This window comes from Euphorbia lathyris, chromosome 1 (genome assembly GCF_963576675.1).
Source record: "Euphorbia lathyris chromosome 1, ddEupLath1.1, whole genome shotgun sequence".
NCBI lineage: Eukaryota > Viridiplantae > Streptophyta > Magnoliopsida > Malpighiales > Euphorbiaceae > Euphorbia > Euphorbia lathyris.
In genome coordinates, this window is record NC_088910.1 from 72743322 (window position 1) to 72815410 (window position 72089).

At 36.8% G+C, this 72089-nt stretch overlaps 1 protein-coding gene and 1 non-coding gene across 2 annotated transcripts; one reads left to right on the forward strand and one right to left on the reverse strand.

Annotated features, from left to right (window-relative positions):
• Window positions 1-2105: 2105 nt before the first annotated feature.
• LOC136216047 (small nucleolar RNA R71) lies at window positions 2106-2212 on the forward strand. Its single transcript, XR_010683042.1, has one exon. It is a non-coding gene; the product is annotated as a small nucleolar RNA R71 (small nucleolar RNA).
• Window positions 2213-34529: 32317 nt separating this feature from the next.
• LOC136201950 (uncharacterized) lies at window positions 34530-46706 on the reverse strand. The gene is made up of 20 exons (XM_065992345.1): window positions 46321-46706; window positions 43198-43350; window positions 41840-42015; window positions 40760-40867; window positions 39552-39722; window positions 38891-39430; window positions 38540-38614; window positions 38327-38455; window positions 38150-38224; window positions 37825-38034; window positions 37414-37566; window positions 37114-37328; window positions 36878-36995; window positions 36665-36797; window positions 36393-36594; window positions 36209-36314; window positions 35956-36096; window positions 35745-35869; window positions 35491-35606; window positions 34530-35183 (listed from the first exon to the last, which is right to left on the reverse strand). Exons 1-20 carry the CDS (start codon window positions 46517-46519, stop codon window positions 34789-34791), a joined length of 3540 nt encoding a protein of 1179 aa, XP_065848417.1. The 5' UTR covers window positions 46520-46706; the 3' UTR covers window positions 34530-34788.
• Between the last annotated feature and the right edge of the window lie 25383 nt (window positions 46707-72089).

A 72089-nucleotide genomic window follows, 5' to 3' on the forward strand; every position in this document is an offset into this window, starting at 1 on the left:
TTTTTAGGTACATAATGGATTGGAATAACCCATTCACTATCCGAGATCAGATAAATGATTCTATTGTCTAAAAGTTTAGTAATCTCATTTTTTACTACTTCTTTCATGTTCTGATTTAAGCGTCTTTGCCTATCCACTTTAGGTGGCTTATCTTCTTCTAAGTGAATTCTGTGTATTACGATACTAGGATTAATTCCTTTTAAGTCTGAAATTTGCCAACCCATACTTCCTATCCTATTTCTAACAACCTCTTTCAATTTTTCTTCTTGATCATTTGTTAATTTGTTAGAGATAATTATAGGTAGAGAATCGCCTTCGCTTAGGAAAGCGTACCTCAAATGACTGGGTAATTCTTTAAGTTCTAATTTAGGGGGTATTACAATCGAAGGCGGAACTGGTCCATCTTTTCGAATCAAAGGCTCTGGGTCCTTATCTTCTAATTCTTCACCCATTATAGGTTCTATTATTTCGTCATTTTGAATAACGTCATTGACACATTCTTCAACTAAGTCAAGTTTCATACAAGCGAATTCCTCCATAGGATATTTCATCGCTTTGTTCATATTAAACTCGATCTTATCTTCTCATATCCTTAAAACTACTTTTCCTTCCGACACATCAACTAAAGCACGTCCTATGTTCATAAATGGTCTACCAAAAATTAGTGGACAATTAACGTCATATGCAAAATCTAATATAACAAAATCGGCAGGAAAAATAAATTTGTCGACTTTAACTAAAACATCCTCAATTATACCATATGGTCTCTTAGTGGGTTGATCCGCTAATTGCAAAACCATATTGGTACGTTTGATATCTTCTTCTAAACCTAACTTGTTAAAAATAGACAACGGCATTAAGTTTATACTTGCTCCTAAATCACAAAGACAACTTGGGAATTCAATATCTCCCAACTTACACGGAATACTAAAACATCCGGGATCTTTGAGTTTAGTGGGCAAAGTACTTGACACTATTGAACTATAGTCCTCAGTTAGCGAAATGGATGAAATTCCTTCCCAACTAATTTTCTTTGAAATTAAATCCTTTAAGAACTTACCGTAGTTAGGAATTTGCGTAATTGCATCCATGAATGTTAAATTAATGTGCAAATTTTTAAGTTTATCCAAAAATGTTAAAAGTTGTTTGTCATAGTCCTTATTTCGGACTTTGTGCGGAAAAGGTGGTTTGGGTACAAAAGTTTTTGTACTTGAGTCAATTGGTGAACTTTTTGTGTTTGATATATCTTCTTTGGACTTAGGTAAATCAGTTCCTGGTAATGTTGCATCTCCGGGCATTTTCGGACCTAGATAATTTTTCCCTAAACGAAGAGTGATAGCCTTTACCTGCTCTTTCGGATTTTTTTCCGTATGGCTAGGAAGACTTCCCTCTTTTCGGGATGGAATTGATTAGCAAGTTGACCAATTTGGACCTCCAAATTATGGATGCTAGATGAGTGGTTTTTAATAAGCTGATCGAATTTATTTTCGATCCGTTTAAAACCATCGTCGTGATTACTTATTTTTCCACTGATAGCATCTATGAATTTGTCGATTTTAAAAGATAAAGTGCTAATCGTATCTCTTGACTGATTTTGATAATTACTGGTACGATTTTGATTAGCATTTGCATTATTATTATTGTCTTTCTAGTTAAAGTTAGGATGATTCCTCCATCCAGAATTATAAGTAGTAGAATAAGGATTATTGGTTTGGTTTTGCCCTTGGACAAAATTTACCTGTTCGATCTCACTCATACTTTCATAATCCATATCCGTTTGGATTGGATTACCATTGGTATCGCACGGTGCCATAAACCTATCAATTTTGTGCAATAAAGCAGAAAATTGGGCTTGTAACATCGCGACTAGATCAAGGTTCACTATACCTTTAACCGATGATGTGGTTGAGGATGACGGTTTTGCCACCGGTATATGTCCACGTTCCGCGGGCCACATACTGCTGTTGATTGCCATTTCCTCCAAAAGTTCTCTTGCTTGGACTGATGTTTTCTTCATAAATAGCCCTCCCGACATAGCATCTAATTAGCCTCTAGTTGTAGGATTTAGTCCATTATAAAATGTTTGCATTAGAAGTTCAGCGGGCAATTGGTGGTGTGGGCATAAACGTTGAAGTTCTTTAAAACGTTCCCAAGTCTCATAAAGAGTTTCATTATCATTTTGAGAAAAAGATGTTAACTCTTTTATGACTCTTGCAGTTTTTGCTAAAGGAGAATATTTTGATAAAAAAAAATTGGGCTAATTGTTTCCAAGTTGCAAACGTTGCACCTGGCATCGAAGTTAACCACTCTTTGGCTCTATCCTTCAAAGTGAAAGGAAAAAGGTGAAGTTTGATTGCTTCGGCAGTCACATCTGGGATTTTAAAAGTGTCACAAATTTCAAGGAAATTTGTCAAATGGGTATTAGGATTTTCGTTAGGTAACCCGTAAAATGTTACATTATTTTGCAACATATTAAGCAAAGCTGGCTTAATTTCAAATTAGTTTGCGGTGATTCTAGGTCTAACGATACTATTGGTTACACCGGCCATCCCTGGCCTAGCATAATCCATAAGTGTTGGTGGGTCTGCCATAATATCTGGCTCGGTATTTGTCTTTGATGGAGTTTTGTTTTTGTTTTTCTTGTTTTTCTTGTTCTTCCTAATGGTTTTTTCAATTTCTGGGTCTAATGGGTTTGGTGCAATGCCTGAACTTCGAGAACTGCGCATGAACCTGAAATAGTACACGAACCGAAACTACCTTCCAAACAGAATTTGAAAAATAAATAAGTTAGTAAATTAAAATTAATAAATTACAAAAATTAAAATAAGTATGTATAAACCTAGATTCGAAATAAAACACGAAAAATCTAAATTTTTGTTAAAAAATTTGGCGTTCCCCGGCAACGGCGCCAAAAACTTGTTGAGCGACTTCCGCAAGTGCACGGTATACGCTTGTAGTAATAAAAGATATCGAACCCACTGGGAACGCTTTTTAACTAAAACTTATTTTAATTCAGTTTTATTCACGTCTTTAGGTTTAACTAAAGAAAATCGTTTAATTAATTGTATTGGTTCGGATCAATTAGGTTTAGAAGAGAATATTATATTGAACTTAGAGAACAATTCTTTCTTGAGATTTTGATTACAAGACAGACGCTTTCGTATTTGGAATAAATCAAAGGTATAAAACTTATTTTCATTAAGCATAGAAAGCAACTATAACTTTGGTAAGATTATGAACATGGAATAATATAAGAATTTATGCAATTAGATGACTTTGAACCGTAGAAATCTCTCTAGATCGGAGCAGATTTCTACCTTAATCAAATTAGTATTTTATATCCGATAAGCCGCGATCACGATCATATCATCCGTAAAAACTAATTCTTTCAAGTGTTCAACAAAGTTTCTTTGTAAACTTGATTGTATGAAATGTTTTAATAAAAACATCAATTTATCATTTTGAAAATCATTTTGTCAGAACAATATCAAAATAACAACATGAAGAATATATTGAATAAAATAAATGTATTATTAGTGAATTGTTAATCTTCACAAGTTAACAGAGAGGGAGAAACATGGATAGCATTTTGATGAAATCTTTGAGATCCGGGTTGTCAATCTTTCCCTCAAACTCCGTAGGTTTGTCAGACCCTTTTGCGCTTCAGCCGTTAGTTCTTCTCGCTGAATCTTCGGAATAGAGACCGCTAGGTCCACTACCAGAATGAAAACTTATCTCTGATCAACCTTTGAAACTAAACTAATACTACTGTGTTTATAACTAATCTAATAACAACTTGTGTACTTCAAGTTTGTGTACAGAAATGTAATCTAACTTTCTAACTCTTTCTGAATCAGAGTTTCTTCAACATAATAACAACTCTCTAATTTCTCTAACTTTTTCCAACATTGATTTCTGAAATGGATCACTTATTTATAGTTGGTGAAGGGTCACTTTTATCCAAACGAACAGACGCGTTTTTTGGATTTAAACATGTGAAAGCTGTGCAGAATTCTTCGCTGTCTCAACTGAGATTCTGAAAATCTCAGTCGCGACAGGGGCATTCTTCCCCGTCTCTCGGCTGCTTCTCGTCTCCTTGAGTCGGTCTTCTGATTAATACGTATTTTTGGCACGTAACTTAGGTTTTTCCCTCGTTTTAGCTCCGTTTTAGCTCCTATTTGGATTTAACCAAATAATTAAGTACCTTGCATCAAAGAAGTATATAAAGACGTAAAAGTACTCTAGATGAATATAATTAGCACGATTTCAATGTAAATTTAACGTATTTATATATGATATTTTAGGTATATTTTGGGCTTAACACAGACCCTCTGTTTTAGTGTTAGAACCAGGAAACAAGGGGAGAAATACGAAAATAAATAAAAATTAGCAGACAGTAGGGAACACTTTTCAAGTTTATTGCTGTTAGGTAGACCGACAAACACGTGATTGAGACTTGGAGTAACAACCCGGACCCATGCAGCAAGCAGCAGTAATTATCAAAATGTGGTATCCCACGTACTTACACCGAAAAGACCTCCGACTTGGAGTAGATTTGACCCAAAAGGTCAATTCTAGAAGTGTAATAACTCAGAATTGACATTTTTAGTGAAGAACAGTTGTAATAAACGTGTTTTTTTGAACTAAAACTTGTAATTTGTGTGTTTTGGTTGTTTGAATCTCTCAAAAGGTTGTATTTTGGTAAGAATAGTGTAGAAAACTCACAATTTTCACTCACTTTCAGGTGTTTTCAAGTGGTTTTTCACTCAATTTCACTTAATTTCATAAAGAGTTTGATTCTTCCTCTCAAAAGTGTGTTTTCTGTTTTGTCCCTTTCGTCTGGCAGTTTCTTCCTCCTTTAGTAATGGGAAGTGGACGAAGACTACCAGAAAATTGACTAGAAACTGCCCAAAACCGTTAAGGATCGCCGATCGAAGATCCTAGTCCTCGATCGTGGAACAGGTCTTCGATCGAAGATCATTTTTACTTCAAATATTTTTTGACTTCATAAATGATTAATCAAAATAGATTTGATAAAATAAGGTAAAACGAACTAAAATGACTTAGAAAATGGAGCCCGAGTCCTTAGCTCGTATCTTGCACAACGCGTTGTGTGAAGCCCACCTACACTAACTGTTAGCTAGAGTGTAACGTAAACTCATCACTAGGGCCGGAAAAAGTTCATGCTCACAATCACCAAATCTAATTATGCATTCTCTAAACATTCAAAAGTTGAGGAATAACAGCTTAGACAAGCAACAGGTAATCAAAGCCGAAGTGAAAAAGCTGCTAGATTGTCAGCATATCAAGGAGGTGGTTTAGGCTGAGTGGATTGCTAATGTCGTATTGGTGAAAATGGCCAATGGAAAGTGGAGAATGTGTGTTGATTTCACGGACTTAAACAGGTCATGCCCGAAGGATTCATATCCTCTACCTTGCATCGACATTTTGATTGACTCAACTACTAGATATGCTATCTATTCACTTATGGATGTTGTAGCAGGGTACCATCAGATTCTTATGAATCCTAAAGATATTGCAAATGTTTGTTTTCTAACAGATGAAGGAACGTATGGTTACAACGTGATGCCTTTCGGTCTAAAGAATGGAGGAGCTACTTACCATAGACTGGTAAACAAGATATTTGGAGATATCATTGGAGAAAAAGTGGGGGTTTACATGGATGACATGATCGTCAAAAGTCGTTCGGTGGAAGAACACGCTGCGGATTTTGCTAGAATTTTTGCCACTTTACAAGAGCATAACTTGAAGCTGAATCCTGAATAATGTACTTTCAGAGTATTGTCAGGAAAGTTTTGGGGTTTCATGATTTCCCAGAGAGGTATTGAAGTGAAACCAGATAAAATTCAAGCAATTATCAACATGGAGCCACCGAAAAAAAGTCAATGATGTTCAGAAATTGAATGGGAAAATAAATTCTTTAGGGCGATTTATTTCTTGTTCGGCTAGGAGGTGCATGCCGTTTTACAAAAGTCTGAAAGGAATGAAGAATTTTACATGGACTACCAAATGTCAGGCATCCTTTTAACATTTGAAAGAATTCCTGGCTACACCTCCACCTTTGAGCAAACCTTTGCCGAGAGAGACTTTGTATTTATACATTAGTGTCTTACACTCTAAGGAATCTATTGGTACGGTTTTAATTCGCGAGGAAGGTATAAAGCAGTTTCCGGTGTATTATGTAAGTATGGTGCTAAGGTCCGCAGAAGTTCGATATCCGAAGCTCGAGAAGTTAGCTTATGGAGTGGTATTTATGGCTAAAAAAGTCAGGCATTATTTTCAAAGCCATTCAATAGTGGTTCGAATAGATATGCCACTTCGAAAATTTTTGCAAAGACCCGAAACTTTGGGGGGAATTGCGAAATGGGCTCTGAAACTCACTGAGTTTGATATTAAGTATGAGCCAAAAAAGGCATTCAAGGCACATGCCTTAGCAGATTTCTTGATTGAGATTCCCAAAGATACAACTCTAGTTTCCAACCTTTCACAGGTTTGGGAAATTTTCGTGGATGGGAGTTCCAATAAGGACGGAGCCGGAATTGGAATCTTTGTGCAGGGTCCTCAAGGAATTAGACTTCGGTATGCAGCATCATTAGGGTTCATGGCTTCAAAGAACGTAACTGAGTATGAGGCCTTATTGTAGGGGCTGTGAATTTTAAATATCATTAAGCCTGACAAGGCAGTCCTAAAGAGTGATTCACATTTGGTAGTTTGCGAGTTAACTGAGAATTTTTGAAACTCGTACTGATTCCATAAGGAAGTACTTGGCGTTAGTTAAAAGTCTACTGTAGGAAAGCAAGGCCGAAGGCTGAAGCCTGGAATTTCAGGAAATCCCAAGGGAAGAGAATGAGGAGGTCTTCATTTGGCTAAACTAGCTTCGACTCCAGACGAGTCCAAGTGTTGTGCCTGCCGAATTGAGCAAATTCGTACACCAAGCATTAATCAAATAGAGGTATGGCCATTGATGAATCTTCCGAATGGTTCTGTCCTATTCTTACCTATCTCATTATAGGTATCCTACCTGAAGATAAGGTTGAACATGTCAAAGTCCAAAGGAAGGTAGGAAGATACTCAGCAATTGAAGGCATATTATATCGGAGGTCGTTCGATCGGCCATGGTTGAAATGCATGGGCTTTGGTGAAGGCAAGTTAATTTTGCAAGAAATTCATGAGGGAATCTGTGGTGCTCATGAAGGAAGGGATGCTCTAGCAAGAAAGGAGCAGTTACAAGGTTTCTACTGGCCTAAGGATGTTGCGGAACTGGTTAAAAAATGTGTAGAATGTCAGCAATTTGCACCAGTCATCCAGTCACCTGCTTCGGCCATGAGGATCATTCAACCGACTTGGCCCTTTGCAACATGGGGAATTGATATTGTCGGAGCATTCCCAACGACTAGAGGCCAGAAGAAGTTTTTAATCGTTGTTGTGGATCATTTCACTAAATGGGTCGAGGCTGAGGCAATTGCTTCCATTACTTCGGCTCATATAATAACCTTTGTGGAAAAAATGATTTTTTTTGCAGGTTTGGAGTGCCTCATACTATTATAACGGACAATGGGAAACAATTTGATTGTAAGGCATTTAGAAGCTTCTGTGATTCCTTACATATTAACCATCGGTTCACCTTAGTAGCTCATCCACAAAGCAATGGGATGATTGAGGTAACAAACCGAACTATTGTCCAAGGGTTGAAAAAGAGACTTGGCAAGGCAAAAGGTTCATGGGTAGATGAATTGCAACATGTCCTATGGGCATACAAATTGACTCAAAGTGCAGCTACATGAGAAACACCTTTCTCTTTAACCTATGGTGCTGAAGCTTTCGTTCCGGTTTAAATTGGAAGTTCAAGTCCAAGAGCAACTTATTATTTGTTAAATGATAATGAGGAACGAATGAGACAGAAACTTGATTACTTAGAAGAACTAAGGGAGTAAGCAGCTATTAAAATGACAGCTTATAAGCAAAGAATCAAGGCAACTCATGATAAACGAGTTTGGCCTAGGCAATTTTTTCAGGGAGACCTAGTTTTGAGAAATACCAAAGCTTCACAATCCAGGCAGGACAAAGGCAAGCTTGGAAGAAATTGGGAATGCCCGTTTTAGATAGAAAAGTGTGTAGGCACTCATACTTATAAACTTCGGGAGTTAAATGGAAGGCCTATTCCTAGAACATAGAACGTGGTTACATTAAAGAAGTTTTATCAGTAAACTTATCATATAGATAGTTTGATTTGCACTTTGTTAATCTTTTCATTCTGTAACTCAGTCAACATTATAAAATCCTACTTTTTCAAGTAGTCGAATACAATATAATACCGTATGCTTTCCTAACAATTTTAACATTTATGATTAGAATTTCTTATTGATTAAATTAAAGCTAATCCTATGCATGCTACAAGGGTTCTAGCCACAATCATTAAGCAAACATACATTCTAAACAAAGATCATAAAATTAATAAAATCAAGCATCCAGCAAAATGAACAATCAAAAGGAAATTTTTTATGTAAACTTCAAATACAAGTGATAAAGTCAGAAGGGATTAGGAAATTCCCCTAGAAGAGGAGCTTCAGGAACATCTTCGTCATCTTCGGGTGGGAATACCCTTACCCAGAAGTTAAAATCTGCTTCGGGATGTTTCAACCGAAGAAGATGAAGGAACCGAACCCTGAATTTCAGAGAATAGCTAAGTCCTAATGCCTCAGCTTGAATAACTATCCTTTGCATTTCTTCATTTAGATCAGAAATTGTGAGAGCGAAAATGGCAGTATTCAAAAACTAACTTTCTTGAAGGGTTCAATCTTGGCACGAAGTGCTGTGTTAGATTCCTGAAGCACTCTCATTTTTCTAAGGAATCGTGGGAGAAGTCATTTCTTGGGAAATTCTTTCCGGAACTCGAAAAGGGGAAGGAATGTTTGAGGAAGAGCTTACCTCAATAAGATGAATGGTAGGAATCACCTCGATCTCTGGAATGATGGGTGTAGCCCCGAATGCTCCTAAGGACGGAGGGGTATCCATTTGCTTTTCTGGTTTCCGAATGAGGAGTGAGAAAAGCATCTCCATAATCGGCATCTGGAAAAGCTACACTTATGGGAGTAATGGGCTTTAAGTGAGCTGGAAGAATCTGGGTCGGTTTCGGTTTTGGAGCTAGGGGTTTTTGGGATGTTCCCATTTCATCAACTACCAAAGGAAGATATTCGGAATTTGGCTCATGATTCTTCCGGGCAGCTTCTTGTGCCTTCTCCACCTCCTTCGAGAAGGCTATCATAGCAGGATGAACAGAAATGGTCAGAATTTCCTGCAAAGTAAGGAAAGTCAAAAAAACAAAATAAAATTCAGTATAAAAAGATCACCTTTGGATTCAGCAAATAGCTTTGTTCCCAGATAGTTAATTCCATGCTTGCGGGAATAAAAACAGGTTTGCTCACAGTTCTAGAGAACTTTAAGCATTTCCTTATACTCCCATTTATGGGTATAAGCTTCAATTCGAAGGCAGGCAGCATCTTCAATCGAAAGCAAGGCTCGTTCCGGCTTCCAGGTATTAGAGGACTTAGGGTCGTGATTCCATTTCGTAGGAAAGTGGAACCCACCCAAGGCATAGGGGTTATTCAGATTTATACCATTTGGTTCAATCCAGAACCATTTCGGTTTGAAACCCTTATGGCTTTGTATTTTGTCTTTTATGAAAGGTTTGTGTTTGGTGTTGTTCGTCCAATATATCATGTCTTCATCATACATCTTGTTCGTACGCCAATAATGCCGAAACAGTGGCCTATTAGGTCAATTCGAAGGTCCGTGCACACTTCATTGAAGCTAAGTAACGCTAACCAGGCATTTGAGGTAATTTGGTAGGGGCTAATGTTAAATTCTTGAAGGAGCAAAACGACGTCATCTTGAAGGGGAAAACTCATTTCCCATTCTAAAAACTAGGTACACCTAATTTAAGTTCAGATGGGGGATTCTAGGCTCGTTCGTTTGGTTGGGGAAGAGAGAATGTCATCGTCTCTAACCAGTCATGTTGTTCTACAAATTCTAACAAATTTTCCTGAGTAAGTGAGGAAGGTTGGTTAGGGACCCTAGTGTTGGTCCCGTGTAACGTGACAATATTAGTTCCAAAGGGGGGGGGGGTAGGAACTATTTAAAAAAATTTTCGCTAATGCTGACTTACTTTTCTCTTAAGACTTTAACTTAGTCTTTTAGCATAGTGGTACTGAGTAGTTTTAGACACAAGCTTAGTCAACGGGTGACTAAGACTGCTTCTATTCTTGAGTCAAGAGATATCACTTAAGTCTATTCCTGAACTCAGCTCCTCAGTTCACTCAACTCATCGTATGTTCTTTTTAGTGTTTTACTGGGCATTATTTTAGCAAGCAATATATAAAGGAGTTAATGGTTAGAAAGATATTACTCAGCAGGCGTATCTTGGTTCGGCCTCTCCGCCTATGTCCAGTCCCCGGAATTCCTTCCGAGCTTTTCAAAATCCTCTACCGAGCTCTTTAAAGGTAGAGCACAAACCTTTTACAATAGCAACTGAGTATACAAGAGTACCTTCTTCTATTCCTCTACTCAATCCTATTTCTACCGCTGAGTACTATAACCGAGTACTCAACTTCTCCTTTCTATTCTTCTAGAAATGATAAGTGTTTTGTTCTAAACAAAAGCTAAGAACACTTTAGACGAAATAAATCACTCTAGACTTTTACACAAGAATATGAATTGGTGTAAGATTTGCTTTGCTTTTCTAACACAAAACTTTAAGTAGCAATTTGGTCAGCGTTTCGACTTGATGAAGATCTACATTGAATGAAGCGTTTGAGAGGCCTATTTATAGTGACACTTGAGGCACCGGTCATTTTGAATTTCGAAATAAGCATTGGAGGGAAACTGCTTCCTATCGCTTTCACTCAGTCAGTGCTCAGCGTCCTAGGCCAATGAAATTTTTGTATCTTCTGTCTTCGGCAGTGCTCAGATGCTTTTTGTCAGGCTGGTCAGAGTGTCTCTACATTTTGGCAAAGTCTTCCAGACAGCTTTCTGCATCTTCTGAACTTTACCCAAAGTAGAAATACTTTGTCTCCAAGTTTGTTCAGGTCAGCCGCTGACCTGACTTCCTTGTCGCACAACTCAACAGCTTCGTCTTGAAGCTTTTAGACAAAGGCTTCTCGATCCTTCTCTTTGTTGGGCTTGCGTTTCATTCAGCTTGAGCTGCGTTTTGATCTGCTTGGGCCGTGTGGCTTTCATCCGTTGACTTGGGCTTGACTTTCTCTTGTGGGCTGGTGGGCCTTACACTTTTAATGTCTTTAATCTTATAAATCAATTTACTCAACATTGAACAAACACATTAGTACAAATTAATCAAAGCATTTAAATTTAATGTGTTAGAATATTTTTATCATGGAGATTTAATTCTACTTAAATAATTTTGTCAAATCAAAATCATGTGGAAAGGTGTTTCAACAAACTCCTCCATTTTGATGTTGGCAAAAATATTCAATAAGGAACTCAGTGTTGAGCTCCCCCATGATAATTGACCTTTTCTAAACTTCCGAGAATTCTCCCCCGTAAGGGTTGAACCACTGACTTAGTTTTACTTTAAACATTTTAAAGTTTAATCAAGTAAGTCTAAGGTCAGCTTCAGAAGAAGGTCAGTACTTAGAACACTTTGTCCTTACTCAGTTTTGATACTTAGTTAAATGGAGAATGAGGTTCAGTTATCAAAGTATGAGTAGGCTCAGTAAGTTAATTGGTGCTGAGTAGTTTTACTCAGTGGCCAAGTACTTGTATAATTTTTATGTTCACAAGTTTTAGTTTATCTTGTTCAATGATTTCTAAGTGAGTAGACATTTGAGAAAGGTCATGCATTAGATCAACACAGCAGATAAGCAAATAGCATAAGACAGTAAGTAAATAACTCAGTTGTTGTAAAAGATACATTCTTATATTACTTCAGCATATCAAGAAAAATGTCAGCATTAAACATTAAAACAACCAAGTTAAAAAAACTAAACAAAATCTATTTCTTGATGTTGACTTGGATTTGTTTGGATTTGGATTTGGTTTGCTGACTGGGCTTCGATGCTTCTTGTTGCTGAGTTTGTGTGCTGGGAGGAACAACAGAAGTTGATCCTTGATTTTTCTATTGAGTTTCTTTTGCTGGTTGCTTATTTTTCTCCCCCGTTTTGCCAGCATCACCGGGCTGAAGGGCAGAAGGATAAAATTGCCCTGTTTGGACAGCACGAGTCAGTAAGGTTGAGTACTGTTGGAGTTGACTCGTACTCTCTTTTAGACCTTGAAAGACCTTCAGACCTCCTACCATATTTAACGCTGGAATTTGCATGTGGGCACTAATGACACTGAGTATGAACTCAAGTGACTTACCCATCTAAGTAATAGAGTCTGTCATTTTGGCATAGGACTGGTGGTACATTCTCAGCATGGATGCATCATAGATAGGGCGCTGAGAGGACTGATGTCAGATGTGCTTATATGTAGACTTGGCAAAGCGAAAGATTTCATTAGTCTTAGCCTGGTCAGTTTCCATCTCTTCTTTTGTCAAGCTCAACAGGCGCACAGCCTCAGCTACTTATTCTATTGTGCACTGAGAGGTGGAGGAAACTAAGTCTCGAGTGGCAGTCAGCTCAGAGTTCAGCTGTGTAAAATGCTGAGTCACTTCAGTAGATTTGGCGACCGTTGAGTTTACGACAGATATAGCATTGATCTTGCCCTCGATAGAGTCCATGTGATGGATCATCAACATGTGAAGGTCATCTGAAGAAGGAATTCCTACTTCGGTTGCTAAGAAACCATAGATGTCACTGTTGGGGTTTAGTGTCCTATAGACAATTGTTCTAGGATACAAACTTAATGTAAATAAAGTGTTATTTATATCATTTGTTTTAATGAGATATGGTTTCATAACTATATAAAGGCAATCCCTTTTAAGAACTAAATAACGTCTAATAAAAGGAAATCCATAAGTTTGTTTAAAGTGATTATAAAGTGTTCATACAAGCATGAAGTGAGACGAAACTTTATAATAAACTAATAAACTTAAAACCACCCCAAGTCAAGTAATATGTTTAGGATTGACATATCACTGCTGAGACTTGCATGTAACAATGTCTTCTGTCGAGACAGAAAGCTGATCTCACAAGCTTCATATATACAGATATCTGGACAGTTACGTGGATCCAATGAAAAGGAGTTCATTAGGATTGGGGACCCGACTTGAAATAACAGGATGGGTAGATTCATCCTTTTCACCTGTTCATCTCATTGGTATTAATAGGTATAAGTAATCCTCAGACTCAAAGGAATGTTAATTAGTGATTCTAGATTACGGAATGTGATGCTTTGATCCTGTTGTAACACGGTCCATAACAGAGATGACTCTGGGGTGTGAACGGCAGACGTTGGGTATCACATGAAGTAATTGCAGGATAATTATACATTGGATTGAGCATTTGTCACTCCCGATAAATGGGAGATACGTCCAAGGATCGCTTGTGGAAGACTCGACTCTAAATCCTTGCAAGGTGATAGCTTAAGACTTGAAATACAGATTTCACTTAACCTATCTAATTGGAGTTGACTCGGCCTGTACAAGTGAAACGAACGTCTCGCTATATGTGACTTGACATTATCCATAGTCATAAGATTCAGTTCAAGGATGTAGTTGATAAAGGATCGAATTATACTGTAACTAATACGGAAAGGTCAACGACAGAATCAACCTGTCTTCTTATAGCTCTGGGGGAATGTTTCGGATTTGCTAATCACATTTCGCGTACTCATTCCGTTATGCAAAGATTAAATATAATTCTGTGAAAATTAATTTAATAGTTGCATACGGCTAGAAGCAATAAGAACCTAATGGGTCACACATAAGACTTGGAGCCCAAAAGAGAAACAGATGTTAATTAATTGATGGAAGCCCAACTGAGTCCACTAAGGCCCAGTAGAGAGAGGGGGGCGATTTTATGTATGAAAATACATAAATAATTTAATTTGATTTTAACAATTCTAATTAGATAATGATTGTGAATTAAATTAATAAAAGGATAAATAAGTTAGGAGGTTTAATGAGATTAAAATTACTCCTATTATTATCCTATAAGGTTATTATTATTATCTTTATATTTAGATATATTAATAGATAATAAATAAGAATTATGTTCCGAATTAAATTCTTATTCAGTAACCTAATTCTATCTAACTAGGGTTTAGATACAAGAGAGTATTTATACCCCCCTCCTATGTAAATTTCGGCCAACCCTAGCCAGAGAGAGAGAGAGAATTTCGACCCACAAGTTTGAGGACGAGATTGTCTACCGCTTCCTTCCGTTCAATTGATTTTCATCTCTTTCTTTTATTCCTTGATCTTGTGTTGATTGATTAGAGGCAATCTATTCTTGATTGCTTTTATACGGTTGATATCTAACTTGATTTTGGGTTGTGTTTGTTTTGTGGTCGTGAACTCGGAGTAAGAGTTGAGGGCACTTCGCTTGCAACGGTAGATAGTTCATCAAAAAGGTATTTCCTTCTATCCCTCTTTATATGAAATAACGATTAACGGATCTTGGGTTAATGGAAAAAGGTTAAAATTTTTATATTTCCGCTGTCATACGTTAGCCTTAAATTCCATCAGTGGTATCAGAGCCTACGTTAAATCCGTTATTTCATATATGAAAATTAAAAGGTTTTTCAATCAGATTGAATAAATATTTATAGTTAGGTTAATTAACAAAACTGTTTTGATTAATTAGTTCTAAAGATAAATAAGTTTTAATTAATTGTTAATTAAAATAGTTTATGCATATGTTCCTAATAATTTTGATTGATAATCATTATAACAAAATCTATTAGTTTTATAGTTAGATTGATAAAAGTTAGTTTTATTGATTCTAAAGATAAAACGGAAAATCTATAATAGGTTTTCTTATTTTCTGAAAATCGTTTTAAAACCGTTTTAGAACTGATATATATATATATATATATATATATATATATATATATATATATATATATATGATAAAAAAGGACAGCAGTCCGGGTTGCGCCGCGAGGCAGCAACCCGAATTGCTGTTCGCGGTTGCTGCCTCGCGGCAGCAACCGTGGGCGGCTGGGCGCCGCTGCCGTAAGGCAGCCGCGGCCAGCCGTGGCGCTGCTGCCAAACGGCGGCGGCGCCGTGAGTCTTGGGCCCCTTTTTACGGGCCCGACACGAGAGGACCTCTATTTTATTTTTAAAATTGTTTTTAAATAAAACTGAGTTTTAAATATATTTGTATATTTGTATGTTTCAGAAATTAATAGTTTTATGTTTTGATTATCGAATGAAAAATTTATTTAAAAGTTTGTTTTACCTATTTGTAAATCAAAAGTATTAAATGAATTGAAATCAAAATAATTGGGACATGCATAATTAAAGTTTTGTATAGTTGTATTAATCTAAAAGGTTAATATAGAAGATACGAAACTGTTAGAATTAAAATTGGATGAAAGTTAATTTGATGTGTTAATGTGATTAACCTAAATATTACATAAAGTACTTATGTAATCAACTAATCAAATTTATTTAATTGAGTCTATGCATGTTTGGAGTTATGGACATATTTGGACCCTCTTTTAGTCTTTTGGTATTTTTGAAATAGGGCCTGCGAGTCCTGCCTTTCTACTATCTATTGTAATTTCTCCTCTCATCTAATTCCCTTTAAGTTAATTGAAGTTTTCTTTAGTAGTATAGAAATTAATATGTAATTTCGAGGCGCCATGGAGAAGACGGAGGACCTAAAGAGAAATATGTAATAGTTAGTATTTCCCTAGGTTTGACCTTTTATTCCGTCTCTGGCTCAACGGAATAATTTAGATAATATGTCCATAACACCAATGTATGTGTCTGATGTATGCTAAAGCAAATCAAGACTAAGTTAGATTATGAGACTTGAAATAAAAATCCCTCACTAATTAAAAGTTAAGTAAATAAGCAAGTTATTAAAATCGGTTGCCCCTCCCTAATATTATAATTCAGCCGGCAGTACTGGGGGCCTTTGCGTTGTTGAGCAAACTCAAGCTCGGGGTCTTATGGTAACACCTGAATTATCGAAAATCGTTCTTTCATGAATATGGGGTAATACTTAAATTAGATTATGATAATTGGATGAGCAAACTCATGTTATCATAGACTAATGGGCAATATGGTTGGGATTAATATGAATAGCATATTAGTTACTAATGTGGTTAGTAACCCAATAACCTAGGAATCATATTAAAGATGTGATTGATTACATGAATCTACCTAACAAATGAGACTAGCTTGTTGAGCAAACTCAAGGCGAAATCTCAGGAGTTAGGATCCTGGCTCACTAAAGAAATTTTGAAATTCTTCGAATTAATATGGAGGGCTATTAATTTGGCAAAATAGTGGGAGCAATTTAAAATGAATCAAAAGACCTATAATTTTAGATTGAGGTACTTTAAAGCAAATGAATAACATACGTTTACTCTTTCTCACTCTCAGATTAAATTAAAACACTCTTAAAATCATGACTAACACCAATCTACAAAATATACTTACTGATAACAAGTTGAACGGTTCAAACTTCACCGACTGGTATCGCAACCTCAAAATCGTTTTGAAGTTCGAGAAGAAAGGGTATGTACTTAATACACCGATACCCCCTTACCCGGAAGATGGTGCTCCCTACCAAGAATTTTATGCTTACTTGAAGCATAAAGCTGATGACGATCATGTGGGAGACATCATACTTTCATCAATGACACCAGAATTGAAAAGGCAACATGTAGAAATGGATGCCTATTCCATGGTCGCGCACCTGAAAGAGTTGTTTGTGAATCAAACTCGGTGCGAACGCTACGAGATAATAAAGCAGTTATAGAGATGCAAGATGTAGGTGGGCACATCTGTAATGGCACATTGTGTCAAGATGATTGGCCTTATCACCAAGTTTTCTAGTATTGGAGATGCGATGGATCATGAACTAAGTGTAAACTTACTTCTTCAGTCCCTCCCCGAGAGTTACTCACAGTTCATCATGAACTACCAAGTGAGTGGCTTGCAAACCTCTCTTGAAGAGCTTGCAAATATGCTCGAGACAGTCGAGCCCAATATGAAAGAAAACGAGGGGATACCGGCCCTTGCTATTGAAGGATCAAAGAAGAGAAAAGGGAACTCTCCCAATCCAAACCATCCTAAGAAGGGCAAGGGGCCATGCTCACCGAAACAAAGGGAAAGGAAGTGAAGAAGCCCATAGGAGAGTGCCACTTTTGTGGTGAAGAAGGGCATTGGAAAAGAAACTGTTTGGTGTACCTAGCTACCCTCAAGAAGGGAGAAGCCGGGACTTCAACATCTAGTATGTTTTATATTGAAATAAATACAATTTCACAGTCTGAATCTTGGGTATTAGATACCGGATGTGGATCTCATATTTGTATGAATATTCAGGGACTCAGACGGACTAAGGAATTGAAGAAAGGAAGCATAAACTTGCGAGTAGGAAATGGAGCAAGAGTTGCCGCCCTCGCCATTGGAGATTATGCTTTGAGTTTGCCCTCTGGGCTTGTAATAGAATTAGGGAACTGTTTGTATGTTCCAGAAATGTCTCGTAACATTATTTCTATTAGCCGTCTTGTTGACGACGGTTTTGATATTTCAATAAAAGACAAACATTGCGATTGTTATAGAGATGGGATTTTCTATTTTTCAGGAACATCACAAAATGGGATTTATTTGCTAGATGACAAAATTTCTGTTTTCGCAATTGATACCAAAAGACATAATAAGCTAGATAATTCAACTTACTTGTGGCATTGTCGTTTAGGCCATATAAACAAAAGACGCATGCTTAAGCTACATCAAGATGGGCTTATAAATTCAATTGATCCTGAATCATTGGAAACATGCGAAGCATGTTTAAAAGGTAAAATGACAAAGACACCCTTTAGCAATAAAGGTGAGCGTGTATCAGACACTCTAGGATTAATACATTTCGATGTATGCGGTCCTATGTCAGTCCAAGCAAGAGGAGGATTCATATACTTCATATGCTTCATAGACGACCATACCCGATATGGTTATATCTACTTGATGAAGCACAAGCCCGAAGCTTTTGAGAAATTCAAATGCTTCAAAAATGAAGTAGAAAATCAATTAGGAAAGAAAATAAAGATACTTCAATCCGATCGAGGTGGCGAATATCTTTCAGATGATTTTCTGAATTATCTAACTGAATGTGGGATATGCTCACAATGGACACCTCCCTATACACCACAACACAATGGTGTATCCGAGAGGAGGAACCGTACCTTACTAGATATGGTATGATCCATGATGAGCATAGCATTACTTCTAAAGACATTCTGGGGCTATGCCTTAGAAACTGCCCTCTTCACTCTAAATCGAGTACCAACTAAATCCGCTAGTTCCACACCATATGAATTGTTCGTTGGTAGGAAACCCACATTCTCATTCATGAGAGTATGGGGTTGTTCAGCATTTGTCAAACGCATAGCGTCAGACAAACTAGATTCTAAATCTGATAAGTGTTTCTTCATTGGATACCCTAAGGAAACTGTGGGATATTACTTCTATCATCCGGATGATCAGAAAGTAATAGTATCCAAGCACGCAACCTTCTTAGAGAAAGAGTTTCTCGAAGAAACAGAAAAGGGAAGCATGATTGAGCTTGATGAAGTTCAAGAACAAGAAACACCGACTGAAACAACAGAAGCGGTTGAGGAACCCGAAGCAGTCACATTAGATGAGACTCAAGTGCCACCCATTCGTAGATCACAAAGAGTTCGTGAACTCCCAATTAGATATGGTTTTCTAGTGGGAGATGATGATGAGGTTCCTGTGTTAGACGACGAACCCAAAAACTACGAAGAGGCTCTTAACAGTCCAGATTCTAAAGCATGGCTCGAAGCCATGGATTCTGAGATGGATTCCATGTACACCAACCAAGTGTGGACTTTGGTTGATCCACCCGAAGGGATAAAACCCATTGGGTGCAGGTGGATCTTCAAAAAGAAGACTGACATGGATGGAAAGGTTAGCACCTACAAAGCTAGGTTAGTAGCGAAAGGATATCGTCAGAAACAAGGAATTGATTATGACGAAACTTTCTCTCCTGTGGCTATGTCCAAATCAATCAGAATAATGCTCCCTATTGCCGCTCACTACGATTACGAGATTTGGCAAATGGATGTGAAAACAGCTTTTCTAAACGGAAACCTGCTTGAGGATGTATATATGATGCAACCTGAAGGTTTCATATCAAAGGATGCAAACAAGGTTTGCAAACTTCAGAGATCCATTTATGGACTCAAGCAAGCATCAAGAAGCTGGAACAAGCGTTTTGACGAAACCATAAAACAATTTGGTTTCGAACAAAATTGGGAAGAAGCTTGCACTTACAAGAAAGCAAGTGGGAGCTCAGTTGCATTTCTGATATTATATGTGGACGATATATTATTAATGGGAAATGACATAGCTCTACTACAGTCGGTAAAAGTATGGTTATCAGGTAACTTCTCCATGAAACACCTTGGTGAAGCAGCTTATATACTTGGTATAAAGATCTACAGAGATAGATCAAGAAGACTGTTTGGTCTTTCACAGGCTACATACATCAAAAAGGTGCTAAAGCGGTTTAACATGCTTGAATCGAAACGAGGTAACTTACCCATGGTACATGGAGTAAAGTTAAACAATCATCAATGTCCTAAAACCGAAGATGATAAGAAGCGCATGGTTGTAATCCCGTACGCCAGCGCAATTGGTTCGATTATGTATGCTATGCTTTGCACTAGACCTGACGTAGCGTTCGCGTTAAGTATAACGAGTCGTTACCAAGGTAATCCGGGAGACGAGCACTGGAATGTCGTCAAGAACATTCTTAAGTACTTGAGAAGGACTAAAGACATGTTCCTAGTGTACGGAGAAGGGGATCTGAAAATAGAAGGATTTTCAGATGCCAGTCATCTCATAGATGAGAACGATTTTAAATCCTAATCAGGATACCTGTTTATCTTGAATGGGGGCGCGATCAGCTGGAAGAGTTCCAAGCAAGGAAGCGTAGCTTTCTCTACGACCGAGTCAGAGTATATCGCTGCTGCGGAAGCAGCAAAGGAAGCGGTTTGGATTAAGAAGTTCATTAATGAACTTGGTGTGGTGCCTGACATTGTAAATCCCATTACACTGTACTATGATAACTATGGAGCCATTGCGCAAGCAAAGGAACCACGGTCTCATAATGCATCCAAGCATTACCTGAAGCGATACCACATTATAATAGAAATTGTGGCAAGAGGACATGTGAGAATAGAAAGAGTACCTACTGAGGACAACATTGCAGATCCGTTGACAAAGCCCTTAACCCAGAAAGTACATGATCGTCATCTTAGTTCTACTGGGATAAGTTGTAGAAACAATTGGCTTTAGTCCAAGTGGGAGTATGTTGGGGTTTAGTGTCCTATAGACAATTGTTCTAGGATACAAACTTAATGTAAATGAAGTGTTCTTTATATCATTTGTTTTAATGATATATGGTTTCATAACTATATAAAGGCAATCCCTTTTAAGAACTAAATAAAGTCTAATAAAAGGAAATCCATAAGTTTGTTTAAAGTGATTATAAAGTGTTCATACAAGCATGAAGTGAGACGAAACTTTATAATAAACTAATAAACTTAAAACCACCCCAAGTCAAGTAATATGTTTAGGATTGACATATCACTGCTGAGACTTGCATGTAACAATGTCTTCTGTCGAGACAGAAAGTTGATCTCACAAGCTTCATATATACAGATATCTGGACAGTTACGTGGATCCAATGAAAAGGAGTTCATTAGGATTGGGGACCCGACTTGAGATAACATGATGGGTAGATTCATCCTTGTCACCTATTCATCTCATTGGTATTAATAGGTATAAGTAATCCTCAGACTCAAAGGAATGTTAATTAGTGATTCTGGATTACGGAATGTGATGCTTTGATCCTATTGTAACACGATCCATAACAGAGATGACTCTGGGGTGTGAACGGCAGACGTTGGGTATCACAGGAAGTAATTGCAGGATAATTATACATTGGATTGAGCATTTGTCACTCCCGATAAATGGGAGATACGTCCAAGGATCCCTTGTGGAAGACTCGACTCTAAATCCTTGCAAGGTGATAGCTTAAGACTTGAAATACAGATTTCACTTAACCTATCTAATTGGAGTTGACTCGGCCTGTACAAGTGAAGCGAACGTCTCGCTATATATGACTTGACATTATCCATAGTCATAAGATTCAGTTCAAGGATGTAGTTGATAAAGGATCGAATTATACTGTAACTAATACGGAAAGGTCAACGACAGAATCAACCTGTCTTCTTATAGCTCTGGGGGAATGTTTCGGATTTGCTAATCACATTTCGCGTACTCATTCCGTTATGCAAAGATTAAATATAATTATGTGAAAATTAATTTAATAGTTGCATACGGCTAGAAGCAATAAGAACCTAATGGGTCACACATAAGACTTGGAGCCCAAAAGAGAAACAGATGTTAATTAATTGATGGAAGCCCAACTGAGTCCACTAAGGCCCAGTAGAGAGAGGGGGGCGATTTTATGTATGAAAATACATAAATAATTTAATTTGATTTTAACAACTCTAATTAGATTATGATTGTGAATTAAATTAATAAAAGGATAAATAAGTTAGGAGGTTTAATGAGATTAAAATTACTCCTATTATTATCCTATAAGGTTATTATTATTATCTTTATATTTAGATATATTAATAGATAATAAATAAGAATTATGTTCCGAATTAAATTCTTATTCAGTAACCTAATTCTATCTAACTAGGGTTTAGATACAAGAGAGCATTTATATCCCCCTCCTATGTAAATTTCGGCCAACCCTAGCCAGAGAGAGAGAGAGAGAATTTCGACCCACAAGGTTGAGGATGAGATTGTCTACCGCTTCCTTCCGTTCAATTGATTTTCATCTCTTTCTTTTATTCCTTGATCTTGTGTTGATTGATTAGAGGCAATCTATTCTTGATTGCTTTTATACGGTTGATATCTAACTTGATTTTGGGTTGTGTTTGTTTTGTGCTCGTGAACTCGGAGTAAGAGTTGAGGGCACTTCACTTGCAACGGTAGATAGTTCATCAAAAAGGTATTTCCTTCTATCCCTCTTTATATGAAATAATGATTAACGGATCTTGGGTTAATGGAAAAAGGTTAAAAAATTTATATTTCCGCTGCCATACGTTAGCCTTAAATTCCATCAGTCACAACGTGCATCAGCTCCTACAGACCCTTTAGTTCGGTCAGAAGTTGCGTGATGTTGGAAAGTTGTGATGGCTCAGCAGAAATGGAGGCAGCAGTGTCGGCATGCGACTTGGTTAGGTCAGTGAGTAGTGCATGAGCTGAGAAGATGATTCTGCGCCCAGATTCAGAAGCATCCAAAAACTTCAAGGGATCTCTCTCAGCATGTGGAAGTGGAGTCTCAAGGGTCGTATTCCCGTCAGCAGCAGGAATTTGAGCATTGGGTGTTGGACAGAAGTTGAGTTGCCAGCTTGAATGTTTGTTGAAGGTTAAGCAATGGGAGCGGTAGGGATAATTCCAGTAGCAGGAGCTGGCTGGTTTACTAAATGCTCAAGTGGAGGAGGTGTTTGATCAGCAGTAGTATCTACCTGCTCAGTGTCAGTCTGGAGCTGAGTTGTGACTTGTGGAGGAGTCAGCCCGAGATTGTCCTGAGCATGAGTTTTGTCAGATGCTTGTTCATTGTGTTGAACAGTAGATGCTTCGATCACTTGCTCAGTAGAGGATGGAGCAGCGGTGTCGGCAGAGGTTGAGCCCTTTTTGTCTTGAGCTTCGGTATGTTCCTGAGAGCCAGAAACAGAGGCTTGTTTTTCCTTGACCTGTGGAGTTGGTTCAATTGGATTGGCGAAGAAGTTGAACTCCAGGAAGGTCAGGTCAACTATTGGATCTCGAAGCGGTGAGTCATCTAGAAGGTCAAACACCTTTGGTTTGTGTGACTTCCGCTTGAACCGCTTTTCACTGCTTCCCTTATGATGTTTGGATTTTGGAGAAGGGTCAGCAGAGATAGGGTCAGTTGACTCAGGGGAAACATCCAGATGGATGTCCTTAGTAGGCTCTTCAACAACCTTGTCTTTAACAGGAGACTCAGCTCCTTGCTCATCAGCCTGCACTACATTAGCTGAGTTACTCGGTTCAGCATTCTTTGTCTTATCAGTAACATTCTGCTTCTCAGTAGAGATTGGCTTCTCTTGTTGACCACTAGGAGTTTCCTCAACATTGACTTCCTGAGCTGGCAGGAAGAAGGAGTCCTTGGGAATGGCAAAGTCCAGGGGAGCTGCATCCAAGGGTTTAACTCCAGAAGATTTCTTCCTCTTTAGGGGTTGCTCAGGTTCGTCCTCTCAGGTTCGTCCTCAAAGTCCTTTTCAGGAGCAGATCTTTTCTGTGCTGACTCAGCGGGTTCAGGTTTCTTCTTTGCTGACTCAACAGGTGAAAGTTTAGTCAGCACCAGTTTGACCTTCTTGATAGCCTGAATAGTAGATTCAGCTTTCCTCTTTTTCTCCTTTTTGGGCAGCTCAGCTTGCTCTTCCTCTACTAGGGTTTCCTTTCCTTTCTTGGATTTGGATTTTAAAGGAAGGCTGTGTGCTAATCCACTCAGGATTTCAGAGGTGATCTATGTGCCCAACTCGCTGTCTTCACCCTTAAAGTTGATCTTATGGTCTTTGAAAATCTTGGTGATGAGGGAACCCCTTCGTTGAAATGCCCCAATCAGAAAACGGGCATGTTCAAGGGTTTATACTTCAGCATGTGACAAATGAAGCACTGCTCAAAGTTGGACACTGAGGAGGTGGAGTTGACCTTTGGAAAAAGGTAGTTGGTCAGTATTATAGTGAGCTTGCCTTTGGGGCTGACCAAGAGACGTGGTTGAGACTTCTCATACATGGCTCTTCGGTTTGCAGAACTCAGTGTCAAACTTTACGTGCTTGTAATCATTGGTTTTCCTCAATTCTGTTCCTTCCTCCTTTAGATCCAGTAGTATGGCTAGGTATGAGGGGTTGATGACTATCTTGGTTTCATTAACGTGGGTTACCATATAGTCAACATCGTCATCAACGATTACTAAGTTTGAGTAGAACTTAGTAACCAGCCTCGGATAGGTCAATCCAGAGAGGGAGAAGAGTTTAGTCCAGCCATTTCCAGAAATCCATTCGCAGAATGGTTTCTTAGCTTCAACAAAGCTCTTTGAGAACCATCTTGAAGGGATGACGTTTAGGTTCTCAAGGTGACTGAATGCGGGTGTGAACTTCCTTTCCTTAGGTACTCTGTCCTTCTTTGTCTTCTTCTTCTTGGAAGGAGTTGAGTGTTCAGTGTGGGGGTTCTGACCAAGGATGCTGATCTCAGCCATTGATTGGTCATGCTGACCATGGGGAGGTTGAGTTTCTGCTGAGGAGGTGTCTTGATACTCCTTTTCTTGACTCCCTTCTTGAGAAGAAGGATTAATGTCTGAATGGTTGTCCTCGTATTGGTCATTAGAAAGGTTCTGGGAATCTTGAGACATGGTGTTCTTGAGAAATGCAGAAGATTTGGGATTTGAGAGAGAGATCGAGTGCGAATTGATCAAGCGTAGAAGGTAAATAGTGAAAAATCTTTCACTATTTATAGCCGGTTAGGGTTGATTTGATAAGTCAGGGTAACAGTGGGAATTTGAACCATCTATTATCAGTTATTACTGACATTAATTACGAAAAACGGCGCATGGTTTTACTAATGATGACGCTTACGTCATCCTAGTGGCTACTTAAATACGCGTGCAAACCCTAATTGTGCAAGTTGCTTTACTCAGCAACGAAGGTACTCAGCAGTTCAAGTGCTGAGTATGTAAAATAGGTTTATAAATTTGCATAGTAAAATCACTCAGCATGCATAGCAACTCAGCATGTAATAATCACTCAGCATGTATTATACTTGGAATTTTATTGAAGAGGATTAAACATGCCGATAGCTTCTCTCAGTATGTTGAACTGCTCACGAGCCAGCGGCTTCATGAAGATATCAACAAGCTGCTCATCCATTGGGACGTAGGTCAGCTTGATCTCACCTTTGAGTACATGGTCTCTGATGAAGTGATGCCTTATGCTGACATGCTTCATCCTGTTGTGCTGGATTGGGTTCTTTGACAGGTCAATGGCACTTTTGTTGTCACATTTGACTTCAATCATTTTAGTCTGAACACCATAGTCATCTAGCTGTTGCTTGATCCATAGGACTTGGGCAACACAGCTTCCAGCAGCAATGTACTCAGCTTCAGTGGTTGACAAGGCTACTGACGACTGCTTTTTACTGAACCAAGACACAAGACAGCTTCCAAGGAAATGACATCCTCCTGAAGTGCTTTTCCGCTCAAGCTTGTCTCGTCCATAGTCAGCATCAGTGTATCCAAGGAGTGTGAAATCATGAGTGTTGGGATACCATAAACCTGCATTCACTGAGCCTTGCAAATATCTAAGGATTTTTTTACAGCTATGTAATGAGATTCCTTAGGGTTAGATTGATATCTTGCATAGTAGCACACAGAGAACTGAATATCTGGCCTACTTGCCGTTAGATAGAGTAGAGAGCCAATCATACCTCGGTACAATTTGCTGTCTACTGACTTACCATTTTCGTTAGCATAGAGGACAGTGTCAGTGCCCATTGGGGTAAATATTAACTTACAATTTTCCATTTCGTACTTCTTCAATATCTCCTTGACGTACTTAGTTTGACTGATGAAGATACCATTCTTGCCTTGTTTGATTTGAAGTCTAAGGAAGAAGTTGAGTTCTCCCATCATTGACATTTCAAACTCAGTCTGCATCTGCTTACTAAATTCCTTGCACATAGACTCATTAGTAGCACCAAAAATGATGTCATCAACATATATTTGAGCTAGCATGGTATCCTTACCCTTTCTCTTAATGAATAAGGTTGTATTAGCTTTTCCTCTGACATAATTTCTAGTCAGCAAAAAACTGGTCAGCCTTTCATACCAAGCACGGGGTGCCTACTTCAGACCATACAGAGCCTTTTTGAGTTTATAAACATGGTTTGGGAACTTGGGATCCTAAAACCCTGGAGGCTGATTAACATAAACCTTCTCATTTATAACTCCATTAAGAAATGCACTCTTGACATCCATTTGAAATAATTTAAAGTTCATAAAGCTAGCATATGCACATAGTATTCTAATAGCTTCTAGCCTTGCCACTGGGGCGAAGGTCTCACCATAGTTAATACCTTCCTGCTGACTATAGCCTTGAGCTACGAGTCTTGCTTTGTTCCTGACTACGTTCCCTTGTTCATCCAGCTTGTTGCGGAAGACCCATCTTGTTCCTATGGTCTTTTGGCTTCTTGGATTTGGCACTAAATCTCATACCTCATTTCTTCTGAACTGGTCAAGTTCCTCTTGCATTGCACCCATCCAGAACTCATCATTCTCAGCTTCTGAAAAATTCTTTGGTTCCAGAACTGAGACGAATGCTACGTTGCTGAGGTATCTCCTGAGTTGATTTCTTATCATCAGGGTATTCTCAACAGCATCGATGATGTTGCTTTCAGAGTGTCCTCTTGGGATTCTGATTTCTTTTGGTAGTGTAATGTCTTGAGCATGTTGTGTTTCAACAATTTCTGTAGGTTTAGATTGGTCAGTGAAAACAATTTGAGTTTCGTTTTTACCTTTGGTCAGCCCTTGAGGCAGTGACTCAGCGGCTGTACTTTGGTCAGCGGGTGCTGAGCTCGGATCATCCTCAGTTGGTTGGTTGACCTTCTCTGCAGGGTTAGTTTCATCGAACTCAATGTGTACAGACTCTTCTAAGACCTGAGTTCGTTTATTGAAAACTCTATATGCTTTGTTGTTTGTTGAATAGCCTAAAAAGATAGCTTCATCAGCTTTTGAATCAAACTTAGCAAGGTTGTCCTTAGTATTTAGAATAAAGCATTTGCAACCAAAGGCACGAAAATATCCTATGTTAGGTTTTCGTCCTTTCCAAAGTTCATAGGGGGCTTTCTTCAATATAGGTCTAACTAGAGCCCTATTGAGTATGTAGCAAGCTGTGTTGACAGCTTCTCCCCAAAAGTACTTTGGAAGCCTATTCTCACTCAGCATTGTCCTGACTATTTCAACCAAGGTTATGTTCTTCCTCTCAACTATCCCATTCTGTTGAGGAGTTCTAGGAGCAGAAAAGTTATGGTCAATGTCGCTGGCTTCATAGAATTCATCAAACTGTTGATTTTTTAATTCTCCACCATTATCACTTCGGATGTGAGATAACTTTAGGTCTTTATCATTTTCAAGTTTTCTAACCAGTGTTGAAAACATCTCAAATGTTTCATCCTTGCTACTCAGCAAGATGACCCATGTGTACCGAGAAAAGTCATCTACAATGACCAAGGAAAATCTCCTACCACCCAAGCTCAGCGGCTGGAATGGTCCGAAGAGATCCAGGTGTAGCAACTCTAATGGACATTTGGTTGAAACTATATTTTTACTTTGAAAAGATTTCTTAGTTTGTTTTCCATACTGACAAGCATTGCATAATTGATCCTTTTCAAACTTAAGTTCGGGTAGTCCCTCAACTAATTACTTTCTTGCTAATTTGGCCAGGAGGTCCATGCTTAGATGACCAAGTCTCCTGTGCCATAGCCAAGAATTTTCTTCCTTTGACACTAAGCATATATTTTTTGAAAATTTCTTTTCCAAATTCAGCATAAAGACATTGTCAACACGAGGGGCAGTTAAAATCAACTCATTTGTTTTCCCTTCGAGTATTTTACATCTAGTGGCATCGAATATAACCAACCTACCACTGTCACACAGCTGAGCTACGCTCAATAGATTATATTCAAGTCCTCTGACTAGGGAGACTGACTCAATAGTAGGATTACCACCAACGGTTCCTGAACCTACTATCTTACCCTTTTTGTTGTCTCCAAAACTTACTCTTCCTTCTCGTTTACGCACAAGTGTGATGAACTGAGTTTCATCACCAGCCATATGCTTGAGCATGCGCTGTCAATGTACCACAACTTTGACTTCACAGCACACCTCAGGCCTACCTGCAATATAACTAGTTATCTTTAGGTACCCAAGTCTTTTTGGGTCCTCGTTTGTTAGGCTGAGCAGGTGATACATCATACTTAATCTTATGACGACACACTTTAGTAGTGTGTCCATTCTTCCTGCAGAAGTCACAATGGACCTTCCTTTGGGGATACTTTACTGGATGGTCAGCACTTGGGTGCTAAGCATGCCAACACACTTTTGTCGTGTGTCCTTTCGTCCCACAGAAGTCACATTGAACGTTCTGCTGGGGAGTCCATTTCCGTTGACCAGTACCTGAGTACTCAGCGTACTGTTGGAAATTTTTCTTATTCGGAACCTTAAGCTGGTTCTGAATAGATGTGATATCCTTCCTCAGTTTCTTAGAATCTGATTGAACCTCAGTGACAAAACTATGCATGATTTTCAAATTTTCATCTTGCCTGGTATTGTCCTAGAGAAGATGACGAAGGTCACTGAGCTTGACCTCCTCAATCTCATCACATCGCATGCTGAGTGCTCGTACTTTCTTGTTACACTTTTTGACAAGTGTGTAGAGATCACTCAGGGAATTAATCATTTCATTTCTGAGCAAAGATAGAGACATTGCCTCAGTTGAGTGTTCCTCATTGTCAGATGCACATGAGGGGTCAACTTGCTTAGAAGGGCAGGGGTCAGCAGACTCATCAGCTATAAAGCAGATGTTTGCTGACTCAGTGGCATCAGCTTCTGAAGAGGATGATTCATCGTTATCGCTCCACGTAGCCACCATAGCCTTCCTACTGCTCTTCTTGTCCTTCTTCAAAGTAGGACAGCTTGACTTGATATGGCCAGTTTGATGACATGCAAAGCATGTGATGGGCTTTGAGTTTTCCTTCTTATATTTGATGTCGCTTGACTCAGCTTTGTACTTGTCATTCTTGCGAAACAGCTTCTTCATCTTTCTGGTGAACATGGCCATTTCTTCATCGTCTAATGAGTCACCATCAGTAGAGTCAGCTTTCATGACAAGAGACTTTTGCTTCTTGTCCTCAGCCTTTTCCTTCACCTCGAAGTTCTTCATTGAGATCTCATAGGTCAGCAGAGATCCAATAAGCCCATCGTACTTGTAGGTGGTTAAGTCCTGAGCTTCTTCAATGACAGTCTTCTTTGCTTGCCAGCTTTGGGGAAGACTCCTCAGTATCTTCTTCACTTGTTCTTCCTCAGTGAAGTTCTTACCGAGTCTCTTGAGCTCGTTGATTATGTTGGTGAACATTGAGTTCATTTTAGAAATTCCTTCACCATCATTCATCTCGAACAGCTCGTACAGCCTCATGTGCTGGTTTACCCTGGATTCCTTGACCTTGCTGGTTCCTTCATAAGTGACCTCCAGCTTCTTCCAAATCTCCCGTGCTGACTCGCAACCTGAGCTTTTATTGTACTCTGCAGCATCTAGCGCATAATGAAGCATGTTTATAGTCGAGGCATGGTTTTGCAGTTTCTTAAGGTCATCCTCTGACCACTTAGCCTCTTCCTTGACGAGCTTTTGCTCGTTAACAGTTTCATAGGGAACAAATGGGCCTTGGACTATAGAAAGCCATGCACTCATATTTGTTGCCTGAATGAAATTTTTCATCCTGTTCTTCCAGAAGGTATAGTTAGACCCAAAGAACAAGGGAGGCCTAGAGATAGATAGTCCCTCAGGGAGTATCTGAGTTGTCTGATTTCTAGGGAGGAAACGAGTGTTGTTTCTCAGCCATTACAGGGATCAGCTCAAGATAGTTTTATCTTGTTCAGTGAGCAATTTGGTCAGCGTTTCGACTTGATGAAGATCTGCATTGAATGAAGCGTTTGAGAGGCCTATTTATAGTGACACTTGAGGCACCGATCATTTTGAATTTCGAAATAACCGTTGGAGGGAAACGGCTTCCTGTCGCTTTCACTCAGTCAGTGCTCAGCGTCCTAGGCCAATGAAATTCTTGTATCTTCTGTCTTCGGCAGTGCTCAGATGCTTTTCGTCAGGCTGGTCAGAGTGTCTCTACATTTTTGGCAAAGTCTTCCAGATAGCTTCCCACGTCTTCTGAACTTTACCCAAAGTAGAAATACTTTGTCTCCAAGTTTGTTCAGGTCAGCCGCTGACCTGACTTCCTTGTCGCACAACTCAGTAGCTTCGTCTTGAAGCTTTTAGACAAAGGCTTCTCGATCCTTCTCTTTGCTGGGCTTGCGTTTCATTCAGCTTAAGCTGCATTTTGATCTGCTTGGGTCGTGTGGCTTTCATCTGTTGACTTGGGCTTGACTTTCTCTTATGGGCTGGTGGGCCTTACACTTTTAATGTCTTTAATCTTATAAATCAATTTACTCAACATTGAACAAACACATTAGTACAAATAAATCAAAGCATTTAAATTTAATGTGTTAGAATATTTTTATCATGGAGATTTAATTCTACTTAAATAATTTTTTCAAATCAAAATCATGTGGAAAGGTGTTTCAACATCTAGGGTTTATCTTCTTGGGTTTCTTAACATCTTCATTTTCTAAATGAGGATTTGGGGTGGAGTTTGGAGCTTTAGCTCGACGTATTTTCTTGGTGGTAGCCCTAGGAGCCATGAGGAAAGTAATTCGAGGTGAAGAAGAAGAAATACAGGTAAAAGGAAACTTATAGTTTACTTGCAGGAAAATGGCGGAAGAAAGGAGAAGCATATATCGTTTTCCATTTATAAATTGAAGGAAGAATGAATTGTTTTTCCTTTGAAGAGCTTTTATTCATTAATAAAAGCTAATGATTCAAAAACAACGTGACAGGTGAAGGGATTCAGTTAATGATGTTTATGATGGCATTCCATTATCCAAGAAAGTCCTAAAGGACGTTTTAAAAGATCTAAAGGGGCTCCTGATATAGAATGAAATAAGGAAATGGGTTTAAGGAAAGGGAGCCTAGGCCCACTATTTTATGTATCCGGTCAGCCCACCCAAGTACGAAGAGTTTTTCCGAAAATAACCATAGGGAAAAGACCTCGGACTCCAAATTACAAGCTAAAGTTATTTATTGCGGAAATGTAGCTTCCGGACCAATCAAAAGACGACACGTGTAATCAAGCACAAACTTGAATGTCTATAAATAGCACAGAAATAAATAAGACAGGTACACAATTTTATATACTACATCATTATACTCCTTCTAAATTATGTATTCCTCATACTAATTTAGACATCGGAGATGGTCCACCGATCACCGGCCCTCTATCTGACTGTTTTCTCTCTTTCAGGTTATTAGAAGTGTTGACTAAGCAAGTTAAAAGATATTTCGATATTAACAGGAAATGAGACAATTTTGTAGCATAACTCTAAAAAATAGATAGTGGCCTGAAGATCTTAATAAAACAAAGGTATGAATTTATACTTGTGGAATCAGATTGTTCTCAATGGATGCTTTCAGCATCACCAACTTTGTCCACAACGAATTATTATCCAATGAACCCTCTCTCTCAAAAATAAGTGTAATGTAACATTCTCTTATATTTACACGGAAGTAAACAAATGCACTTATTGACTTGCCAAAGTCGCTCTAGATGCTAATAGAGGAGTAACTTCTCTCACAAGCCCTTCACATGAATTCCAGATTGATTCATGTGAATCCTGATTGATTTCCTTTGTTTGCTTTTTGTAGCTTTTCATTCTGAACCAAAAAAAAATTGTTCTTGAACCGAATAGACCATATTAAACAAAACAAAACATGGAAAACGAAAATGTTAATCAACCATCGTCCTACAATTCAACATACATTATCCTGCATTCATTCATTCATTAGAATTTAAAATTAACCTGCAAATAACACTAGCAGACTGTTTGTTTTGGGGATTTCAGGAAATGGTAAGGGAAATAAGATGTTTCATTCCTTTTATTGGTGTTTGTTTTATCAATTCAATCATTCCCTTTAGTCAAAAAAAAAAAAATCAATCATTCTATTTACCCTCTTTTAGTTTTGGGTTTACCCCTAACTCCTCTAATCTCATTCCCACAACCCCTATGGCTCGTTTGGCTCGCGAAATAGAGGGGGAATAGAATAGATTTTCCTAAAGAATAGTTATTCCCACCTTTGGTTCAATTTTTTTTGGATGGAATAGCCATTCCATAGAATCCCTATTCCTTATTTTCATGGAATAGTTATTCTTCAATTTAGCCAAGAAATAGCCTATTCCTAATATTGTATTTTGTAATTTATAAAATTATCCTCCATTAAATCCTCAATCTTCTCTGTAGACAATTTCTCAAATCCTATAAATTCTGGCAAATCCATAATTTATATCTTAAAAAAACGTGGAAAATGAAAAATTAAGAAAAATGTTAAAAAATATAAAATTACAAAAAATATGAAACAAGAAAAACGTGAAAAAGTTACAAACACGAGAATATGAAAAAAACGCGAAAACATGAAAAAACATGAACAAATGCAAAAAAGAAAAAGAAAAAGCAAAAAAGTAAACACACGAAAAAAATACAAAACATGAATAACGCGAAAAAGTGACAAAATACGAAAAACACAAAATGCTAAAACACAAAAATGTGAAAAACACGATAAACATGAAAATGCGAAAAACGCAAACAAAACACGAAAACATAAAAAAAACATAAATAACATAAAAAGTAACAAAATGCGAAAAATTCAAAAACGCGAAAAAAAAACGAAAACACGAAAAAAGGAAAAACTAAAAAGTGCAAATGCGAAAATGCGAAAAAACGCAAAAAAAAACACGAAAACGTGACAAAATGCAAAAAAAATACGAAAAACATGAAAAAACGTGAATAACACGAAAAAGTAACAATAAGCGAAAAATACAAAAAAGCGAAAAAATCAAAAAACGAAAAAAACGAAAACGAAAAAATGCAAAAAAAAACACAATAACGTAAATAACACGAAAACGTGACAAAACGCGAAAAATACGAAAATGTGAACAAACACGAAAAACAAGAAAACTTGAAAAACATGAAAAAACGTTATAAACATTTTCATGTTTTAACGTTTTTTTCACATTTTCGTGTTTTTCGTTTTTTTACATTTTTGTGTTTTCCCACCTTTTTCATGTTTTAATATTTTTTTACGTTTCGTGATTTTTGAGTTTTTGCCTTTTTTGTTCACGTTTTAGTGTTTTTAACATATTTTCACTTTTTTTTTTTGCATTTTTTCGTGTTTTTGTGTTTTTCATATTTTTTCCATGTTTTCGTGTTTTTTACATTTTTGTGTTTTTCATTTCACCGTTTTTATGTTTTTTGTGGTTTTTTTTTATTTTCTTGTTTTCATGGGTTTTTTCTATATTCTTTCCTATTTTTGCGTTTTTATAGCTTTCCACGTCTCTACATGTTTTTGTGTTTTACCGTTTGGACATTTTTTTGTGTTTTTGCATGTTTTGCGTGTTTTTTTTGTATTAACAAGTTTATATGTTTTTCGCGTTTTCACTATTTTCCATTTTTATTTCGTTTTTTTTTTCTTTTGTTTTTGTGTTTTTAATTTGCACTTTTACATTTTGTGTTTACTGTTTTCCACCTCTCTTTTTCGTGTTTTTATAATTTTTTCATTTTTCTGTTGTTCAAGTTTTTTTTTCCGTGTTTCATATTTCGCATATTTCTGTTTTTTTTATATTTTTAAAATAATATATATTAAATATTTGAACAATTTTTAATAATAATTAAAATTTTAAAAGAAATAAGAAATTACATTTGAGGGTAATATTGTTTTTTGAATAAATTTTTTTATCTATTCCATCATATTTTATTCTACCAACCAAACCTATGGAATAGTTATTCCTAAAGAATTTCTATTCTATTCCTCGCTATTCTATTCCTTTGGAATAACTATTCCATTCTCTTTCCGCTCTCTCTCTCTTTCTCACTAACTTGAACATATACTCTCCTTATAAAATTTCATTTTAGTCTCTATTTTGTTTTTAATTTTTATTTTCATCCATATTTTTATTTATTTTTATTTTTTTAATCCTTAGATTTATTTCATTTTTTTATCCTTATACTTATATTATTTATTTATTTATTCTCAAAAAATATTTTTGACCAATTTTTACTTTTTTATTTTTATTTTGATCCTTATATTTATTTATTTATATTTTTTTATCCCTAGACTAATCTCACTTTTGATCTTCATACTTATTTGTTTTTACTTTTTTTCCTGAAAAATAGTTTTGACAAATATTTTTCTATTATCATATTATTCGGTTTTGGTATTTATGTTTAATTATTTTAAAATCATTATTTTCTTTTTAAAATGGAATATTTATGCATTTTCTTTGATTTATTTTATTTCAATTTCTTCAGTTTCATCGTCTTTTGATCTTAATAGTTGAATAAATTGATTTTCAATTTATATATGACTAATTTATTAAATATAGATACATGTATATATAGAAATTATTGTTAAAAACACAACTCTAGTTTATTTCCTTATTTGAACCAAACAACTATATGTCCTCTTTGCAGTTCAGTGAATCTATTCTCAAACATTAAATTTACCTGTACAATGAAATTTCAAAAATAAAAGGGAATGGGAAGTAATTTCTTTTACCTCTCTTGTTGATGTGGTCACAACTCATTCCATACATCAGGAATAAAGACAATTTCATTTCCATCTGTCACGGTTATATATAGTTGATTATTGATTCTGTGGCGTTTCATCTTGGCCCTTAGTTTTGCCCCTAAGCATGTCTGTAAAATTACCCCTCATGATACGCATAAATCTCGTGTCTTCTGCCGGAGGTGGTGGTGCAGCCTTTGGAGGTGACTCGGGCTGTGGTAGAGGCGGTGGAAGAGTCTCAGTGACGTCTTTCTTACCTAATAAACCACCATCACCAAAGAAACTGGTGACTGATGATGGTATACCAAGATGAGCTCCCATGACCTTACTAATGGCCTCAAAGGTTCCACCAGATCTTTCCTTCATTATTATCTCAAGAGCCTCTTTATGTGCAGGATCTAATGCATCTGGATCTCTTAACAGGTTCTGTATGGTAGGTAGAAGAAATTCCCTAACACTGGTTGCAGAAAGATCTGCACCAATTAAGTATCAATTAGATTAAGCACTATCTGGTATCCGGTTCTATGATAAGTACAAACACAACATGAGCGAGATACTTTCCAGGGAGAAGAAAGATATAACAAAACCACGGATGATGTGATGTATAATTTCTATGACGTTCTCCATTCCAGAGAGAAGAAAGATATAACAAAACCACGGATGATATGATGTATAATTTCTATGACGTTCTCCATTTTGATTAGTTGAAGGTAGTAAAACTAGCAACAAAATAAGACTGCACTACATGTCCATAGTGAATAAGAAAGAATTCCTGCAAACCTGTAGCATCCAGGGCACGGATAGATTCACAGAAGGCATCAGCTCTCTCACGGCGACGCATGATGTCAGTTTTAGTAGGTGGTGCCGCTGTAAACTGGAAAATTTTTGAAAGAAGGTGTATGAAATGTTAAGAAAAACAATGCATAGTCTATTAGGTAAAAACACATAACTGACAGAATTCGTTACGATGTCTGAGATGAAAATAATATTTAACACAATCCAGAAATTGATTCTGTCAAACTTAGTTAAGGATATAGTCTCTAAGTCTATCTATTGTGTGAGGTACTGCAACCAGTAGTGCACGGACAACAGCAATAGTAGCTTCATGGGATCCATCTTCAAGAAAAGCATCCATTTGAACACGTATTTTATCAACAATCTGAAATACCACAAATTTGATGAGTTAAGCATATAAACTGCTCCTTCAAAATTGTAAATGCAGCTTAAAGGTAAACATACTTATACCATGTCATTTTTAAAATGTTGAGCAACAGCTCCAAATGCATCTATGCTGGCATACTTTACATCCAGATTTTGATCAGAACCAAGAGTAACCAAGGCAGGCAATACATGGGCTGAAGCAACTTTTGCATCGACATATGGCACCTGTTAAGCGAATGAAGTCCAAATGTAAATAAATAATAAATTTAAAAATGTAAAAAGTAAAAATAAACCAAAGCTGGCATCAAATAATGATTAAAGAAGATAAGTAACTCACTAAGACTTTCAACAAATAGGTGGCGTTGATCTGCATATCTACATTGGAGCTGACAACCATTTCCCACAATATATTGATTAACATACCATGATACTGTTCAAAAGTGCTGCAGAAGAACTGATATTGATTAATTATACATAACCAATTGAAATTAACATACCAATCCAATTAGTCATCTACAAACCAAAGAAACCGGACAGCATCAATAGCGTCAAGATTGTGCTTTGTTGACTGATTTTCTTTCAGGGTGCCTTCAACTAGTAGCTTTCTCAAGTAGGTTGTTAATTGTTCACGCTTGCTGGGGATACCCAGAACACCTGCCAAAAGAAGTGGCAGAATGCACCTTGTAGCGAGCCTCTCATCTACAGCAGTTTTGGGTCTCAAACCTGCAACAAGGCAAAGATTAACTAAAATACATTAACGTGAAATACATCCCAAAATCTTAGTTATTCATACCTTTGATTCTTGAGTGAATGATAGAAGGAAGGAAGGTAAGATCTGCATCATCCCCAACTGCTACCAAGAATACAGGCATCATAATGTGTACTAGATAACAATCCCCAAAGAGTTCAGCTACAGACAACAAAAACTGCAAACCATTCTCAAGATCAGCAACAAATGGTTCTCCTTCAATGCACAAATCTCAACAAAATAATCCAAAGTAGATACCTTTGTAATTTTATTTCTTAAGTAGTCTTCTTTTTGAGGTAGCATGCAGGCAAGATGAATCAAATCAGGGAAGCAATCAACATGAATCCACTCAAATGCTGACCAATCAATATTTCCCCTACCAAAGACATCAAAATCTATCAGAAGAAAGAAATGGCCAGCACCAAGTTCTCAGCATCAAGAGAACTAGTCATTTCCACCAGAAAACAAGAGTAACAAATAAACAGATTCCTTACTTAGAATATAATTCAAGCAAGGAGATGGAGAATAATGCATTCTTTGACTCCGAAACAAGAGAAAAAGGGCAAGTGTCGAGGGCTCTCTGGTACACAAAAGGAACCAACTCAACGAGCATTCTCAATAAAACATCAATATTCCAGCGCTCCCGTTCCCCTAAGACACGTAAATGTGACTCTACAGAGCCTTCAACCCCAGAAAGAGGTGGACAACGCTGAAAATAGTAGACATAAAATTACATAAACAGTAATCAGAAAGCAAACATAGGAAGCTTCTAGAATCATAAGAAACAAGCATACCTTAATGGAGCTCAAGATATGAGAAAGTGATACTCTTAAAATGTGTTCCAATTTGTTTCCCCATTTTAAGACTGCTGGAAGTAGCTCCTTAAGTGCAGTTTCCACCACCACACCAGAGGGATCACAGACCAATTGGAACATCAACTCCTCAACCTATCAAAAAAAGATTTGAGGTAAGGACTTGGGTAACATAATTGTATAAGGGAATTTTTTTTTATTTATTTTAAGCATTAATTTTCTTTCATCCTATCTTTTTCATTTTCAATTAAGCCATCATATTATGGCAAGGGAAAAAGGCTCCAGCCCTATACCATGTGCCATTAACCTGTTCTAGAGCTTACATTGTAGCCAATTCTGTCAAACCAGAATTCCGCTCCATGATTGCCTCGAAGCATATTTAGTGAGGCTGACCTTGAAATATTTGTCAACATTTGGGAAGAGTGGAAGCAGCAAAGCCAGATTTGATGCCGCAGCTTCTCGAACAACAGTTGCAGAATCTTCAATGAGTTGTTGCACAATGGACAAAATCAGAGAATCACGGATTTCAGGCCGGACATACTCTGCAAGCTCTCCACAAGATTGAGCAACAAGCAGTCTACGCTCCTCATAGGTGTGATTTATCTTCAATCCATCAAATCAGAAAAATGAAACCAGAACTCCAGAGACAAAGCAAAGAAGAACAAAAAATTACAGACCAAAATGGGAAATTCCTCAAAAATTTATTACTGAAACTCACTTGTTCCCAACACTGTGGAAGCAATTCTGTTTCTGTCCTCATCTCACCAACATTCTTAGCAAGACTAACACATGCCTGAAATAAAGAACAGAAGATCAATCATTACGTTTAAATTGTAAATCCATACCACAATAGAATTAATATTTTAAGGACTTCATGCTTAATTGATAGTCCTACATCCATTATAATCCGCCTCTGCTGCTCATCTGGACGTTTGATCAAGTTAAACAAGGTGTGGGTCAAGGAATCTCTTGTAGTCCCATCTGGATGACGTTCAATTGCACACATCATTAGGGGAAGGAGCTCCTGTGTAAAATTAAAATAACACAATTTAAGAAGGCCTTTCAGGTAAAACATGAAAAAAAGCTAATAAGATGTTAGTTGACAAACCTCTCGATGATTGATCAAAACATAAGGAACAATTTTCGGCAAGGCATCTGCAAGAATCTGTATAGTTTCCAGACCCTGCAAGTAAGGTCATATGTCAAAGAAATTACACACTAAATTCAAGCGACAAGAATGAGAGATTCCTTGTGAAATTATGATATTAAAATGTAACCAGCGAATAAAGTCATTATCATGCAAGGTTCATACATTAAAAAAGATTCAATCATAGTCAATAACAAGAGAAAGACTACAGAAATGGATACTCCTTCGACGAAAAGAATATCTTTTTTTCTTTTTGCTTTTTCAAGCCAGAGGAAAACAAAGAAAGTTCATAAAGAAAGAATGGGAACTTGCCGTAATCTGAGAAGCAGCTTCAGCACTTAAAATGTCCAATCGAATATGTTGTTCGCCATCTCCCGATGGTAGATCAACATTTGGTTTGGAGTATCCTTCATTATTTTCAATATTAAAATCTCCATTTGTATGATTTTTCAATAATTCTGATGAGACTTCCTTGTCAGATGTTACAGAGTGAACATCTTCACTGCATATAACTGCTACAGCATCATCTAATTGAGACATTATAGTTTTGTCTTCATCTATCTCAACAACTTTTTCCTCTGTCTGCAGAGAACCTTCTTTATGGTTATCTGAACTTACAGAATCTGCAGTTTTTGCTACCTTTTCCTTCAATTTTTCTATTTCCATCTGCAATGATATTATATCCTCCTTGTACTTCTCTGCAGATTGCAATTGAGTCGAATCAACATCATTAGCCATCATGCTTCTTCCAGAACGATATCCTTCAATGTGCATTTTCAATGATGTGATTTCAGCTCTGCAATCATTGAGTTCTTTCCTTTGACGCTCCCAAGACTGCTTCAAATCTTGTATCTAATAAATTGGAAGAGAACAGGAACAAATAAATAAACAAGCATAAGTAAATCACTACTGTTTCCCTTACATGACAATAAAAGCAAGAGGTGAATGATACAATGGTAGAAGACAGAATGACCTGGTGCTCCCTCTCTTTAACATCTTTTTGAAGAGCTTCTAAGGATTTACTTAATCCACTTATTTGAATATCAGCCAAATCCTTGCTTTTCAACAATTTCTCTTTTTCAATATTCAGCTTCTCGTTCACAGTTTTCAATAAATCATTTTCTCGAAGCATGGCAATTTTCTCCTGCAAAATAACTTTTGTTGATTAGTGCACAGTTCAGCATGGAAAGCCAACCTCTCATCAAATGTTAAGCATATTTGTCCATATTGGTAGTCCAAAATCCAAATATGTACATTTCATGGTTTAAGAGCACTTAAATGCAAAAAATGCCATTGCAAAACAATTTAAAAGAAGATAAGATATTGTACAAGAACCAAACACCAATAAGTTTGTCAATCTCTCAGAGTCCATAGAAATAGGAGAACAAAATTTTAGGATGCGCAGCAAGAGTGAGAAAACAGGTCTTGGAGCATGTTATCACATATAAGTATACAGATATGAGAACATTCACTTAAAATAAATGTTTTGCATTTGTAATGAAATTTTAAAACAGAACTATGATTTTCTTTAGCAGCACAAGTAAATGTCCCACTAAAAATTCTTAAGAGCTCAAATTAATAGAGAGCCAAGTATTAAAATTCAAGATACTTTCTTACATTAAATTAAACTGAAGCAGTCAAGTGAAAAAAAAGGGAACTGATTTATTATTCTCCCCTCTTAATACTATTTTCTATCAGACTTCACCTCAATGCCAACTTTACAACTTGAGGAAATAATTAGAATATTAGATAGAAGCATTTTCTTTAAGAAAATGTAAAATCTAAAGTCAAGTAATCTAATTCAACTTCAGAAATTATACACACGCATATATATATATATAGGGACAAAGTTCAAGGCATTAGCTTCACATTCATCTTACCTGAACACTAATGAAAGAAAAAAACATAGAAGAGGAAAATTGATAGGCTTGAATAACTAAGAGTAGAAACAAGTGAACGGATAATGAGTGATGTGATCATATTTGGACTCCAGTAATGGAGAGAAAACCTGATAGCACAGAAACTTGCAGCAGCCAATGAAGAAAAGCAAGGCAGAACAAAAGATAATGTTCTCTCCTAATAATGTATAATGAAGAATTACACAAATAAATAAATTTTCAAACACATTACAGATGTAGAAATCATTCATGACCATAAACTTGTTCTATAATATTAATATACCTCAGCAGCCTGTGTAGTGGATGAAAGATATTGATAGTAATAATGTCGCAGAGCATCTGGAACACATGCAGGTGTGTTCTTCCAAACATCTAAGTTCTGATCTGTAACCTGAGGATAAGGAGCTGATAAGCAATGAGAAAAATGGATATACTTCTGTAAATACAGAAAAATAAAATACATGTGCACAGACAAAACGCATCAAGCAGAATAAAGCTTTTATGCTATACCTATTCAGAATTCCAAACTGACCAATGGCTCTCAAACATCAAATTTGCCCATGAGATCATTACCTGCTTATTTCAACATAGTATTGTTTTCTCTTCTAAAACATAACAGATCTGAAATTTTCCAACACTAAACGCACAACCATGATGATCAAGAATGCTAATAAAAAATAGCAACCATATTTAATGCTTTTTCCAAGCATAAATTGATCGAAGATAACATTATTACCAATTAACCTAAAATGCTCAAGTGCTTATCAAATAAATTTAAGAAAATACAAATTTATTCCCCTGAACTTTGCACATTTGTGCTATTGAACCCTAAACTTCAAGTTTTTTTATCAAGTCCTGAAATTGATAATTGAACCTATTTAGTCATTTTTAACACAAACAACGCACATGCACCATGAAAGGCACGTGATAAAGCTAACAGAAAAAATTGAAAAAATTGGTCTCAATAGTTCCAATTGAAAGACTCAATAGCTCCAATGCTTAAAATTTAAGGACTTAATATAGCAAACTTGAAGTTGACAGACTCAATAGCACAAACTCATAAAGATCAAGGATTTAAAAGATAAAAATATGTTCTGCTGATAATATTCCATGTCTCAAACTTTGATGATAATTAGCATTTCAGCTTTGGTCCCACAAATGGGCCAGTCTTATGCTTAATGAGAAAGATAAAACAATAAGAAGCAGATACTGTAAGCAAAAGCAAGTATACATCTTTACATGACAGAACTACTTGCTTTTGTCTCAGAACCAAAGACCACCCATTCTATATAGCATTACAGAAAGGAGGACAACCATAAAGAAAATTCAGAAAAAGTATATAAACATCGAAATTCTGAAGTACCTCTTCAAAGAATGTCATAGCAGTAAGCCGATATCCTGCTATAAGTAAATATTCCTTTACAGCACAATTAAGATCACTACGCTCATGATCCTTCAAAGGGCCCAAGTCAGAGAAAGGAACATCCTTCTTTTTCTGTAGAATCTCTTGTCCAACTTCAGAAACATCTGTTTTTGACTCTAGGAATACGCCCAAGATATATCTATCAATGAGAAATAATTTTGCTGTCTAATGAAGGGGCAATTTGCTTATTATAGTAAGATCCAAGATGAATTGCTATTTACGTTGAAGAATGTGAATGTAGATGACAATAATCATAGATAACATACTTGAAAGGAAAGGGAAAAGAGACTGAAATGATAACATTGTTACAGCTATAGCAGTGCTATCCCCTGCCTGACAAAACGAAATGGGTTCAACTCATTCCCAGAAAATACAGAAAGTTAAACAATCTGTTACGCAGAACACCCTCCTCCTTTGAGATGTCAAGATAATAATAATGATGTATAATAAAGCTTGTTACCAAATTATGCTAGAGTATAAAATTAGAAGCATGAGTCATTTGCTTGAGAATCTATGAAGCTGAAATCATTTGATTGAGAATCTATAAGCAATTTGAACACACAATTCACTGGACTAACCAAGTTAGATCAACACCCACCCTAGCCATCATTCTGCAATATTGAAAATGAATGACTCCACACGGTAACCCCAGTTTCTTTTAAGATGCTAATGTGAGTATGGTGTCAATACTGCCAACAGCAAAAGGGGAAGTAAAATGAGTCTTGTCGCATCACCTAATGAACTCAAAAAAAAAAAAGTCACCTACTTACTTTTGGTAATCAATGCTCTCTTTTTTTAACATAAAAGAAATTCACTCTTTAAAGATAACAATGATTCAATTCAACAGCTATTAAATATTCAATCTTCATAACATGTGTTGCACAATGTCAGATATTAATATTAAAGCTACTATTAGGCCTTAACTATCAGCTTAATCTTTTAGTTCAATTGGTTACAGGATATGGTATCTAAGCCTCTTAGACCAAGTGATCAAGGGTTCAAATCCTAGCAACCCCATTTGTTGATTTCATTTCAACACATGGTGATGGACCTGTGTTGTACGCGTGCGGGGGTGTGTCAAATATTAAAGCTATTATTGGGCCTTAATTATAAGCTTAAGTAGATTCAAAAAAACAACTATCAGCTTAAACTTTTAGTTCAATTGGTTCTATGACACACAATACTATGTAATACACAATACGTTTTATATACTGAAATGATAAATAAGAAAGTATATTGCAAAAATCTTGAGGACAAAGTTAGAATTCTTATATCAGTCCAGGAGAAATGGACTTTACCATTTAAATCAACTTGAGACAAATCCGACTTCCTCAGTACATCCATCTGTAATTTTGAAAGGTCCTCTTGAGCCAAACGGAGATCATACTCAGTGAGTGCTAATTTTTCTTCTAATCCTTCTTTTTCTTCCAGCAACGTTTGAGGGTCTGCAACTGCTTTTCAAGAATAAAAGGGGCAGAAAAGAGCATCGCTTACATTCTGTATTCAAGATACAGCATAAAAATGAAGTTACGCATCAAATAGTAACTCCGGCCTATCTATATGCATGTATCTGTGAATTTGATTATAGAAATAGAACTAATTTTGCATTATTATCTTCTACTTCACTAATCAACAAGCCAAAAATAGAACGGAAAGAAAATATGTTTATTAATTCATATGACTGCAATCAATCATGAGAATGAGAACTAATGATGTGAATGTGAACCAGAGAATGTTATCAGACATATTATTGCCAGAAATATACAGTTAACCAAGAGCAGACCATAGATAACATGCTTCAAGTTTGTCATTTGGAATGACTAATGAAAAAAGAATCAAATGTTTGGACACACTATGTTCAGATCACAATACTGCGTAAAGAAAAAATGGATTGAGAATCTTTGATCGAGGGTAGCACAACCTTAGTCCATACTGCCTTGTCACATTCTAATTTGTGCTTGTGTGCCTGCTGTGCACCCCTGATGAACCTATTTTATTAGAAAAAACTATTAACCTTCTCTCATTTCTCTAACTCTGTTGCTATGCGTGGTTGCACCTTTTAGTTTTGTTTCAATATTTGCTGAAATGTTAACAAGATGATGACAAAGTATATATAGGCATCCTTATGTCAAGTTTCCATGTCCACTGAAGAACGATTCCTCCCAATAGTTCAGTGGACATTGAATGATACCTTCCTATCTTATTAGAAAATTATATTTTCCTTCTCTCATCTCTCTAACTCTGTTGCTATGCATGGTTGCACCTTATAGTTTCGTTTCAATGTTTGCTGACATGTTAACAAGATGATGAAGAAGTACATATATTTTACTGAAAGTTAGGCATCCCTATGTCAAGTTTCTATGTCCATGAACGATTCCTACCAATCTAAATTATGTGTGATCCATGGAATGCAAGATTTTACAAAAAACAATAATAATAATAATAATACAACAACAACAAAACCTTAGTCCTGAAATGATTAGGGGTCGGCTAACATGAACCATCATATAAAACCGTGAAATCAAGTCGTGTCAGTGACACAAATTCTCTTCCTCCACTATGTTCTATCCACTACCATATTTTTCTCAATCCCCAATAAACTCATATCACTCTCGATCACCCTCTTCCAAGTTTGTTTAGGTCTTCCCCTATCTCTCACCCCTACATCCCTTTGCCACTCTTCAGTCCTTCTAACCGGCGGATCAAGCGTTCTTCGTCTTACATGGCCAAACCATCTTAGTCGGTTTTCCCTCATTTTATTCTCAATAGATGTAACCCCTACTTTTGTCTTAATTATTTCATTACTCACCCGATCTTTCTCGTATGACCACACATCCAAAAAATGTTTTTACATTTTTCTTTGTGGATCACATTTCCAATAATTATGGTTCATGTCATAAGATGTGGCTAAGTTTTACGCTGGCCGCCACAAACCTACCGCAACCCTCCTCCTTTGTCCGGGCTTGGGACCGGCTCACCAAGTGCTACGGGTTTCCTTTGTGACCCCGGTATGCCAAATAGATTGAAGGGAAAATTCTACCGCACGGCAATCAGATCAGCATTGTTATATGGTACGGAGTGTTGGGCAGTGAAACACTGTCACACTCATAAGATGTCGGTGGCGGAGATGCGTATGTTGAGATGGATGTGTGGTCATACGAGAAAGGATCGGGTGAGTAATGAAATAATTAGGACAAAAGTAAGGGTTACATCTATTGAGAATAAAATGAGGGAAAACCGACTAAGGTGGTTTGGCCATGTAAGACGAAGAGCGCTTGATGCGCCGGTTAGGAGGACTGAAGAGTGGCAAAGGGATGTAGTGGTGAGGGGCAGGGGAAGACCTAAGCAAACTTGGAGGAGGGTGATCGAGAGTGATATGAGTTTATTGGCGATTGAGGAAAATATGGTAGTGGATAGGAAAGAGTGGAGGGAGAGAATTTGTGTCGCTGACACAACTTGATTTCACGGTTTTATATGATGGTTCATGTTAGCCGACCCCGAATCATTTCAGGACTAAGGCTTTGTTGTTGTTGTTGTTGTTATCACATTTCCAATAATTGTCACTTGCACTAACTTTATACAACATGCTATTCCTCTAATAAATAATTTATTACTCTCCCTGTAATAATATACCTTACATAGAATGAAAGAAGCTTTTTCAACTGTAATAATAAGCAATGCCAATAAGCCAGTTCAGATTACGTTATCCTGTTTCAGATCCCAAAGAAAATCTGAAGTCCAAGCTCAATAGAGGGAGAGAAGCATATCTAAGATCTTGTTGTATTCTCTTAATTTATGATATATATATATAACAAATCCACAATATAATCCTAAAGCCAATAATGAACACAAATTAGTGTGTGCCAATTTGTATATTATGCAGCCTCAGTGTTTATTGCATGCAATACCGTTGTGCCTGTGCTATCGGACGTACCAAAATTTTCCATAGAATACTCAAACAGAATTTCTGAGCAGCATCATATTATACAAATAATAGTAGCCTTAAAAGATTGTTAGGAAACCATTTACCATCCAAAATGGAAAAGTATCCCTAAACCAGATAACTACTTCTCATTTCAATTCAATTAATAATTAAAGAAACTCTAGTCATAGCCTCTTAGTTAGCAGATAAGTTTTAAAATCACATAAAAAAGAAATGAGTATCCGATTCAAACTTGCAAATTGAACTGCAGAGTATTTGTTAGCAATGCAATTACTTCATATAGAATAGTAGAACTCCACATGAGCGTCACTTGAATTGAATTCCAGATCGCGTAGCAATACAAAATCCACATTCAAAAGCACGAAGAAATATAGCCCCCATCAAAATAGAGTTATACAAGTTAAACCAAGCCAGTAAACATAAGCATACAAGTGTAGCATAAAGTCGGAGAGGGAAATTAAAGCGGAAAGAAAGAAACCTCGAAGTGAGTTGAAGCGAGAGATCTGATCGGGAGGAAACTGAGAAGGATCGGAAAAGAACTCCTTGAGGCGAATGGCGTGATCGTCTCTGCCATCGTCAAGGAGTTCATGAAGCAATTCAAATGCCGTCAAGAGGTAGTTTTCTTCTAACAAGAAATTCACCACACAATTGCAGAGCGACGATCTCTCCACATCCATTCTCAGTTTTATGCTCAATTTCTGATCTCGGTCTGTATTAGTTCCATTGTTATTCTCGTTATTGTATTTGGATCTTTTTACTAATTTTCTTCTGCAATTTGAGATGCTAATTGGTTTTATATGAGAAAAATAATAAGGTGCTTCCCGGTACCGTCTTCTGTTCGCGAAAATCTACAAGTGCTCAATTTTTGTCAATATGATCTGACGGACTATCTTCGATTATCAGATTGAAAGTGTAAGCCCAATTTGATTTGTATGACGTGGACACATAAAAGTGCGTTGCCACCCTCATAGAAGTCAACGGTAAGTTGATAATTAATTGCCCGTCAATTAGTTTAACCTTAGTTCACGTGCCAAATTTATAAAATTCATTTTTTCAAAGAGGATCACAAAACACGTGTGTGTATATATATATACGGTGTCTTCTATGGTTACTTTGTTTTTGACAAAGTATCATTACTTGGTGTGTTTTCACCATTGGATGATGGATTAAAAAATTAATCCAATGATGAAAACACACAAAGTAAGACTTATTTTGTTAAAAACAAAGTTAGCATAGCCTCTACTATATATATATATATATATATATATATATATATATATATATATATATATATATATATATATATATATATATATATATATGCACGCATTCATTTTAACATATAAATATTAATAAATATATATATAGAAAATATTAATAAAAATATAATCTTTTTCTTTTCTTTAGTAGGAGCAGGAAAGAAAAAACAGAAAATCAAAAAGATTAACTTGGGATTAGTCTAGGGGAGCTAATCCCCACAACATCTTCTAAAAGAAGAGAAGATAAATAATCAGGAGGAGAAGATAAAGTTGTGACGCCCAACATCCGCTCATGCCCATCAGCCGCCAAATTATCCGCAACACGGTTTTGCTCTCTGAAGAGATGGCTGAAGCTGATGAAGTCAAAGGAAGAACAAAGCCTTCTAATACCTTTGATTAAGTTTTGGCTATTTAAACAAATAGTTATTTTATCGGAGATCATTTTGATGGCCTCGAGATTGTCAGATTCTACAAGCAACTTTTTCAACTCCAGACTCTTGGCCAGCCTTAGGCCAGAAAAAATCCCCCAAAGTTCAGCCGAAAAGGATGAACCCATGCCCAGATTATGAACGAACCCAGACAGCCAAGCACCCCCATCATCCCTTAGAACACCTCCTGCAGAAATTTTACCGTTACTAAGGCAAGAACCATCCGTGTTCAATTTAACCACCCCCTCTCTAGGCCTACACCAGCCAAGGAGGTGAAAAATCTTCTTTTGGGTTGAACTATCGAGTGCATCTCCTTTGAAGATATCAATAATATTAGATAATTTTCCCGAAAAGAACTCTCTCAAATTAGGAAGAATAATAGTTTTCCTTTCAAAAATCTCCTCGTTCCTCCAATACCAAATCTGGTGACAGACAATAGCAAAGAACATATCACCATGCTCAAGGTCAGCCAACAACTTCCCACTAACACCATCTGCAAACCAGTCAAGATCAAAGTGGGCCAAGAAAGTCGAAAGCAAGTGGTGAGGGAGAACTTTCGCCCACACCAATAACGATAGAATCTAATAATTACATAAAGATGATATATAAATTAAATATTAGAATCAACCTGCAGTGGTTCACAATCGTCCTCCTGATATCAACACAAATTCTAAGTCCCTTTCTCCTAAAGCTACTGTTATTCCAAATGTCAAGGAGAAGCCTGTCCTCAAAGCTAGAAAGGAGGCTGGGGTTTCTTCAGTAGCCTTGCCTGGGTCCAGATTTGGGGCCCTGATGATTGAGGAAGTTCAAGAGTCAGACCAAGATGAGAATCATATGGATGAGAGTATTCCAGGATTAGAGTCTGTAGATCCAGTCGAGAAGGTGGTTGAATCTGTGAACCCACTTTTTGTCTCTAAGGATGAAGCCCAGGGGGGGACCCTGACCCTTGCAGCTAGAAGGATGAAGAATTCAAATGAGGTTAGTATTCCTGTTCCTGGTATTGATCCTGGGATTGGGAAATCTATGGGAGTTAACAAAACTAATATGAAAAAGCTTAAAGGAAAACAAAAAATTGGCCTTAACACTTTGGCGTTTCCAGATAAGAGGGGGCCCGGGGGTACCTCGGTAAGGCTCTCAGGAGCCCCTAGTAAATACCTAGCTTAGGGTAGGGGTGTGGTCAGTTGTCCTCCTTTCTATGGATTTGTTATTTTGGAATGTTAGGGGTGCGGCTAGCAAGGCTACCCGTATCCATATTAATGATCTTATTAAGCAGTTTAATCCATCTTGTTTTGCTCTTTTGGAAACTAAGATTAGTGGTGAGAAAGCAGATGAGGTGGTTAAGAAGTTTAAGAACTGACACTGTGTTAGATCGGAGGCAACTGGCCGGGCTGGGGGGATTTGGCTTTTTTGGAGGCCAGATCGGATTCATTTTGATATTCTTAGCATGGATAAGCAGTTCATTCATTGTAAAGTGAGTATTTCCGGCAATACTCCCTTTTTTTATTACCCTTGTGTATGCTGACCCTATCTTGTCTAATCGAAAACGGCTCTGGGAGGTTCTCTATTCTATGAGTGTCAGCATTTCGGAGCCCTGGTTTGTGGCGGGTGACTTCAATGATATCGCCTTTATGAGTGATCAGAGAGGGGGATCCAATCATTATGTTAATCGCTGTCTGCATCACAAGAATAGTATGGATTTATGTGGGCTTTCTGATCTGGGGGCTTCTGGTCATAAATTCACTTGGAAGCGTAATAATACTTTTGTTCGATTGGACAAAGTCTACGCTAATGTTTTAGCTCTAACTTCCTTCCCCGAGTGCTCTGTGTTGAACCTCCCGTTCCGTCATTCGGATCATTGTCCTATTTTGTTTAGACTTTTGAGAGGTAAGCATCCTAGGGGTAAGAGACCGTTCCGGTATCAGTTGGCTTGGGAGTCCCATCCTAAGTTTAAAGAGTTCGTTCATGAGAGTTGGAGACCTCATTCGTATGTACTGCAAGCTGCTGAAGGGTTCAGGAATAAGGTGCAGGGGTGGAATAGGAATGTGTTTGGACATATTATCAGAAGGAAGAACAAGTTATTAAAGAGGATGGAGGGCATTCAACGCAGGTTGGAGGGGAGGTTTGATCATAGCCTTGAGGGCCTCCTCAGAACCCTTCAGAAGGAGCTGGAGGCTGTGCTTAGGCAGGAGGAGTTCCTTTGGTTCCAGAAGTCTCGGAAGTCCTGGATTAGAGATGGGGATCGTAATACCAAATACTTCCATCTCTCTACCCTGATCAGAAGGCAGAGAAATAGAATTGAGGCCATTAAGGATTCTAATGGTGATTGGGTTTATGAAGATGAGGTTATTCGGAACTTAGCCCTGGATTTCTACAGAGAGCTGTTCAAAGAGGAACCTGTTCTTTTGGAGAGGGCTCACTCTATTGCTACATTTCCTTCAATCAGTGAGGATTGTAGTCAGGAGGCCTTTCAACCTAGTTCCCGAAAAGAGATTGACCAAGCTATCTTCAGCATTGGGGCTTCTAAAGCTCCTGGGATTGATGGTCTTCCGGCGGGCTTTTACCATAAGCATTGGGATGTAGTGAAGGAAGGCATCTATAATTTTGTCTTGGGGGTGTTCAGTGGTTCGAAGGATATTGAGCTGGTTAATAGAACCCTCCTGGTTCTAATTCCTAAGATTGATAAGCCTTCTTCCTTTTTGCATATGAGACCTATCAGTCTTTGTAATGTTCTTTACAAAACTGTTACAAAGATTGTGGCTAATAGAATCCGTGGCATTCTTCCTGCGATCATTTGTCAGAATCAGGGTAGCTTTGTGCCTGGTAGACAAATGATGGATAATGTGGTGATCGCCCAAGAGATGGTCCACACGATGAAGATTAGGAAGGGGAGGAAAGGCATTGTGGCTCTGAAGCTGGATTTAGAGAAGGCCTATGATCGAATTAATTGGGATTTCTTGATGGAGAGCCTTGAGAGAGCTAGAATCCCGGACAGTTGGAGAAGTTTAATTAAGGTATGTATTTCTTCTCTTGTGTTTCAAGTTATGGTCAATGGGGATATGTCGGAGGAATTTTCCCCGGGCAGAGGAATCCGTCAGGGGGATCCTATGAAGTCATTGGTAGTTTTACCTAAAATCTGGGTGAAATCCAGAAAGAGATGGATGACATCAGGGCAACACACGTAGTAGAGATGACGGAAAGCTGAAAACATAGAGTCATGCGCGATAACCACAACACTAGAGAATCCAGTCACCGTCCATCTCAACCAATAAAAAGATATGTCAGAATCCCATCCCCACGTAGGAAACAATCCAGATCATGTAGCCCGTCTAGGCGAATGGAAGATTTTGGAATTTTTTTAAAAGAATGTTGCGGCATCATTAAGAAGAAAAGGGTGGAAGTGATAGAGAAGCTTCCCACAAAACTCAATCGGCCCATAAGAGACATGGAGGGAAAAAAATAAACAAAAAGATGACGATGAAGATAGGCCCATCCATAAAAATGAGATGTATGAGATCATCCAAAAAGAGGTCTGGAAGAACAATAATAAACTTGGCACATACACTGGAATCTAGTGTCAGTCGATGCCTAGAGGATTTCGTATCCCTACATTTAAAAGAATCATGGAAGCAATAACTGATACCGATGTGGTTCTTTGTCGCATCTTCCCATAAGCATAAAGATTTGCCTGGTATGAGCAACTCCTTCCTGGATCTATCCATTTCAGAATCCTTTGTAGACCACTTTGTAACTTCTATACCGGAAGGAAAAACAATGCAAGACCTAAATAGAATTGTCCAGGTTGAAGGGGAATTCTTAGCCCAATTCATCGAATCTTTTCGAGCCTTAGCCATTCGAGTAAAAGAGTTTAGTGTTGGAGGAGAAATAGACATAATGGCAAGTGATATGGTAGTAATTGAATGGGCTTTGAACACTTGGACTTCGATTTAGGCCCGAATCGAACATTTGGGCCCAAACCCATGGATACATACATTCAGATACTAGATAGATGAATAAAGCTTCTTTGGGAGCTGCCTCAAGGGACACGTGGACCTATGGCCATTTTGGATCACAAAAGCATGCTCCCCAATTCACATTTAGTATGGAACAGAAAGATATGGTCTGAAGACCAATCAAACATTGCCACGTGTCTGGGTACACACTTTATTGCCTATAAATAGCTTGGGAATCAGAGATACAAGTACGTAATCATATATACTCTCTCTCTCACTCACTCAATTGCTTTCAAGTTAACTTTGTACTTCTTCAAGTACTTAACTGACTTTAGCATCGAAGAGGGTTAGCCGGAACTCTAACCCCTTTTCTAACGATTATTGTCCTTTCAGGTCATCGGAGAGGGTTGAGAGTTACATTTCAGAAAGGAAGACATCATTTAGTGAGGTGAATATGGACACTTTTCCGTAAAAGATGGTTCATGTTCAGATTTCAGTTGTTCATCATGTAATTCAACCTACAGTTCAATCTGTAGTCCAACTGGTGATTCAGCTTAACCAAAGAACTGAAGATATACCGAGTACTTCAGCTGCATTTCATCATGGCTTGATTGATTCCCGTAATCATCTGATATCACTAATGCTTGTTACTCCAACTTTGGACCAAAGGATTGATGCTTGTATTGGGTCATTGGATCCTGAGCATCGAAGCTTTATGGATGGTTTAACAAGGCAGTTAATCTACAATACGAGATCTGTTCAAGAATCAATGAACATCCTTTGAGCTAAGCATACTACACAGATGGAAGTTATGCATTTAAAGTTAAATAAGGCAAGGGATGCTGGAAGATATGGTGAAAAAAGAGGGCTAATCGCCTGTTCTACTAGACATCATATCACTCAGCTTAAAGACTAAAATGGCATGACGGATCCAACTCTTCATGTGAAGAAGTTTGGCTTAATACATCATTTGCCCCCTGAACTTGTCCAAAAAGCTTGATTGGTCGCCTGAACTTTTAAAGTGTTCTAATAGCCCCCTCAACTTGCATAAAATGTTCAATTAACCCCATGAACTTGCGTAAAATGTAATCAATTGATCACTCAGTTGCAAAAAAAAGTAAATTAAATGCGAAAGATGTATTTCACGCGTCTTAAAAGGAAGTAAAATGACCAAAATCGGGGTATGCGCTTCTAATACTAGAGAAGGCAAGTTTTATAGTTGAGCAAGTAATAACTTCGTTTTTAATCTATCCTTGAATCATGTAATAACATTCTAATACGTGTGGGATACATCTTCTGCATTTAACTTACTTTTTTACAACCGAGTGACCAATTGATTACATTTTATGAAAGTTCAGGGGGCTAACTGAACATTTTATATAAGTTGAGGGGGCTATCGGGACACTTTGAAAGTTCAAGGGGCCAATCAAGCTTTTTGAACAAGTTTAGGGGGAAAATGATGTATTAAGTCGAAGAATTTTCTTAGCTCTTCAAACCACTACAACAACTGATGCACTCATGTGTTGTTTGTTGGTACGATCAACTCCTGCCAGGCTCCATTAAATCTTTTAAACAAATTTCTAAGGAGTTTTCAGATCATTTCATTACTACTATTCCTAAAATCAAGACGATGCAAGATCTTAACTACTTGGTAGAAGAGCCCAGTGAATCCTTGAAAGAATGGGTTGAACATTTCCAAAGAGTAGGTATTCAGATTAAGCATTTGAATGTAGATGGGATGGTGGAGGCTATGGCAAGCAATTGTCAAAACAAAAAAATTTCTAGGGAGTTAATTACCCGAAGACCGAAGAACTTCCCAAACCTAATGCGAAGAGCGAGAGACTTCATCAAGTGGGATAGTCATAAGTTGAACCCTTTGCTTAACGAGAGATTGAGTTCGGTTCATCAACCGAAGAAGTCCAAGGGAGACAGGAGCAGAAAAGATCATAAACGATCCAAAGAACACATAGATCGAAATTATAGTCCTCTGAACGCCCCTTGAAAGGAAATCGTTTATTGGGTAGAAACAAATAGGCAACATATCTAGTATCCCCCAAAGCTAAAGACTTCCGGCCGAAGACATAACGACATGTATTGTGAGTTCATAAAAGTGAAGGCCATGATACAGAAGATTGCAGACAACTAGCTGTGGAACTGAATAAAATGGCTAAAGCAGGAAAATTGGACAAATTTTTGAAAAATGCAATCAAATCTAAGGATTCGAAGTGCAAACAGCATGAAGAAATGGCTCCTTGTGGAGTCATTAATGTCATCGATGGAGGGCCTAAGAAAGATCACTCAGCAAAATGATGGAGAATTCATAAAGATCATGAAATAATTGCTGAATCGAGATCTGAGTTTTCTTTCGATAATTTCACATGACAGGCACACAATGATGCCTTGGTCATTGAAATTTTGCTTGAGGAATACACAGTTCATCGGGTATTCATTGACCATACTTAATAGACATCATCCTTTGTTTATCTGAACGTGCCTCTGATATTAATTATTTGCCTCTATGCTTCACAATAGTGTTTACGCTAAGTGAATATTTTAATAAAAGCTTAAAATAACCCAATAGTTCCATTCACCCCCTGGAACTAATATTACCTCACAAGAGACCAACATGTGGTATCAGAGCCTAACAAGCTGTATTGAAAAGATAACACTATCTCAAGCTTAAGATCCCTAATGGCTGCAAACAGCACAAGAAACCTCCCTAGTAATGAGACCACCACTATGCCATTTTCCCTTTCACATGACACAAGATACATGACAGACATTTTTTTTCGTGTCGTCTGAATATGTTTCGTGACAGTATTTTAATTCTATGTCATCGAAAGGCAAAAAAAAATGCGCTCGCGTCTCAGATGACGTTACGGTTACAGTATGCTGTCATCCCAAAAGAACGCGATTTTGATGGAAAAATCACTTAAGCATCAGACGACACTTCGAATAAATGACTGTCATTGTTGTACGAAAATAAAAAAGTGGCAACCAAAACTTAGAAAAGCGGGGGAGCAAAAACTCTAACTTTTAGTTTGCGCGCTTAAAAAAAGAACGGGGTATATAAGGCCAATTTAGCCTAAACCCAGTCTTTCGATCCTCCTCTTCTCCTTCGATCTCCACCTCTACAAAAGCCCTAAACACAATTCATCTTCTCTTGCTTGGTTTATCTCTCTCAATCGGGTGAATCGTCTTCTAACTCGTTAATTCTTCATCTCGGCAAGGTTCGTTTTAGGGTTTATTTAACACATTACGCTATGGTCATGACGATTGTTCTTGAAATTATTATACTATCTGCATGTTAGTTTTGACTTAATCTACTGCATATTCTTTCTATAATTCGGAGTTTGTTTGCTTAAAATTAGGTATTGACATTTTGAAATAAGGGTTTTATGTGGTTTTAGTATATCTAGTTATTTTTTATGTTTATCTGGTTTTTTGGCAATGCTGTTCTATTTGGATGATTCTTTCATGTACTTTTGATGCTGGGTTTACTTTGGATGATTCTTTCATGTACTTTTGATGCTGGGTTTACTTTGGATGATTCTTTCATGTACTTTTGATGTTGTGTTTACTTTGGAGATGATTCTTTAATGTACTTTTGATGCTGGGTTTATAGTCTTGCAGATACATTTACATATACATTTTGGGTTTCTCTGTTGTTTTATGTTTGTCAATGTATGTGTTTATTGTTAATTATTAGTTAGAATACAACTGATTATAGATTATGTTTGTTCAAGATGGATAAATCATGGATGGTGGCTGATAGGAGATCACTACAGTTTAGAATATGCTTACAAGAGTTTCTGAAGTTTGCAACTGCTAATGCTACAAACTCAAACTATATTTTCTGTCCTTGTGTCAAATGTTGTAACTTCAGAGGTGGTAGTATTGACTTTTTAAGGATCATTTAATCTGTAATAGAATTATGAAAATATATACAACTTGGGTATGGCACGGTGAGTGTTCTATTGCAGACTCAAATCATATAGGTGAGAGTTCTGAAACAGTTGAAATGAACCATGACTTAGGGATAGACTTAGAAGAAGATGGGTGCTCAGTAGAGTCAGATGAATTTATGCATTTCGTTCATGATGGAGACAAGCCTTTGTATCCTGGTTGTACTAAATCCACCAAGATGAATGGTTTACTACAAACCTTTAATCTGAAAGCTAAACATGGTATGACCGAGTCTTGTTATACTTACATTTTATTGTTGTTTCACACCCTACTTCCTGATGGGAATGAAATGCCAATGTCTGCCAATGAGGCCAAAAAAACTCTTCATGCTTTAGGGATGAAATATGAGAAGATTGATGCATGTCCTAATGACTGCATTTTGTATAGAGATGTTAATAAGGGTGCTACTCGATGTCCATCATGTAATGTCTCTAGGTGGAAACTAGCTAGGGATAATATAGAGAAGGTAGGTGTAGCAGCTAAGACTTTATGGTATTTTCCACTAATCCTAAGGTTTAGAAGAATGTTTCAGTCCACAGTTACCACTAAGGAACTTGCTTGGCACTCGACTGGTAGGAAAAAGGATGGATTGATGAGACATCCAGCTGATTCCCCAACTTGGCAAATGATTGACACTAAGTGGCCAGATTTTGGTAGTGAACCTAGGAACCTTAGGATAGGACTATCTTCATATGGTTTTAACCCATTTGGCAATCTTAGTAGCACTTACTCGTGTTGGCCAGTCATAATGGTTGTTTATAACCTTCCGCAATGGCTATGTATGAAACGAAAGTACATGATGTTAACTTTGTTAAATTCTGGACCCAAGCAGCCTGGAAATGATATTGATGTGTACTTGCAGCCTTTAATAGATGACCTAAAAGTCTTGTGGGATGATGGAATTGATCGGGTGTATGATGCAGTGAGAGGAGAATACTTTAGGTTGAGAGGGGTCTTGTTGTGGACTATTAACGATTTTCCCGCTTATGGGAACTTATCAGGGAGCATTGTTAAAGGGTACAATGCATGTCCTATATGCATTGACCAAACCAAACCGATAAGGTTGAAGTATTCTAAAAAGATGGCTTATATAAGGACTCGTAGGTAGACTGCAAGAAACCATCCTTATAGGAAGCAAGCTTCTGCTTTTGATAATACTATAGAAAAGGATGATCCTCCTAAACCATTAAATGGGGAGGAGTTATATGAAAGAGTTCAATGCTTGCCCAAAGCTAATGGGAAGGGTGAGAAATCTGTTCCGTATAAGGGTGACCCTGAGTCTAGACCATGTTGGAAGAAGAAGTATGTATTCTACGAACTAGAATATTGGAAATTCCTTCCAGTCAGGCATAATCTAGATGTAATGCATATTGAAAAGAATTGTTGTGAGTCTATTCTTGGGACACTATTGAACATACCAGGTAAAACAAAGGATGGAGTTGCAGCTAGAAATGATATTATTGATATGGGGATCCGTACTGACTTGAAACCCACATCTGGTGACAAGAGAGACAAGTTGCTTATGAGTCAGATCAACTTATATCCGGAAGAACGAAAGATTGTCTGCAATTCATTTTTCAATATGAAGACTCCCTCTCGCTTTTCATCTAATGTACGAAACCTTGTTTCGTTAAAAGATTCCATAATAGGTAATTTAAAGTCTCATGATTGCCATGTTATAATGCAATTGCTACTGCCCATTGCATTACGTTCAATGTTGGACAAACCTGTTAGAATTGCCATCATTCGATTCTGCTTATTCTTTAAATATGTTTGCACTAAAGTAATCGACATATCAGTCCTTCACAAAATCCAAAGTGAGCTTGTCAATACCCTCTGTTTGCTTGAAAAGTTTTTCCCACCCTCTTTCTTTGACATAATGATTCACTTAACCCTACACCTTGTAAGAGAAGTCGAGTTGTGCGGTCCGGTATTTTATAGATGGATGTACCCCTTTGAGAGGTATATGAAAGTGTTTAAAGGAATGGTTCATAATCGACAATTTCCTGAGGGTTGCATTGCAGAGTGCTACATTGTTGAAGAAGCCGTAGAATTTATTCAAGAGCATATGAGTAATGGAGATGTTGCAACTGTGGGGCTTCCTAGAAGAAACGTGAAGGGACTAGTAAATGGATGCAAGTCTTTATCTGCCCCTACAATTGTACAGGTGGACTCAGAACAACTGCATAAGGCTCATTTAACAGTTTTGCAAAACTATGAAGATGTACAACCTTATTTTCTGTAAGTACTATCGTGTATACCTTGTGATTTTGCTTTATTTTTGTTTGTTTGTAGAATAAGTTATTATTGCTTACCTATGAAATATGTATGAATTGCAGGGAGCATATGAAGTTCTTAGAGTTGAGTTATCCCGACCAAAAAAAGAATCCTAAGTGGATGAGAGATAAACAAAACAAGACATTTCCCGATTGGCTTAAAAACAGGGTAATTTTTTACATGAATTCATTTGTCAGGGTAATTATGCATATCCGGTTGAAGTAATGGATTGTTGTGTACTAACTATAAATGATTTCATTTGTCAGGTTTCAAATGAAATAAGAGTTGACAAGTCTACCGTTTCAGAGACCTTGAGGTGGCTTGCTTCTGGACCGAATAGTCACGTTCCTACATATCAGGGTTATCATGTCAACGGCGTTGATTTCAACACAAAAGCACGGGATGTTACCAGATCAGTCCAAAATAATGGTGTCTTCTTAGTTGTCGAGGCTATGCAGTTTGCAAGCGCCAAGGATAAAAGGCCTAAGACTATGGACATGAATTTTTATGGCCATATCAGTGAGATTTGGGAGGTGGACTACTACCACTTTAGGATTCCAGTATTTCTGTGTGATTGGGTTGAGTCAGCTAGAGGGGTGAAAGTAGACGATCTAAGCTTTACTTTGGTCAAACTAAATAGAATTGGTCATTTGAACGATCCATTCGTGCTGGCTACCCATGTAAAGCAAATATTTTACATTGAGGACCCCTTGGATCCTGAATGGTCGGTTGTCGTGACGTGCCCAGATAAATATTTCAAATGTGATGACGAAGATGAAGCTGATGTGGTTGATGATGATTATTATGATTATGATAATAGCAGGATATTCGATGAACATCCACTGAATATGCCTACCTTCGATGATGTTGACACCGATTGTACAGTTTCATATGCTAGACCAGGAGAAGAAGCAATCTGGATTGATAAGTGAAATTAACATTGAAATTGTTTGTGTGCTTGTTCTTATACAATGTATGTCAATCTAGATTTACTTGTACACTTTGGAATAATTAATGTTTGATGAAATCAATGTGATTTGCTTGAGTTATTGTGTGTGAACTTGCTTTGGTTATAATGTGATTGATTGTGAGTTATTGTGCATACTCCTAATGTCATGTACCTACAAGTTTCCTTCATCTATGTTTTGATTGATGCAACTTCAGGAATATCATCATTGGCACCAAGCTCTAATACAAGAGGAGCACCATAAAAAGTGCATGCACGACAACTTGTAAAAAAAATAAAGCAAGCTGCTAAGAAGTCATTGGAACGCAAGAGGGTCAATCAGATTGAGAGAAAACGTAAAGTGTCACCCAACAATGACGAGACAGCGATCACAACCCTCAGTAAATGTCAATCGAGTTCACCTCCCTCTGAATTGCCACCTGTTGTCGACGAACCTGAAGTCACAAATGTGACTGGTGGGTTAAAACTGCTAAAACGTGAGACCGTGACTATGGCGTGGCTGACCCAAGCCATGATTCGGATGAAGAAGATGAACATTAAGTATAATCGCCATGGAGATCCTATTGGCAAGGAGTTTGGGTGGATGCAATCTTATATAGGAGTGTTGGCACGCACGAGGATATCCATCGCATACAAAGACTGGAGACAAGTGCCAGCTGATGCAAAAAAACAACTTTGGGAATCTGTTACGGTATACATATATTTGTATGTTGTTCTTTAGATGTTATTTGTATGCTGTTCTTTAGACGTTATTTGTATGTTGTTCTTTAGACCGTACTTGTATGCTGTTCTTTAGTCGTTGTTTGTGCTATCACCGAGTCAAAAGAAGGAAGTCCTGGTATCTGCTGCAACCAAATGGAGGAACTTCAAGTCTTTACTTACGTCCAAGTATATCATGCCCCACAAGGATGATGTTGAAGTCTTGCAAAAGGTTCCTGATGACTACCGGTTCATGAATAAGGACGATTGGCATCAGTTTGTATCCGATCGGCTTACAAATCAGCACATGGTTTGCCATTTGATTTACGTATATGCTTTACTCTTAATTTGTTAGTTTGTATGTGCCGTGCTAACAAATACACATATATATATGGCTGCATTGTTTAGGAATTCCGCCAAGTGCAGATATCCAAGCGGCAAAAGAACAAGTACAACCACTGGATGTCTCGCAAGGGGTACAGAGGAATCCGGGTTGAAATGGTATGGTCGTTTATTGTCTATTTTCATACTTCAGATTTGTATGATTTTTGATATTATTCGTACTATGTGGCAGACCTCAGAGTTATCAAAAGAGGAAGTGGAAAAAAATCAGCAGGCACACATATTGGATAAAGGGAAGGCAAGACAAACTGGGAAATTTTAAAGACACTGAAGTAGAGGAGGCGGTTAAAAGAATTGTAAGTAGCATTTATTCAAATACACAATGTGATTGATAAAACGCATATGTATAACTGATTTATATATGTTTATTTCCATAGTTGAAACTGGAAAAGGAGGAGGCTGAAGGTGTGTTTAAAGCCAAGGGTAGTAATGATGTGCTAACTGAGGTATTAGGGAATCCAGAACACAGTGGCAGGGTTAGAGGAGTGGGTGCTGTGAAGCCGGTAGTATTCTTCAAGCTACCGGGTCAGAAGAGGGGAAGAAAGAAGCGAGCTGAGGAGTTGCAAGCATTGCTTGAAACAGAAAGGGCAAAGTGGGAGAAAGAGTCAACAAGGAAACATGATGAAGAATTGAAGAAGATACATGAGATGTATCAAGATGAGTTAAAGAAGTCTGAAGCGATCCAAAAACTAGATCGAATGGAGAAACTTGTGTCCAAGAGGGTTACGACTGAGGAATCCCCAGCAGCTGCACCAACAACTTACAATGGCAAATCAGGAGAAGGTAGTTGTAATCGAGATGATATCAATAGAGAGGAGATATTAGGGAAATATGAAGCCGTGGCGAAGAAGAAGTTGGTATTAGAGGTCTCTAATACCATAGAAGAGGAAGTTGTTGGTGAAGGCGCAGGATATGAGATTCCAACGATCTCAGAGGTAAACGGTTATTATGATTGTCAGCTTGTTGAATTTATCACTTATATATACTTAGTTAATTAGTTGTATTTGAAATTGTTGAATCAAGACAATGAATTTGACATTGAGGTTGCACTATCAGTGGAAGAGAGTGGGAAGATTGTTGCCCATGGCAGATTGATACAATCAGACATTGACCAAGAAGAGCAGACAATCCATAGGCGACCACTGGGAAAGGACAATTATAGAGTGGTGATTGTGTCATTTGATGATGGAGCTGCATGTCTGCCATATCCTATAAAAGGTGAAATGGAAGTTGTTAGGGATGCAATGGGGTCTATTGTAGCATGGCCAAAGGTGCTATGTAGTGTCAAATCTGTTGAGGTAATATTCATTTATTTCGTTGGTTGTATTATGTGTTTCGATTATTTCTTTGGTTGTATAATGCGTGTTTAATTATTGTAATCAGGAGGCAAACAAGGCAGCAAAAGTTTTTGCGAAGGCCTTGAAGAAAGTTAATAGTGAGGCTGAGGCGATTGATTTCGTTAAGTTGCCAACAAATTTACCACGCCCATTGCAGAAGTTGTGCAACTAGGCGAGAACCAATATGATGGATGGAATCAAATGTATAACCAAAACTTTTGGACCTGAGTTGTTCGGAGCAGAATGAATGCAAGTATTGATGCTTAGCGATTTATATGCAATGGTACACTTTCATGAGATGACCGCAGGCACAATTACATTTTACATGAGGTACATGAATGCAATACACAAATTTATTAATTTGGATATATATTTCATGAACACTTATACATGTATTTGCCCAGTCATCTATACCATGTATTGAAAAAAGCACGAATGGAAGAAAGTGTGTTATTTGTTGATCCATGTACCACTTTTGCTCTTGGAACTAAGAAAACTCCAATGGACCGCTCGAAGGAGTTGATGGATCGGTTCAAACAGGGTGGTGCTAATTCTATATTCCTTATTCCTTACAACTCAGGGTAACTATGAATCTTTTGTACTGTGTGTTTATCAGTTGATTAACTGACATTGATACAGCTAAAATGGATAATGTTTGCAGATCACATTGGACTCTCACTGTTGTTGACATTGAGAAGAAAAAATCATATTGGTTAGATCCATTGAAAAGGAGATTGCCAAATTCCACATAATGGACGGATGTTGTGACCAAGTAAGTTACCAAATGCCTCTAATGTGTACGCCATTCAAATAGTTACTCACATAAGCACACATGTTGTTACACTTGTTGCAGTGCGATGAAGTTCTACTATGCTCAGAAAGACCCAAAGAAGGTGACAAAGACCAAGCTGAAGATGACACCGCTTCTAGTGAGTTTTACAATTACACAAGCAAGTGTATATTGTCTTTTTTGGGGTCTAACCATTATATTCCGTTCCACAGGGGATACCTGAGCAACGAGATGATAAAACATGTGGTTTTTGGATAATGTTGTATATGCGGGAGATCGTCATGGATAAGGAATTAAACTTTGTTACAAAGGTACCATAATTCATTACCATAATATTATGTTTAGATATATGCAGTTGTTATCAGTGATATAGAGCAAATTCCTAATAGTAAAACATTTATGTTTTGTAGTGGATAAACAAGTGTGGATTGACTTACAGCCATTCGGATTTGGATCATCTCCGCACAGAATGGGCAGATCACGTGCTTTACTTGAAGTGACAATGGATTGTGTATGTAATCCTGTTTTCGTACAATATGATAATCAGTTTGTGGTACACTGTTGTTGTGCATATTTTGGGTCTTTTTTTGGTGTACAATGATATCCCACTAGTTCTGTGTATATATTGTGCACAACTGGTGTACATGTTATGTAAATAATGGATAGTTAAGTTATATATATGAGGTTTATAGCTTGGTTGTAATTGGAGTAGTAGTATCATGTAATTTCAATTGTAGTATGTACAGGTGCATTAAAGGGTTACAGGTTATGCGACACAGTTGGGATAAAAAATCTGACGTGTAATGCATTAATGAATGGGCGCAAAATTAAAAAAATTGTCATATTATGACGCGTGACACGATACCAGGTTAATGAAATACTGTCATGACTAAAACGCTAATATGACATAAATAAAAAAATAGGACTGTCGTCTTACAATTAACGTAGTCAAATTTCATGGACTTTTATGACATTTGATTAAATGAAAAATGTCATGTGAAATCCACGCACAAGACAAAAAATTTAAAGACAACGTCAACTGAAACATCTTTGAACGACAGCAACAAAGAGGAAAACTATCGTCGTAACTTATCTACAATGACACAAACAATAATAAAAAATGTCCTATGACAAGAAAAAGGTCTGTGGTTTTACATACTACAATGACGGTATATATAAAAACGATGTCATTAGAAATTATCCAATACTACGGTTTCAACAAAGTCGAACGTCGTTGTAACATGGAAAAGATGACAGACGCTTAGAAAGCGCGTGTCGTCTGTCGCTTCGAAAGATGACAGAACGCGACCGTCGTCTGATGCCTTAACAGACGGCAGCGAGCCCTGTGACAGATTTATATCGTGCGGGATGACGGTTTTGAACCGTCATCTGAAGAGGGTTTTGGCGTAGTGCACTCAAATTCTTCCGAAAGGTCTATCCATTACCAGACCCCCTCTGTTCTTTGGATCAAATTATACGTTTTGGAAGAACACAATGAAGAATTTCATCTAAGCTCAAAGCATGAGTGCCTGGTTAGTAATAACCAAAGGCCCTTATGTTCCTACTGTTGGGGTTTTATGTCCTATAGACAATTGTTTTAGGATATAAATATTTTAAATGAATTGTTCTTTTATATCATTTGTTTTAATAAGATATAATATGTTTAACTATATAAATGAATTCATCTTTTAGAACTAATTAAGTCAAATAAAAGAAAATCTCGAAGTTTATTTAAAATGATTATAAAGTGTTCATACAAGCATGAAGTGAGACCAAACCTTATAATAAACTAATAAACTTAAAACCACCTGTTAAGCCCAAAATATACCTAAAATATCATTAATATTTACATCAGTTTTGTTATGAAATCGTGCTGTTTATATCTATTTAGAGTACTTTTACGTCCGAATATGTTTCTTTCATGCAAAGTACCTAAATATTTGGTAAAATCCAAATATGAACAAAAACATGTCAAAAACGAAGGAAAAACTCTAAGTTAGGAGCCAAAAGACGAAGAATTCAGCACACCAATACGAAGAGACGAGAACGAAGTCAGAAACGGGAGAAAAATCCTGATCTCGGCAGGGATTCCGGAATCTCGGTAGAGATTCCGAGTTGCGACCGAGAATCCCGATTCTCGGTCGTGACATGCCTTTTCCTGACGTCTTCTTCTTGCGTTCCGAAGGACTGAAATTTACTTCCCTATTCTCGGCTGAGAATTTCCATTCTCGGTAAGATCAGAAATCCTGGCAACACTACATTCACATGTTTAAATTATAAAAAACGCGTTCGTTCGGGTGGATAGAAACGTCTCTTCATAGCGGACACGACCCTTCAATCACGACTCTTCAACATCTATAAATAAAGAGTTGATTCAGAGTTGAAGAGATGAGAGTTAGATTTGTAAGAAAAGAGTCAGAGTTTAGATTTCAATTTTGTAAAAGCAATCTGATGTACACAAATTGTTCTTAGATTACTTACAAACACAATAGAATTTAGATTTAGATTAAGATCTGTTTATATTAGTTTACATTCTGGTAGTTGACGAACCATCTCTATTCCGAAGATTCAGCGAGAAGATTAAGTAGCGGATTCGACCCTGGAGCCTGACAAACTCTCTGACGAGGTTTGAGGAAAGGATTGACGACCCAGAACTCTTATGTCGTTCGAATGCTTCCATGATTTTTATTCTCTGTAAACTTGTATCAAATTCATACTTCATCTAATAAAGTTCATGCAATTCAATAAATTTTTATGTAGCACTTCTGTAACTGATCGGAAGTGAGTTCTAGTGTTTTCATTAAAACGTAGTTAAATTCAATATCTTTACAAGGAAACTTTGTTGAACACTTGGGCAAATTCATTCTTACCAATGATATGATCGTTAGGTCGGCTTATCGGAAGTAAGAATGAATTTGGTTAAGGTAGCAATCTAACCCGACCGTAGGAGGATTGTCTGCAGCTCAAAGCCTTTTAATTGAAGGAGTTTACGTTATTACACTTTTATAATTTATACAAAGTTTAAAGTTGTTTTCTTTGCTTAATGCAAACAAACACAATTAATCTCTTATTTTAAACACTAAACGTTTCTGTTTTGTAATTCATACTCAAAACAGAATTGATTTCTAACATTCTACATATTCTAGCCTAATTCTTATTCTATCAATCTCAAAACCAAATCTAATTAAACGATTTTCCATATTATAAACTTAAAACGTGAATCAAACTGAATTAAAATAAGTTTTTGTTAAAAAACGTTCCCTGTGGGATCGATATCTTTTTATTACTACAAGCGAAACCGTGCACTTGCGGAAATCCCTCAACAAGTTTTTGGCGCCGTTGCTGGGGAACGCCAAAATTTTTAACAAAAATTTATGTTTTTCGTGTTTTATTCCGAACCTTGGTTTATAATATATGTATTTATTTATTTTTATAGTTTTTTTTTTATTTGAGGATGGTCACTAGGACTAAATCCTCGTTGTTATTTAACGTTTGCAGATAAAAAATCCAAGTTTTCTCAAAGATAAACTAGAGATTTGATCATCAATACAAATTAACAAAAGGAGTCTGTAGAAAAGAAATTTGGCTAGCAGATACATCAGAAGGGAATGGAAATTTTTCAAGAAAATTGCATATCAGGTTCCGCAACTGCAGTATCAGGAACAAGACAGATGATTTTCCCAGAAAAAAAAATCTTCCCAGAAACCTTTACCTCTTTTCTATACACTTAATCCTTCACCAAAACATCATATCTCTTTGTTAAGAAATTTATTCATTCCTACACTAAACCCAAATAATTTCCCTTTTTATCACTACCTTAAACGCCTACATCTTCTCAGACAAGATATATCAGAAGTAGGATGAAATTATCTTATCCACCAGGAAGGAATTGTATACTTTTAATATAGTTTTGAAAGTTTCGGTTCATGTGCGTAGTTTTTTGTTCGTGGCCAGAACTAGAAGTTCGGGCATTCAACCGAAATCATTAGATCCTTAAATTGAGAAAACGCTAAAAAAGAAAGCGCTTAAAAAATGCTAAAAAAGAAAAAAAAATATAATAATAATTTCCAAGTTTGGGATACAGTTCTACTTTTTAATTCCCAATTGAAATTATTTCTAGGTAAGTTAAAATGGACAAGAACATATTTAGTTGATAAAAATATTTTGAATATGAATAAGCTCCAATTCAAGCAATTGAATTTGTGAACAAGTTCTTTGAAAATTAATTCGCTTAGTTTTCACTTTTAAATTTACATTCTTCTTATTTCTTGTTCATAATTTTTATGTTTATTTGTTTTTAGTTTAATTTATTTTTGTTTTATTTTTATTTCATGAGTTTAATTTGTGTATAAACAAGTTTTATTCAATAAAAATTCTTTAAAGTCATGTTTCTAAATCAGTTTTCAGGAAATTAATAGGTATTTGTGAAATTTCAGGAATCTCAGTTGAGATTCCAGGGATTCAATTATTCAAGGAAAGGGAGGCAAATTTTTTGATCTTACCAAGAATATATATTCTCGGCCGAGATCGACAATTAGGGGTTTCGACGCCTGATTTCCAAAAGGAAATTAGCATGTCGCGACCGAGATTAGCCATTCTCGGTCGCGACACGGGCGTGTATCAGACCTGTATTCTTTCTTTTCTTCTTCAGTTCATGCACCATTGCTGAAAATTTCAAAAACTTGAGTTTCTTCATGTTCAAATGGTGTGAATTTACACCTTTTTAATCCCAACAGACACATTGATTTGTCCTGGATTAATTATAAATAATTAGAGAGGATCAGAACTCTTTTACTTCCCATTTCTTTTCATCTCTATCAGACTATTCTGATTTCTTCTCAAATTTTCAAACCTTTTCCAAAAAGTTACAGACACCTTTTTCCTTATTCACCAAACATGACTACCTCTCTTAAATCTTCTAAGAAAAATGTTTCTGCACGCACCAAGCGTACTGATATGTCAGAACGCTACGGAGCACCATTCCCTATTTATAATCATGATGAAGGGATGTATGTGTTGGGAGACATTTTCCATGGCAACACAGTTAATTCCTCAAAAATCTTAATGGAGGGATTCGTTGCCGCATCACATTCCAAGAACAGGAAAATTGGATACGGGAATATAATATGTGGAATTATTTTAGGAACTAAACACATTGTTTCGGTTCCATGGACTGATAAAGAACCATTCCCTATCCTTGACTATGAATTCCTGAGGGATTTGTCCAGAGAATTTTCCGAGATGGCCCACGATTTCTTTCTGCGGAAGAAAGAAAGATCTTCGTGCAAGCGAAGATTGATCGTTATCGGGTTATGCAAATCCCAATTCAATGTGATGAGCTTTTAGTTTAGATTGATTTGTTTTGATTACTTTTAATCTATTTGTTTGTTTCTGTATATAGGTTTGTTTTTTATTTTCCTTGTATATATGTTCTTGTTGATTTATGTAAATATGTGTTCCTGCAATAAGAATTCAATTCATTTCATACTTTAATCTTATGTTCTGGTTTATGTCTGTTAAAATTTATAAAATATTAGCAAATGAATCTGTACATATATATCTTAAATGCTAATAAGTTATAAATCATTATTAACTATTGAACATGATAGTGAATTTTTATTTTAAATTAAATCATCAAGTTTACTTTTTAGTTGTTGATTCATTTATGTTAACCATGCTAAATTATTTAACATATATCAGTATGCACTTATCAAAATGAAACGGTATATCTTTTCACATGAATCTGTATATCATGTTTGAATACATCTGTGTCAATTTAATTATTTCACATACATTGCAAATACCTAAACTTTAATATGATTACATGATTACTCGTATTTAAGAGTTGATATACATTCACTATTCATTTATTACCTCTTAGAAGATTAATTTCCATTCAATGCTTGTTCATTTAAACTTATGTGAATTAATGAACATTGATTATACATTAACTCTATTTAAGGCTTTAATTGTTTCATTACTCCAAATTTAATAAGGATAAACCTTTGGTTTTCCTTGTATTTAATGTTTTAATTTGTGTTTTTAAGTTTCAGGTATACATCTACTTAATTATAAGACATATTTACCCAGAAAAATTGCACAAATGGAGTTTTTACGAGCAATTAGTCGCAGCCAGACACAGATTCTCGACCGAGAATTTAAATTCTCGGTAGGTTCAGCGAAAACACAAGTTTTCAGAAGGGAATTCCTCCCTGGAAACACCGTGTCACGACCTGTAGCAAGGGTTGGCTTCCGAATTTTGCACAAAACTTGGTTTTTCCTATTCCTACACTAACTCCTAAACACCTAAATTCTTACCTATATAACCCTATCACTTATACAAACATTACATAAACTCTATTTAAAACGCATTTTCTTCTTCCACAATCAATTCCACACCATATCACCTTTACTTTTTACCTATCCAACATACTTCTTTCCCAAACACACAACCTCCATAACCTAACCCTTTATTTTTCTATCTTTTACACAAATTTTCTATTTTATTTCTCTCTTACAGTTCAACATTTTCTACACCATGCCTAGTCATAAGGTTACTCACAAGCTTTCCACTTCCACCTCCAATCAGTTGAGTTGTCTCTTTGTGGCCACATTCGACTTTATTTCATATGAGGAAGGGAAGCGAGATTTACATTTAGGAATTAGGTTCCAATTTATGAAGTTGGGGATGAAGAGATGAGTATTTGGTTTGGATATCATACAACACAATTTATTGTTAAGCCCATCAAATTTTCAAACCAATCCGGTTTGGACATATTTTGCCTCGATTAGATGACTTTTATTCCAAACACACTTCTGATGATGAAGATGATGAAGGTGAGGAGGAGGAGCATGTTGGCGGCCAAACACAAGCACAAGAGCATATAGGTGACGAGCACAATGTTGCTAATCAAGTTATTTGCAACAAATTTTGAACCATATGACTGCACACAACCATCAAATGAATTTGCGGTTAGATGATATTGTTGAAAGCAACCTAGAGATGAGTTCACGATTAAACGCAGTGGATGCAAATATCCATACTTTAAGGAGGGAGCACACGTCTACCCGACGCGGAATTTTATCATTTTTCCGTCATCAAGGCGTCGTGATCACACCATCTCCACCGGGTTCACCTTCACGAGAATAGGTTTTTTCTTATCTTTTCTCAACTCATTTATCTCTTTTGTTGTTTTTATTACGTTTGGTACAATTTCAATTTTATTATGTTGAATGATTATATTTCATATGTTTATATCTTATCTTCGTATGATTTATTTTTATACAATTTTTCGTGTTTTATCAATTTTTGCACCAATAAGGACATGGTCCAAATTAAGTGTGGGAGGAGATATTGCATATATCGTTTTATTTTTAGTACGAATAAATGCAACGAATAATTTTTAAGCAACATTTATAAATGCAACACTTTTTTTGTGTGCATGCAACACTTATTTTATGCAAATGCAACATATATTGCAACACAATTTATTTAACATTATTTTTTCATAACCATATATTTTCATATGTTTAAAATATATTTAACTTATGATTATTTTTAGGTTATCATTATCGATAGAAATAATATTTCTATACGGGCAATATTTTTCATATTTTTTATAAATCTCCGATACGATTTTAAGTAAAATCGTCTCGAGTGAATGTATTTAAGTAAATAAATTCTTTATTCTCAATCTCTATTTTATATCATGAAATTCATGATACAATAAATCTTATTTTAAATTTTCAATTAGGTTTATAGGCATTAAATTGAACTAACAATTTTTAGCTCGGTTTGATTTCGTCTTACATTAACACCAATTGAAGTTTTTAAGGAAACTTTAGCCATAATACATATTGAATTTTAAAGTCAATATAAGGATGAATGTGCTATTTTTCTTTTTCCCAAGTTACAATTTTATAACTCATGTTAATAAATCAATTAGTCGTATTCTTAACTTTTGACCACGATTGAGACCAACCTTATCACAATCGAGGTATGAAAGGGAAGAAAATTAAGTATCGTTTACTTTTGGCCACGATTGCGACCACCCTTATCACAATCGAGGTATGGAAGGAACGTTTAAAAGCAGAAATTAAGCGTGTTTAAGTTTAACGTAACGATTGCGTCCACCCATGGGATGGTCGGTACCTCTTAAGCGAACACAAATAAAATGCATATAAAGTTACGATCAAGACCACCCTTATCTCAGGCGTAACTAAGCAAATAAATTAACCCTAAAACTTATTCATGTACATATAATTCATATAATAGGTTTGGGAAAGGAAATTTTATGCTTTGAAATGCCTTGAGACGAAAGACTGAATAACATGCATGCTTACATCGTCCCGAATACTTCAATTTAAAATTAAAAATACAAGACGAACGAAATATCGCCTTTATATTAGTTAGTTTGATATTTTGCGTATAAATTTGTCATGCGAAGTTAATCTTTTCGGCTTGAATAATTTAAAAAGGAATACAAAGATATATGTTTTATTTTCATAAAGAGGTTAGTTAAAGAATAAATTCAGTGAAATTTTGCTCGGGACTAGCAAAAGATTAAGTGTGGAGATTTGTTAAGCCCAAAATATACCTAAAATATCATTAATATTTACATCAGTTTTGCTATGAAATCGTACTGTTTATATCTATTTAGAGTACTTTTACGTCCGAATATGTTTCTTTCATGCAAGGTACCTAAATATTTGGTAAAATCCAAATAGGAACAAAAACGAAGGAAAAACCCTAAGTTAGGAGCCAAAAGACGAAGAATTCAGCACACTAATATGAGGAGACGAGAACGAAGTCAGAAACGGGAGAAATATCCTGAATCTCAACAGGGATTCCGGAATCTCGATAGAGATTCCGAGTCGCGACCGAGAATCCCGATTCTCGGTCGCAACATGCCTTTTCCTGGCGTCTTCTTCTTGCATTCCGAAGGACTGAAATTTACTTCCCTATTCTCGAATTTCCATTCTCGGTAAGATCAGAAATCCTGGCAGCACTACATTCATATGTTTAAATTTCAAGAAACGCGTTCATTCGGGTGGATAGAAACGTCTCTTCGAAGCGGACACGGCCCTTCAATCACGACTCTTCAACATCTATAAATAAAGAGTTGATTCAGAGTTGAAGAGATGAGAGTTAGATTTGTAAGAAAAGAGTCAGAGTTTAGATTTCAATTTTGTAAAAGCAATCTGATGTACACAAATTGTTCTTAGATTACTTACAAACACAGTAACATTTAGATTTAGATTAAGATCTGTTTATATTAGTTTACATTCTGGTAGTTGACGAACCATCTCTATTCCGAAGATTCATCGAGAAGATTAAGTAGCGGATTCAACCCTAGAGCCTGACAAACTCTCTGACGAGGTTTGAGGAAAGGATTGACGACCCAGAACTCTTATGTCGTTCGAATGCTTCCATGATTTTTATTCTCTATAAACTTGTATCAAATTCATATTTCATCTAATAAAGTTCATGCAATTCAATAAATTTTTATTTAGCACTTCTGTAACTGATCGAAAGTGAGTTCTGGTGTTTTCATTAAAACGTAGTTAAATTCAATATCTTTACAAGGAAACTTTGTTGAACACTTGGGCAAATTCATTCTTACCATCAATATGATCGTTAGGTCGGCTTATTGGAAGTAAGAATGAATTTGGTTAAGGTAGCAATCTAACCCGACCGTAGGAGGATTGTCTACGGTTCAAAGCCTTTTAATTGAAGGAGTTTACGTTATTACACTTTTATAATTTATACAAAGTTTAAAGTTGTTTTCTTTGCTTAATGCAAACGAACACAATTAATCTCTTATTTTAAACACTAAACGTTTCTGTTTTGTAATTCATACTCAAAACAGAATTGATTTCTAACATTCTACATATTCTAGCCTAATTCTTATTCTATCAATCTCAGAACCAAATCTAATTAAACGATTTTCCATTTTATAAACTTAAAACGTGAATCAAACAGAATTAAAATAAGTTTTCTTTAAAAAACGTTCCCTCTGGGATCGATATCTTTTTATTACTACAAGCGAAAGCGTGCACTTGCGGAAATCGCTCAACACCACCCCAAGTCAAGTAATATGTTTATATAGGGATTAACATAATACTATTGAGACTTGTATGTAATAGTGTCTTCTGTTATGAACAGATAGCTG

Bases quoted from the DNA above. Each gene is read 5' to 3' on its own strand.
- LOC136201950 (XM_065992345.1), bottom strand. From the start codon at position 46,519: ATGGATGTGGAGAGATCGTCGCTCTGCAATTGTGTGGTGAATTTCTTG. The intron at 39,431-39,551 runs GTCATTCTGTCT...CCAATTTATTAG, and splicing joins TTAAAGAGAGGGAGCACCAG to ATACAAGATTTGAAGCAGTC. The intron at 38,035-38,149 runs GTGAGTTTCAGT...GATGGATTGAAG, and splicing joins TTCCACAGTGTTGGGAACAA to ATAAATCACACCTATGAGGA.